The sequence below is a fragment of the Triticum dicoccoides genome, chromosome 7A (assembly GCF_002162155.2).
Source record: "Triticum dicoccoides isolate Atlit2015 ecotype Zavitan chromosome 7A, WEW_v2.0, whole genome shotgun sequence".
Classification (NCBI taxonomy): Eukaryota; Viridiplantae; Streptophyta; class Magnoliopsida; order Poales; family Poaceae; genus Triticum; species Triticum dicoccoides.
This window is the reverse complement of record NC_041392.1, coordinates 439,801,554-439,873,642: the sequence shown is the minus strand read 5'-3', so window position 1 is coordinate 439,873,642 and position 72,089 is coordinate 439,801,554. Positions and strand designations below refer to the sequence as shown.

General features: G+C 44.6%; 1 long non-coding RNA gene across 1 annotated transcript; it reads right to left on the bottom strand.

Annotated features, from left to right (window-relative positions):
- Positions 1 to 34,144: 34,144 nt before the first annotated feature.
- LOC119327953 lies at positions 34,145 to 47,138 on the bottom strand. The gene is made up of 6 exons (XR_005158768.1): positions 46,969 to 47,138; positions 37,057 to 37,112; positions 36,851 to 36,955; positions 35,113 to 35,258; positions 34,870 to 34,995; positions 34,145 to 34,338 (listed from the first exon to the last, which is right to left on the bottom strand). It is a non-coding gene; the product is annotated as an uncharacterized LOC119327953 (long non-coding RNA).
- Positions 47,139 to 72,089: the final 24,951 nt, after the last annotated feature.

The following is a 72,089-nucleotide window of genomic DNA, read 5'->3' as shown; positions in this document are numbered from 1 at the left end:
ACACTCACGTCGAAAAAGGAGCGATAGAAAAAGACTTTGCAATGACCAAGAAGAAAACACATTTACTATAAAATAGCTCATATAAATTTAAGAGCCCCCAAGTGACTTGGGTGAAAGAATGATTTCAAGTACCGAAGTACTTATATCATATCTATGTTCAACCGAACTTTAAACGCGTCTTAACCGACCGTCAGCTTCTCCCTCTTCGGTCAAGGACCGAAAAGTGTTATGTACTCCATCCGTCGAGAATATCGACGGTGTTTCCAATAACCAGACAATCAGGCCATAAGGCTGTAACAGACAAAGCGCGCTCAGGGAACTTATGCTATTACTACGAAGAGTAAGAAGCATCTTCGAAGAAAATAGTACCCCCACCGATACCTTTCTTCGGTGCTCATTGTTATTATGAGACTTGTGCAATAGATTTTTTGTACTCATGAGTTCCGTTGTGTGCCGACCATCATTGAATAACTATAAGAGCACTAGCTTTCGGCTTCACCCAGTCTGAGATCCGGCTCGGGTGACCCGATCGTGACAATCGCAGAGGTGCTCCCTTTACTCCCTACCCGAACAATCGGGAACGTAGGGGTAAACACAGGAGCGAGGCAACCGAGCTTGCAAATCGCTTAAGTCAATGTGGTGCATATTGTGGCGTAGTACACGAACAAGGAACGAAGCCGTACAAGTATAATCATATGCAACAGGAAAAGCTTCATAAAGGAAGCCCCCAAGTAAATGGGGTATTTGAATTTATGCGTCACAAACAAAGTTTGGACAAGGAAATTTTTTAGAAGCAACTTTTTTCCAAAAAAGTATAATGCTTGGTCGAACTGAACGCAAGTTAGAAATTAAAGCTTTGAGCATGAAAGCGACTTAGCTGGTTAATGTGTTCGGTATTGATGACGCGGTCCGAGCTTGATGCGGGGCAACGTTCCATCCCTCAAGCCGGTCCCGAGGTGGCGGAGCAGAGAGCTTGACACGCCGAAGTGGTGACATAGCACGGTTAATGCAGACCGGCAGAGTGGCGCCGAAGTCCCCGGATCATTTTCCTGTGCACAAAAATAGTGCAAACCGGAGATAATAGTAATAATGATAATTAAAAAAATGTTGCATAATAAATAATTTATGCAAAGTAAGGAATAGAAGAAATATGGCCTGGCGCCGAAGTCAATGTCGATGCAGGGCATCGGCGTGATGTAGTAGGGGCGTGGCAAAGCCTGAATTCACAGGTCGGTCTGAGCTCCGGATGCGGCGTTCGCCGGACTATGTACGGAAACTGATCGAACCACCACGCGACCGTCGTTAATGCGCTCACCATTTAATAGACCTGTGTACATATCATGGGCAAACCAGAGTAATAATTCCTTGGGAAAAATGAACCCAAACAAGCAAAAAATACTGGGATTAATAGCACCTGGTTTATTTGTTGTAGCAATCCGGAGGAAGGTGATTCCCAAAATTGGGACTCGCTCCGCACACCCATTGCCTGATGGGAGATAAAACGATGGCATGGCAATGCTGGTAAAGGTTGACTCGCCGAGGCAAAGCCCTCGGCCCAGCTAACGTGACGGAGCTGGTCAGCTAGTGACGTCGAAGTGTCCGGAGAAGGTTGATGAAGAGATGACGAAGCCCCCGGTCCAGCCGAGATGTCGAAGCCTCGATGTCAGCCGATGAGTCGAAATAGGTCGGCGTGATGGACACCAGCTTGAAGAAGCAATAGTGCGGCCCTGTCGATGCAGGTCGTGACATGGTCGATGCCGGCTTGATGAAGCGACCGTGCGGCGATGCCGGTATGCCCGCTCCGTGTAATCCGTGGGGCGGCGATGTTGGTGATGATTTATCCTTCGCGATGTCGGGCTCTTGTTCGGCTTGACGAGATGATGATCCGAAGAAGTTGAGCTCGGCTCAACAAAGTGACACTGTGTCTAGCGCAAGTCGGCAGCCGTGGAGTAATATTGCCGGACTGGTTTGACACCAGCATGATGTTGAAGATCATGTTCAAAAGATCTTACAGTTAGTGGGATGTGTTCGGGAACAAAACACAATACCCCATACAAAACTTCCTTTAAAAGGGATGTCCGAAATCCTGTTCATAAAAAAGATGAACTCGGGTCGGATTCGTTTTCGCGCAGAAAACAGATCCGAAAAGCGATGCACTAATCGGAAGGTTCCCGGAGTTTGGACGGTCGGATCGAGCCAAAACTTTGAGAGGTGGTAGATATAGGAATTCCGCAGCCGATCAACGGTTGGATCCTCCAAAGGACGTTCGAGCTAGAAGCTGGACACCACACCCTAAACTCATCCAAATTCCCGTCCAAATTTGACAGGGCTCCGGTATATCGTGGATTGCCAGATATTCCTCCATCGGAACTCGACGAAATTTTCCAGGTTTGTTGTAGACTCAATTCCGCACAATTCTACTAAAGCGATCGTCAAAGCGATACTCGAGGAGCTGGTGGTGGCAGATACGAGTTCGCTGTCCAGAAAAACAGCACGGTCGCTTGAGGGCAATGTTGATGTTGAGCCCCTGAGCTCCATAGATGATTCCTCCGTGATCTTGATAGAGATCGGAGTTGATGTTTGATGAAGGCCCTCGTCCAGACATGGTGATCCGAACACGGGGCACAATTCTTGGTCGAACCAAGGTGACCAGTCGAGCTGGTGACGAAGATGCCGAAGTCGCAGTTGATCTGCAGGCGAGCCATCGATCCTTTTGTCGATCACACAGCGGAACTCTCAATGAAAGCACCAATATCGGTGTCAAAACCGGCGGATCTCGAGTAGGGGGTCCCGAACTGTGCGTCTAGGCCGGATGGTAATAGGAGACAAGGGACACGATGTTTTTTACCCAGGTTCGGGCCCTCTCGATGGAGGTAATACCCTACTCCTGCTTGATTAATATTGATGATATGGGTAGTACAAGAGTAGATCTACCACGAGATCAAGGAGGCTAAACTCTAGAAGCTAGCCTATGGTATGATTGTTGTATATATTGTATGTTGTATATCTATCGACTAGCCTGGCCTCAGTTTATATAATGCACCGGAGGCCTAGGATAACAAGAGTCCTAGCCGAATACGCCGGTGGGGAGAAGTCCTTGTCTTGATCGCCAAGTCTTGTGGAATCTTCCTTGTATGCGGCAGCCGTCCGAACTGGCCCATGAGTATACGGCCACGGGGGTCCTCGGCCCAATCTAATAGATCGGGAGACAACGTGGTGAGTACCCCCTAGTCCAGGACACCGTCAATCATCATCACCGTCATCACGCCGTCGTGCTGACGAAGCTCTCCCTCGACACTCTGCTGGATCGTGAGTTCGTGGTACGTCACCGAGCCGAACGTGTGCAGATCACGGAGGTGTCGTACTTTCGGTACTAGGATCGGTCGATCGTGAAGACGTACGACTACATCAACCGCGTTGTCATAATGCTTCCGCTTACGGTCTACGAGGGTACGTAGACAACACTCTCCCCTCTCGTTGCTATGCATCACCATGAAATTTTTTGAAATTACTGTGTTCCCCATCATCACCATGTGTCCAGATCTGAGATGTCGGGTGTACCAGATGAACGGCTCCGACTTCGACCCCCGAGATGCTACGTGGGTGCCGAGGAACACTCTTGGAGAGTACTCGCTTTTCATTGGGGACAGCTACCCCATTGTGAAGCGGATGCCACCTTCCATGCACGACACCGAAGACCTGTCGTTCATGAAGCATGGTTGTGTCTTTACTGCGCACCGCCGGATGAACGACATGCTGGGACACGCTATCCCTGATTTATGCCGCTTTAGCTTGGATGAGTCTCCATCGTGTGGTACCGGACTAGAAAGCTGCGACAATGATTCCCGTTGCCCACCACTATGGATCGTGCCATCCATGAAGAACACCTGGGACAGGAACCTGGAGGAGGACATGTAGCCCATCTATAACGTGTAAGTGGGGTATGGTAAATTGTGAACGGTAGCGCTATGAATATATGTAGACTAGTCGTGCACAAATTTATCACATGAATTGGAGATGAACTTGTGTGGCATACTGGCATTTGTCCTTTAGAATTTATTACTAGTAAATGTGTTATGTGTACGTGCAACTTGTGTGGTTGTTGCATGGGCTCCAACATGCTCTTTGAGAAAAAAAGGTGGCACGGCTTTGGATATAGGTGACATGACGGCATCATACAGTAGCATTGTTCGCTATAGTTATAGTACTCCTACTAGGACGACAACTCCTATAAAACCTTGCGCTTGGCTCTTTGCCTCATCGGGAGGTTCAACAGTTCGTACTCGTGTGAACCTTGCACTTGGCTCTTCGCCTCTTCGGAAGGTCCAACAATGATGATACTACAGTACAATATGCGTCTGGCAATCTGACAACCATTGAACTGTTGCACGTCCACCGTGAGGGCGAGGGTGAGCGAGAGGGAGAGGGAGAGGGCGCTATATCAAAACCCTCTCCTCGTCCTGCGAGCCACCGAGCGCGTGGGCGAGGGAGAGGCATAGTAAGCAAGCTTCTCCTCGTTCGGCGAGTTGACGGGACACATCAAAGTAGTACCAGTCTAGTCCTTTCCGGTTAATATGGCTTAATTTGAAATGAGAAAAATACACTGGCGGTCAATGTATGTAACAATATGCTCTTTACGGTCACTATATATAGTTTTGCAGTGACTATACGATCACTAGCTCATCGTAGAGCACTGCATTGCACCCTACTGGCCGGCCACATAGTCGACATGGCACTTTGTTGACTGGTTAAATTGTCACCTGGTTTCTGGGTCCCACCTGTTAGTTGGCAGAGCAAAGAAATCAGTTAAACAAAACATTACACAGACGTGACAGGTGTACAACCCTTGCGCGCGAACCACCATGGCTGTGTATGTGAGTGCATGCACGTGTACTCACTCGGTCTTCCAACAAAGAGTGTACATCGTCTCAAAAACAAAGAGTGTACATCTACACTTCCAATGCATTTAGCCTTTAATCTAAAATCGATATTGATTGACTAATGCACCAACTTGAGCTCTAGCTATAGGCTACATGTCTATCCTTAATTACAGCATGCAACAACCTTCATTCAATCTTCTTCTCTCAATGGTCGCATGCACACATAAGTCTTCTACTTTTGGGCGTTAATTATGCCCTAGTCAATGTGTAAATCTCTAAATGTACAGTCTTTCGTGGACGTAGGGAGTAGGTTGAGCACTTGAGCGTGAGGGCGTGTGTTGCATCGTGTGCTGTGTGCCGCATGGGTGCATGAGTGTTTCGTGCGTCCATGCGTACGTGTGAGTGTTGCATGTTGCATGCATGCATGCATGCATGAGGCTTTTACTCCCTCCCATTGACATGTTCATATTTCAAGCTTCCTCTGTTCCCTCCATATGGTGATACTCCCTCTGTTCCCAAATACGGAGTAAAAGCCTCCCTCTGTTCCCAAAGATGGAGTATTTGTCTTTCTAGAGATTTCAACAAGTGACTACGTACGGAGCAAAATGAGTGAATCTACACTCTAAAATATGTCTACATACATCCATATGTTGTATTCCATTTGAATGTCTAAAAAGACAATATTTAGGAACGAAGGGAGTAGCAAATAAACATTAAGTTCTCTTGTTTTTCCCTCCATGGTCATGGTGCACAACCAAAGATGACTTATTCACCTGGATGGAGGGAGTAGATGGTCAATGTTTGACAAAAAATTAATGCATTGGTAAACATAATTTTTTGAGGAAAACGAGTGCATTAATTGAGTGTTTTTGCAAACTACAAAAATTATTCCACCATGCATCATCTACCTTGGTTGATGAGATTCTTGAATTGAGTCCTATAAACCGGAAAGGAGGTAGTACTAGTACTCCTACATTATTGGCATCGGGTGCCTTGGCCAATGTTTCATCGTATTGGTCAGGATGAGGCTACTTCCAATGCATCAGTGCTTACATGGGGTGCTTAAGCACATTAAAAACTTTAGCAACTAAAGCTCCCAATGCATACGTGCTTAACTTGTTGGTGCTAAGCATCCTTTATTTAATGATTTTGTAACTAAAGTTCTTCATGCATTGGTGGGATTCTTCCATTTAAGTCTTTTGTCTAGGTTCTCGCACTTAGTACTGGGGTCACCACACTTATCTCTCTCCTATAAATTACCTTGCCACATCAGACTTTTGCCTACATGGCAGCCTTAGGCTGGTCATAGTGGAGAGTAACTTAGACTAGTAACATGCATATGTTACTAGTCTATGTTACTACCTCTATAGTGCATAGTATCATAGATTAGTATCATAGATGGTCTCATTTATTGCCATGCATGACACATAGTAGCATCACATTTATTATGTTACGGTATCTACCTATGTTATTATAACCATCTCTCTCTTCTTTAATTGCCTTCCACATAAGCATGTTTGCGAGTCCCAAGTGCATGATACTACTTATGTTACCCCCACTATGGCCAGCCTTAGCACATGTACAAGGCAGAGCATTGGGAGGGGCCTGAGCATACAAGCATAGGGATACTGTAGATAGGAAGTCTTCGCGATCCATTATTCCCCATCTCGGTCAGAGAGAACTATTCAACTAGTCTTCACAGTGAAGTGACAATACACGCTGCAACAGATGGGACACTTAACTAATAAGTTGAACCAGTGTGTTGGTGTTACTAAATTAGCCTTACCCAGTACTGCCATCATGTTTGCCAATGGAGCACGCTTCCGCAAATACGACTACGCACCTCTCTCCTCCATTAACTGACATATGGGCCCTCTTGAGGTAGACCCACATGTCATCAGCGTAACTATTTACACTCTAAAGGATGGTATATCCTGGTAGTAGTACTAGTAAAATTGAGATTTAATGCACTTTCTTCCCTGTCTTTCACTCTTCTTCCTCCTCTCTTCCCCATCGTCGGCTGCACACCATTTCCCCCCGCTCACTGCTCGCCCGCCCGTGCCATCTTCATTGGTAGCTCGCGTGCCATATCCCCCCGCTCACTGCTCGGCCACACACACCATCTTCTTCACTCGCCCACCCGAATCCACTTCCCCGCAGGCTCGCAGGCACCAAAAACCATAGTCACTCAGCGCCCTAAAAAAACCTATGGCAGAACCGACTGACACGTAGAGCCGCGATTGGAATTCCCTCCTTGATGTTCTCTTGGAGCAGATCTATAATAGTATGGACCTGCTCAGCACCGTCCGTATGGCCGCATGCTCAGTGTCTTTGTACCGTCTACCCGTCTGCAACCAGCCGACTCTTTTCAAGTCACCCTGCTTGCTGATGCCCGATCCTAGCAGATGGCCCAAACACCGACTTAATGATCCTACGGAGGTTCCCATGGTGCCCCTCGACATGATACCACTACCCGTCCACATGTCCTTCATGCACGGCCACTACTGGGTGGGCATGAAGGCCAACTAGATTGTCCTCATCCACCGATCCAGTAGTCCGTGGCGTCTCGTGGCTATCTACACCCAGCGAGAGATCACCCTTCCATAGTTGGATACTGCCGCCATCGAGCCTCGCGGCCCGCCGGACACTCCTGCCTACTACGCATGAGACGCATCGAGCTTTTGGCTCGACCTCTGTTTGCTGAAGGTTGTAATCTGTGAAGTGCCCACACCATCAGAAGACTACATGGATTACAAGATCATTGCCGTGTTGAACATGGGATTAGTCTATCTGGAATCCGGTCGCCATACATGGTTATGGCTCATCGTCAATCCTCTTCAACCAACATTTCTGTCTGATGCTATAGTGCATGATGGCATTGTTTACACGGTCGACGCACAGATTGGCTGCCTATACTGGTGGAATCTATCGTCGTGTAATTGTTCTATCTCATCTCATCTTTACTTTAAGAATACAACTGCCTGTTCATTGTTAAAAATTTAGAATATATAGGCCTGTTCGGTAATTCTCCCGCTGCGTGAAATCTGAGAATCTGTAGAGCGCCTCCTTCCCCACTCTGTGATTTTAAACTGTGGCTCCTCCAACTCCCGAAGCGGAGTTGTGGAGGAGGAGGGAATTCGAACAGGCCTATAGTATGTCTATAACCACATCATTGCTATATGTTCCTCTCATTTCCTAGATTTTTATGACCACACATGTTATTGTTAGAGTTGATATTAGAGCAATTGGCATCTAATGATTGTTAGAATAGGTATTATGAGTATACCTCATGATTGCTATATGTTACTCTCATTTCCAGGATTTTTATAACAATGCATGTTATTACTTAGAGTTGATATGATAACTGTAGTAAGTGCTATGGTAGAATATGAGTAGGCCTTGTCATATCTGTTTTCGTCTCATTGTTACATGATGTTTGAACCATGATATATTGCTAGAATATGAAATCCATTGGCTTATTTTTTTAACTTGGGGTATGATTATGACCACAGCATTGCAATTCTGTGTCTATGATATGTGTCACTATTATAATAATCTTAATTCCACACATACTCTGAACATGATTGTTTATTTTTGTCCTTTTGGTCTCCAATTTGAATTTTTGCAGCAAACGCAAATGCGCTGGCCTTCATGATTCAGGACCTGGAATCATACCAGCCGATGGGTCGTGGTTTATCGCTCGTTCAGCTGACGGCGGTCATTTGATGCTCATTTGCACGTACCAAATTGACCAAACCACATGTAGTACAATGCCTGGGGCGTTCGTGACATTGATGGCTATGGCTGCTTCGTGTTCGAGAAAGATCCCAGCTCCGTTGGGCCAGGCGTATTCAACTGGAGGCGGGTTTACAGCCTCGGCAACCACTCCATGTTCCTCGGGCTCAATTATTCGATCATCCAACCAATCATCGATCATATCACCGGTGATGATTACCGTGCTATGCAACTTCCATTCGCCAGGGGGAAATGTGTTTGCACATCATACCATGGGTTTCATGAATCACCATATCCAGAGATTCGTCGACACAGCTTGTTGCCAGATAATCTTCAGTGTGTGAAAGGCATCAAGCTTCCATGCGATGGATGGCTTTTGCAAACCCGACATATGGTGATGTGGTGCATGCCAACAGAAAATATGCACAACTTGATTCGTACTGATATCTAGACTGAGCCATGTATCCTGCTGCTGTAGCATGACCTTCTTTTGTTGGATATTATGTATTGTTGTTAGTTTGAAGCACTCCTCTGGTTTGTAGGATATATACCTTTCTGGGATCAAGTGCATCCTAATTCACCTACGTAGGATGTACTGATAATGATGATGGAGATCTGGGTTATTCTGTTTCGCGTAACAGAATATTATTATGTTACCCTACTTGAACTGATGGTTTCACGCGGTTGTACTGATGATTTTTCATCTCGTCGAACTGATCGTGTTTTTGTCAGAAGGAGGCGTGTAATATATATTTGGAAAGCTCTTGGCATCTAGATTACAAATATATAGGAATTTTTTGCAAAATCATCACGGTTTAAGAGCAGTTTTGAAAAACACGTTTTTTTCAAAACCAAAAACGCGAATCGTATTTTGGACTTAATTTTCAAATGGTTTATCGGAATTGAGCAAATAATATGGCATTAGAAAGCTGGTGAAAATCTGTTTCTTCCATATATCTATTGTTTTTTCAAATTCTATACAATTTAAAAGTAATTTGAAAAACCGTGAAATTCTGGGTGAAACGTATTTTCGCGTTTTCTTGCAAATGATTTGTCGGATTGACGCAAATGATAGGGTGTTGGAAAGCTGTGGAAAATGTGCAAGTTTTTTGTATAGGAATGTTTTTCTAATTCCTTACGGTTTAAATTCAAATTCGAATACGGTCAAATTTAATTTCGAATGCGATTTTTTGAAAAAGTTTCTCAAAATGGGGAAAATAATATACTGTTGGAAAGATATCGAAAATGCAAAACGTAGTCATGTTGAACGTTTTCTCAAATTCGTAACCGTTGAAGAGTAATTTGGAATATGATGAGACGGATCCTACTTTTTTCCCATCTGAAAAATAGAGTGCTCGTACTGATGTATGTGTGTGTCCGTACTGATTTATTTTTCATTGAGTAATTTTGAATGGTTATGGAAAAAGAGTACTTGAACTGATGTCCGTATGGGTTTGTACTAAGCGTGTTTTCATAGACTAGACTTTACTCTATTTTTTTACTGAAAATTGTTTCATCATTTATTCGTAAACGATAGTACGAACTAAGATATATGCGAACTTTTACTGAGCATTTGTTTCATCATTTGTTTGCAAATGATAGTATGAATGGAGCTTCGTTCATTTTTTGTACTGAGCATTCTCGTCACAGTGTGAGGATCTACAAATTTATATTGTTTTGTTCTGCTAACTTTTTCAATTTTTTATTGGTAAATCATCTCGGTTCTTCTTTTTTCTAAATTTTTGTCCTCTGAACTTATGACGTCTCGAGTTTGTACTGATATGAATCGCTTTGATGAACATCTACAAATTCTTGTGTATTGAATCACTATATAACTTAGAACCAAATTGTTTTTTAACATATATTTGAACTTTTTCTATATGTACATTGAATTGGGGGAAGAGTAGCAATAGTTATATATACTTTTTGGATAGTGATACATGATCATCTTGGTAAATTGAAGAATGTACTCTCGACGGTAATACATGCCCTCTCGAGTTTGTACTGATGTGAGTCCTTTTGAACTTGCTCTGGGCGGTAATACATGCCCTCTCGAGTTTGTACTGATGTGAATCCTTTCAAACTTGTGTGGATTACATCATTGAACGAGTTCTATTCTTCTCACCATCACCATCGTTTTCTCCATTTCTTTCGGACTTGTGTGTCTTACATCGTTGAACGGGCTATAGGTGGATATGTACTAATGAACCACCGTGATTTATAGCTCTCAGGAAATGGAATAGCCCTTATTTTCTTGTTCAATTATTGTTCTTCAAACAACCAGCACACACAGCCAGGTCTAACCCACGCACCCATGGCCACTATGGCAAATTAAACATGACATAAAAGTGTGTAACAAAATTAGAATTGAACTGAAATAAAATATAGGAACTGAACTGAGTGTATTTTCAGGTTTCTGCTAGCATTTATCAAGAAATTTTATATATGTCTTTTACAGTAAAACGTATACTAATTTTTATGCCAAATAATGATAACCCACAAGTATAGGGGATTGCAACAGCTTTCGAGGGTAGAGTATTCAACCCAAATTTATTGATTCGACACAAGGGGAGCCAAAGAACATTCTCGAGTATTAGCAGCTGAGTTGTCAATTCAACCACACCTGGATACTCAGTATCTTCAGCAAAGTGTTTAGTAGCAAAGTAATATGATAGTGGTGGTAGCGGCAACAAAAGTAAAGACAGCAAAAGTACTGTTTTTGGTATTTTGTAGTGATTGTAATAGTAGCAGCGGGAAAGTAAATAAGCGTAAACCGGTATATGGAAAACTCGTAGGCACCGGATCAGTGATGGATAATTATGCCGGATGCGGTTCATCATGTAACAGTCATAACATAGGGTGACACAGAACTAGCTCCAATTCATCAATGTAATGTAGGCATGTATTCCATATATAGTCATACGTGCTTATGGAAAAGAACTTGCATGACATCTTTTGTCCTACCCTCCCGTGACAGCGGGGTCCTATCAGAAACTAAGGGATATTAAGGCCTCCTTTTAATAGAGAATTGGAACAAAGCATTAGCACATAGTGAATACATGAACTCCTCAAACTATGGTCATCACCGGGAGTGGTCCCAATTATTGTCACTTCGGGGTTGCCGGATCATAACACATAGTAGGTGACTATAGACTTGCAAGATAGGATCAAGAACTCACATATATTCATGGAAACATAATAGGTTCAGATCTGAAATCATGGCACTCGGGCCCTAGTGACAAGCATTAAGCATAGCAAAGTCATAGCAACATCAATCTCAGAACATAATGGATACTAGGGATCAAACCCTAACAAAACTAACTCGATTACATGATAAATCTCATCCAACCCATCACCGTCCAGCAAGCCTATTATGGAATTACTCACGCACGGCGGTGAGCATCATGAAATTGGTGATGGAGGATGGTTGATGATGACGGCGGCGACGAATCCCCCTCTCCGGAGCCCCGAACGGACTCCAAATCAGCCCTCCCGAGAGGTTTTAGGGCTTGGCGGCGGCTCTGTATCGTAAAACGCGATGATTTCTTCTCTCTGATTTTTTTCTCTACGAAAGCAAATATATAGAGTCGGAGTTGGCGTCGGAGGGCATCCAAGGGGCCCACGAGGTAGGGGGGCACGCCCTAGGGGGGCGCCCCCCACCCTCGTGAGAAGGGTGTGGGCCCCCTGGTCTTCATCTTTGGCGAGGATTTTTTTTTATTTTTTTCTAAGATGTTCCATGGAGTTTCAGGTCATTCCGAGAATATTTGTTTTCTGCACATAAAACAACATCATGGCAATTCTGCTGAAAACATCGTCAGTCCGGGTTAGTTCCATTCAAATCATACAAGTTAGAGTCCAAAACAAGGGCAAAAGTGTTTGGAAAAGTAGATACGATGGAGACGTATCAACTCCCCCAAGCTTAAACCCTTGCTTGTCCTCAAGCAATTCAGTTGACAAACTGAAAGAAAGAATGATAAACTTTTACAAACTTTGTTTACTCTTGTTGTTGTAACTATGTCAAGCCAGCATTCAAGTTTTCAGCATAGACCATAACTAACCACATTTGCAATAATTCTCAAGTCTCATAATTACTCATATCAATAGCATAATCAACTAGCAAGCCATAATAATAAATCTCAAAATGACAACACTTTCTCAAAACAATCATAATATGATATAACAAGATGGTATCTCGCTAGCCCTTTCTGAGACCGCAAAACATAAATGCAGAGCACCTTTAAAGATCAAGGACTGACTAGGCATTGTAATTCATGGTAAAAAGAGATCCAATCATAGTCATACCCAATATAAATTAACAGTGATGAATGCAAATGACAGTTGTGCTCTCCAGCTAGTGCTTTTTAATAAGAGGGTCATGAATCAACATAAAAGTAAGTGGATAGGCCCTTCGGAGAGGGAATCAGGGATTTGTAGAGGTGCCAGAGCTCGGTTTTGAAATAGAGATAAATTGTATTTTGAGCGATATACTTTCATTGTCAACGTAACAACTAAGAGATGGCGATATCTTCCATGCTAAACACATTATAGGCGGTTCCCAAACAGAATGGTAAAGTTTATACTCCCCCTCCACCAACAAGCATCAATCCATGGCTTGCTCGAAACAACGAGTGCCTCCAACATACATCAGGTCCCAGGGGGAGTTTTGTTTGCAATTAATTTTGATTTAGTTTGCATAAAGCATGGGACTGGGCATCCCGGTGACCAGCCATTTTCTCGTGAGTGAGGAGCGGAGTCCACTCCTCTTGAGAATAATCCGCCTAACACGGAAGATAAGGACAGCCTTGGTTGATACATGAGCTATTCGAGCATACAAAACAGAATGTTTATTTGAAGGTTTAGAGTTTGGCACATACAAATTTACTTGGAACGGCAGGTAGATACCGCATATAGGAAGGTATGGTGGACTCATCTGGAATAACTTTGGGGTTTAAGGGATTGGATGCACAAGCAATATTCCCGCTTAGTACAAGTGAAGGCTAGCAAAAGACTAGGAAGCGACCAACTAGAGAGCGACAATAGCCATGTACATGCATTAAAATTAATAAACATTGGATGCAAGCATGAGTAGGATATAATCCACCATGAACATAAATACCGTGAAGGCTATGTTGATTTTGTTTCAACTACATGCGTGAACATGTGCCCAGTCAAGTCACTTAAATCATTCAAAGGAGGATACCACCCCATCATACCACATCATAACCATCTCAATAGCTGTAACATCACAAAATTTTATTAAATTCGGATGTTAATAGAATCATTCAATGCATATCATATTTCTTTGCATTTTGGAGTTTTTGAATTATTCAAATAATATTTTTCCACCCGAGAAAAACAAATGAGAGGGGATAAGATGACTCCCTTAAAATATAAAAAGAGTGGGAAATTTTATTTTGAATATTACTTTAAGTTTTGGAGTTGTTCGGTAATTATTTTATTTGCGAAAAGTGCATTAGTAGCATTAGGAAAATTATTTTCAAAATGTTATGTGCTTAAGTTAATGTTCATTAGGCTCTAAATATTGCGTAGTTATTTTAGAAATTATTGTGGTGTTTTTATTAATTCATTTGAATTATTTAGGGCCACTTTAGTGTTCGGTGTATAAAAAAAATGCACGCACGCATTCACCGCAGCCTGGACCGAAACTGGGTTCGGCCCAAGAGCGCCCCAACCGGCCCAGTTAGCCATTTGGCCCAAGGCCAGCGCCCCAGCGCCCGAAACCTCCAGCACCGGACGACCGCTCTGCGCTCGCCCTCGCTCGCTGCCGCCACCGCCACTGATTGGTGGGCCCCGCTCCACCTCATCTCCCCCAACCTTCCGCTTGCCCCGCTCGGATGAGCTCGCCGCCGCGCTCCCACAACCGTCGGGCGAGGCCCTCGCGGATAACGCTTATCCGCGGCACCCGCACGCCCTCCCCTCGCATATAAATGCCTCGGGCTCCCCTCTGTCGACCTCGCCGTCCCGCTTCTTCCCACGCCGCCCCTACCGCCCGCAGTCGCCGCTTGGATCTCGCCGGCCGAACGGACCTCGCCGGAGCATTCCGCTGCCAGTAAACCACCCCGAGCCCTTATTCCTTCGTCAATCTTGCCACCGTGAACTCGCATCTTGTTGACATCTTTTTCTCGCCTAGGTCCCGCCGGAGACGACACCTCGACCATGCCCGACCTCGCCGGAGCCCACGGAGCGCCGCCGCCTTCGCCTCGCCGACCCCGATGCCCCTGAGGAGCCCCGACGCCACCATCCGGACGCCCAAGCCGCGCCGCACCTCCCCGTCTTCTTCCCCGACACCGAGGACCGCCATAGTCGCTGCCCCGCCATCACCCGACGTTGCGCCGCCGTCCTCTGCTCGTCGCCGGCCACCACCACCCGCTGTAAGCCGCCGCCCCACCCTCGCCCGTTAGATCGGACACCAATGGCCTGGATTAGATTAGGTTAGTTGTTTTTTTAGTTGAACCTGTACGCGGTTAACCGCGGTTTTTATTTTAAAAACTACCGGTCGGTTTCCTTTAGACTGTGCGGTTTTATTTAAACCGAGCGTCGATTTTTATTTAGTTAGCCGTCGCCGCTGTTTTTCTTATTTGGCGGTCGTTCGCCGTATAGTCTCCGCAGCGGACGCTGCTCGGCCAGCCAGGAGCCGCCACGTGGCCAGGGACCTGTTGGCAGTAGTTTTCTTCACCATTTAGTCCCTGTAAATAGCAGATTAGTCCATGATCTTAGATTATCCATAACTTTTTAACCGTAGATCCAAACTCGATGAAACCAGCCGCAAATTATTCGTATTGTTTAGATCTGTCTAGTAGCATAGTTATTGTAAACTTTTGTTAGATTCAAATTTGAATTTATTCAGATTCGAATTCAAACTTCCAATAGCCATATCTCCCAAACCGTAGCTCCGATTAAGTTGATTCCTTTTGCATGTTGTCACCGTAGCAAAGCCCTATCACCTGGACCTTTGTCACAATAATTTTCACACACTAGATTCTGCCCTTTAATATTTTTACTAGTATGCACTATACTTCACATCACTCCTTGAACCATAGGACTATGTTGTTTTGCACTTAGAATATTTCTGTAGTACCTTAGTGTGTTGTATGTTCATTTGGTTTTTCTGAGACTTTCTGATATGCATGTTCTTTTGGTCTCTGGATTTTTGCTTATGTTTGTTTATCTTCCTTGCGATAGATTGCCTAGAGTGCGAAGCAAAATATTATCAGTCTTTAGAATTCAACCAGCAGTACCAAGGCAAGTTGCATCTTGATCATGTTTCATTACCTATGTTTTTATTATGCACTTAGTTCTTTGAGGTAGGACTGCATGGTAGGAAACTGGTGCCACTGGCTTTGCTTTTCACCCAGTAGTTTGTTGAGGTAGGTCTGAACCATATAACTTTGTCACCATCGTTTTACTTTATGTTGTTATGCTAAGTAGACGTGGATTGGGGAGTGATCATTGTGAGAGATGAGTGACAATGTAGTAAATAACACCTAAGTTAAATAATGAACTACCTGGGTGGAAACTTGTGGGAATGGTGGCAAAGTACAGTGGGGCACGCATGGGAAATCCATGGTGGTGCACCACTAGTGGACCGTCCGCTCAGGCTCAAAGAGATCAATCGTATTCTCATGTCTAGAAGCTTACGTGTGCAGCCACAAGCCAATATGGGCTCTGGCTTAGTTTAGTAGTTAGTGTAACCCCTTCCGGGATGGGCTAGCAGATGTAGAATGATGTAGGTGTATCGGCCTATCCGTGGGTTAAGGGGGAACATTTTCGAAAGGCTATGTCTCGATCTTCCGATCATGGAGGTGGTCGAGTCTTGTGGGGAAAAGTGCACAACCTCTGCAGAGTTTTCAACCTAATCGATTAGCCGTGTCCCCGGTTACGGACAACTTGAGCATCTAGTAGTGGAAATGTTGGGAGATCTCCTCACCTTTAATTAAGCAGTTGGGTTTTTAATGAAACTTGGGGACGGATGGAGTTGGATTTGCCAACTCATCCTATGCAAATGTGTAGTAGTAGAATAACAATCTTTTCTAATAGGGAAAAACTAGCTTTATGCAAAAAAAACTAAACTTAGAGCTTTCCACCAGCCAAACTGCATGTAAAAGTAGGTTCATTACACTATGATGTGACTTGCCAGTACATTCAATGTACTGAACCATTTGGCTGCAACTTATCACGTTGCAGATATATCCGACGAGGATTAAGGTGCGATAGGTCGATGTTCTACACTCAACCTTGCTCGTGGAGTTGGACTCATTTACTTCTTTGCTTCCGTAGTATTTGCTTATTGGCTTTATGCCCTATTTTGTAATAAATGTATTGCTCCTGGACTATCGATGTAATAAAGAGATGTGTGTTATTTCTGTTATTTCATCGAGTACTGTGTGTGCTAGCAAGTTGATCCAGGGACTAGCATGGTAAGCACAGAGACTTCGACTCTTACCGAGTCGGGTCGCTACAAGATGGTATCAGAGCACACGTTGACTGTAGGATGTGACCCATAGAAATGGAGAAAATCCATAGGATAAAAACTATAGTTTTCATTTTCCATATATATCCTTTGGTCTCGTACCTTCTCTACTTCAATACTAATTTCTTCTCTTTTTCAAAATGTAGATGTCGTCCGCCCTTGTTGAGTTCGAGCAGCCCGATGAGACCATGCCCTTTGGAAGGCAGCTGGTGAAGATCACGAAGCACCTGAAGATTGGGCTTCCCACATTCACTGGAACCTTCACAGCCACCCTGCCCAAGGAGACACGTTGGAGGATCGATGCTCATATCCCCGGACACATCCTCGGAAACCGCACCAAGCCCATTGACTTCCATGTGGATACCACAACATGGGGCTTGGGTAGGGGTATCGCGGCACACATTGCTCTCAGACGCATTCGGGACGTGTATGACGAAGACGTCAAGAGGACCTCCTTCATGATGTACGGACACCGTGACGCAGATGGAGATGTGGTGCGTACCCTGGAGGACGAGACGATAGCATCCCATATCCAGGACATGGAGGAGCACATTCGTATGATGGAGCTGGAGCTGTCCGACAACATGGTCGTCATCAAGAACCTCATGACCCGCAAGTCTGAGCTAGAGGAGGAGCTCCAGGATGCTCGCATCGAGCACGAAGGAGAGCTGGACGCACTGCAGGAGAAGATAGACGACCTGAAGCTTGAGCTCAAGGAGGCCGAGGAGAAGCTGGATGAGGGAGAAAACATCCAGGAGGATCACTCGTATGGTGCCTATGTCAGCCAGGAGAGAGACCAAAATGATGAGCTCGGAGATGACGACACGGAGAGCGATGCAAGGACACCCGATGTCGACATGGTTGACTAGTCCTCATCTGATGAGAGTTAGATTTTATACCACCATGAGAGTTTAGAAATTCGATTTCGTTATCCGATTAGTTTTATTTCATTTGTAAGACCTTGTCAAATCTTGTGACATAGCTTACCTTAGGTTTGATTATTCATGTGAACCTCTTTGTTTGAAATTGAATTGGAGTGATTTGAAGTTCTATTGCTATCATGTGCATATGGGTAGTGTGATTTTACTCGCTGGGCCTTGTTCTATTCTAACTCCCCATCCACTCTGAAACCCGTCAGATGCCTCCAAGACGTGACCCCGGATTCAACTTTCTGCCGGAGCTTACGCAATTGATCCAACAACAGAATGCTCTTATGCAGATGCTCATTCAGAACCAGAACCAGAACCAGAACAACAACAACAACAACCCACCGCCGCCACCCCCGGTTGACAGTCTTACCCGTTTTCTAAGGCTGAGCCCACCCGTGTTCTCCAGCAGCACGGATCCGATCGTCGCAAATGACTGGCTCCGCAAGATAGGAAGGGAGCTGGCCACGGCAGGATGCAATGATGCGGAGAAGGTGAAGTTTGCTGCCCACCAGCTGGATGGACCGACAGCTGCTTGGTGGGAGAACTACACCACCACATACCCCATGGAGAATGTGACTTGGGATCAGTTCCAGCGGGCGTTCCGCACTGCTCATGTTTCAGCTGGAGCCATGAGTCTGAAGAAGAAGGAGTTTCGCAGCTTGCGCCAGGGAGGACGCACGGTATCTCAGTATGTTGATGAGTTTAGTAAGTTGGCCCGTTACGCCCCAGAGGACGTGGCCACCGATGCAGCCAAGAAGGAGAAGTTTCTGGAGGGACTGAACGATGAGTTGGGAGTTCAGTTGACTGTGGCAACATTTTTGGACTATCAGGAGCTGGTTGATAAGGCTATCATTCTTGAAGGCAAGCACCGGCAGATGGAGAATCGTAAGAGGAAGTACGGTCACGGGAAGAATAACTCGGGAGTTCAACAGAAACCCCGCTACAGCCCGTACTCAGGGAGTTCTAGATCAGGCACTAGCAAGTTTGGGGGGAATCACCATAACCATGGGGGCCACATTCATCATGGAGGGAATGGACACAACCACCATGGTCATAAGCAGGGAAATGGTAATGGAGGAAATGGCAATCAGCAGCATTTCAATTCTTCCACACCGATGAAGAAGGACCTGAGTCACATCACCTGCTTCAAGTGCAAGAAGATAGGTCACTACTCCAATGAGTGCCCTGAGGCACAGAATGGAAATGGAAATGGCAATGGGAATTCTGGAGGCAAGAAGCCCAATCCTTTCACTAAGGGACATGTGAATCATGTCAATGTGGAAGAGGTTTATGAGCAGCCTGACGCAGTGATTGGTAAGTTCTTGGTTAATTCATTTCTAGCACTCATTCTTTTTGACACTGGTGCATCGCATTCATTCATATCAAGGGGATTTGTGGATAAACATAAGTTGCCTACCATAGCTCTTAAGGCACCCATTCTAGTGAGTTCCCCAGGAGCCGAGTCTATGGCTAGTCAGGGATGTTTCCAATTGCCTTTGAACATAGGGGGACATGTTTTTCCCATAGATATGATTATACTAGAATCGCAAGGGTTGGATGTAATCCTAGGGATGGATTGGATGTCCAAGTATGAGGGAAACATTGATTGTGCTAGTAGATCGATTTTTCTCACCACCCCGGAGAAGAAGAGGATCAAGTACGTATCCAAGCTTAAGCCTAAGAGGACTCAGGTGAACTCTCTTACGGGAGTTGTCCAGGAAGAAGTACCAGTGGTGAAGGATTATCCCGATGTATTTCCGGATGAGTTACCGGGTATGCCGCCAGATCGGGAGATTGAGTTTTTGATTGAGTTGCTGCCAGGCACAGGGCCTATCTCCAAGAGGCCGTATCGAATGCCTGCTAATGATTTGGAGGAACTCAAGAAACAAATTAAGGAGTTACTAGAGAAAGGGTATATTCGCCCGAGTTCATCACCTTGGGGATCCCCAGTACTTTTAGTGGAGAAGAAGGATGGAACCTTGAGAATGTGTGTGGATTACCACTCTTTGAATGAGGTGACCATCAAGAACAACTATCCCCTACCGATGATCAATGACTTGTTTGACCAGCTAGAAGGAGCTAGTGTTTTCTCCAAGATCGATCTTCGATCGGGTTATCACCAGTTGAAGATTCGTGAGAAGGATATACCCAAGAAAGCTTTTACCACAAGGTATGGGCTTTATGAGTATATAGTCATGTCCTTTGGTTTGACTAATGCCCATGCCTATTTTATGAACATGATGAACAAAGTATTCATGGAGTTCCTGGATAAGTTTGTTGTGGTATTCATTGATGACATATTGGTTTACTCCAAGAATGAGGAGGAACACGCTGAACATCTGCGCTTAGTTTTGGAGAAGCTCAAAGAACATCAACTTTATGCCAAGTTCAGCAAGTGTGAGTTTTGGCTGACGGAAGTCGGATTCCTTGGACATGTAGTGTCAGGTGAAGGGATTGAAGTGGATCCTACCAAGGTAGAGTCAGTCACGGAATGGAATGCACCCACCACAGTTGGCGAGATTCGTAGTTTTCTTGGGCTTGCAGGATATTACCGGAGATTTATTCAAAATTTCTCCAAGATTGCCAGACCCATGACATCATTGTTGAAAAAGGACACCAAGTTCGTTTGGAAGGAAGAGTGTGAAGCCAGCTTTCAAGAGTTGAAGAAGCGTTTGGTTACAGCCCCAGTGTTAGTCCTGCCTGACATACACAAGGACTTTCAGGTGTACTGTGATGCTTCACGTCAGGGACTTGGAGGTGTTCTTATGCAAGAGGGGAAAGTTGTAGCTTATGCTTCATGACAGCTTCGACCTCATGAGTTGAACTATGCCACACATGATTTGGAGTTGGCAGCTGTAGTGCATGCACTCAAGACATGGAGACACTATCTTATTGGGAATCGTTGTGATGTTTACACAGATCACAAGAGTTTGAAGTATATCTTCATGCAGAAAGAGTTGAATCTCAGGCAAAGGAGCTGGTTGGAACTTATAAAGGATTATGACATGAGTCTGCATTATCATCTAGGAAAAGCCAACATTGTGGCAGATGTTTTGAGCCGTAAGAGTTATGTTAATACCCTTACAGCAGGAGGTTTACCTCAGGAGTTATGTGATGAGCTTAGAGACCTTCAGTTGGAAATAGTTCCAAGAGGTTATGTTGCCGCACATGAGGTGCAGTCCACCTTGTTGGTAAGAATCAGAGAAGCCCAGAAGTTGGACCAAGGTATTGCTGAGATCAAAGAAATGATGAGCAAAGGGAAAGCAGAAGGATTCCGTGAGGATGAACATGGAACCATATGGTTTGAGCAACGGATTTGTGTACCCAATGACCCGGAGATCAGGAAGTTGATTCTTCAGGAGGCTCACGACTCACCATATTCAATACACCCAGGCAATACCAAGATGTATTTGGACTTGAAGGAAAGTTTTTGGTGGGCCGTCATGAAGCGAGAAATTGCCGAGTATGTGGCAATATGTGATGTATGTCAGAGAGTAAAGGCAGATCATCAGAAACCAGCAAGATTACTTCAGCCGTTGCCGATACCTGATTGGAAATGGGATAAACTTGGTATGGACTTTATCATGGGGTTACCCAGGACCCGTTCAGGTTATGATTCCATTTGGGTGATAGTGAATCGTTTGACCAAGGTTGCTCACTTCATTCCAGTAAAGACCACCTATACAAGTGCTAGGCTGGCAAAGATATATATGACCAGGATCGTATGTCTGCATGGAGTTCCCAGGAGCATCGTATCAGATAGAGGAACACAGTTTACCTCAAAGTTTTGGAAACAGTTACACGAAACTTTGGGTACCAGGCTAGAGTTCAGTACAGCCTTCCACCCACAGACTGATGGGCAGACAGAGAGAGTCAATCAGATTCTAGAGGACATGTTGAGAGCGTGTGCGCTAGACTATGGGTCTAGTTGGGATGATAACTTACCCTACGCAGAGTTCTCATACAACAACAGCTACCAAGCCAGTTTGCAGATGGCCCCTTTCGAGGCATTGTATGGAAGGAAATGCAGGACACCTTTGATGTGGGATGGAGTTGGAGATCGCAAGTTGTTTGGACCTGACTTGATCAGGGATTCTGAGGAGAAGGTCAAATTGATTTGTGACAGACTTAAGATAGCCCAGTCAAGGCAGAAAAGTTATGCCGATGCTAAACGCAAGGAAGTGATCTTTGAAGTGGGAGATAGAGCATATCTTCCAGTGTCTCCACTTCGAGGTATTAAAAAAATTTGGAGTCAAAGGGAAGTTAGCACCACGATTTGTGGGACCATACAAAGTTTTGGAACGTAGAGGAGAGGTTGCATACCAGTTGGAATTACTAGAGGCTTTGTCGGGAGTTCATGATGTGTTACATGTTTCCCAGCTGAAGAAGTGTCATGCAGAGATGGCGGACATTCCTCTAAGAGATACAGTGCCACTCGAGGCAATTCAGTAGGAGAATGATCTGACTTATGAAGAGAAACCTATTAAGATTCTTGAGACTGCAGAAAGAATCACTCGTACCAAGATCATCAAGTTCTGCAAGGTTCAGTGGAGTCACCACACCGAGGAGGAAGCTACTTGGGAACGAGAGGAAGATCTTAGACAGGACCATCCACACCTTTTTGTTGGCCAACCCAAATCTCGAGGACGAGATTCATCTTAAGGGGGTAGGTTTGTAACATCCCAAAATTTTATTAAATTCGGATGTTAATAGAATCATTCAATGCATATCATATTTCTTTGCATTTTGGAGTTTTTGAATTATTCAAATAATATTTTTCCACCCGTGAAAAACAAATGAGAGGGGATAAGATGACTCCCTCAAAATATAAAAAGAGTGGGAAATTTTATTTTGAATATTACTTTAAGTTTTGGAGTTTTTGGGTAATTATTTTATTTGCAAAAAGTGCATTAGTAGCATTAGGAAAATTATTTTCAAAATGTTCTGTGCTTAAGTTAATGTTCATTAGGCTCTAAATATTACGTAGTTATTTTACAAATTATTGTGGTGTTTTTATTAATTCATTTGAATTATTTAGGGCCACTTTAGTGTTCGGTGTTTAAAAAAAAGCACGCACGCATTCACCGCAGCCTGGACCGAAACTGGGTTCGGCCCAGGAGCGCCCCAACCGGCCCAGTTGGCCATTTAGCGCAAGGCCAGCACCCCAGCGCCCGAAACCTCCCGCACCGGTCGACCGCTCCGCGCCCGCCCTCGCTCGCTACCGCCGCCGCCACTGACTGGTGGGCCCCGCTCCACCTCATCTCCCCCAACCTTCCGCTTGCCCCGCTCGGATGAGCTCGCCGCCGCGCTCCCACAACCGTCGGGCGAGGCCCTCGCGGATAACGCTTATCCGCGGCACCCGCACGCCCTCCCCTCGCCTATAAATGCCCCGGGCTCCCCTCTGTCGATCTCGTCGTCCCGCTTCTTCCCACGCCTCCCCTACCACCCGCAGTCGCCACTTGGATCTCGCCGGCCGAACGGACCTCGCCGGAGCATTCTGCTGCCAGTAAACCACCCCGAGCCCTTGTTCCTTCGTCAATCTTGCCACCGTGAACTCGCGCATCTTGTTGACATCTTTTTCTCGCCTAGGTCCCGCCGAAGACGACGCCCCGATGACGCCCGACCTTGCCGGAGCCCACGGAGCACCGCCGCCTTCGCCTCGCCGACCCCGACGCCCCTGAGGAGCCCCGACGCCACCATCCGGACGCCCAAGCTGCACCGCACCTCCTCGTCTTCTTCCCCGACGCCGAGGACCGCCGTAGCCGCTGCCCCGCCATCACCCGACGTGGCGCCGCCGTCCTCTGCTTGTTGCCGGCCACCACCACCCGCTGTAAGCCGCCGCCCCACCCTCGCCCGTTAGATGGACACCAACGGCCTAGATTAGATTAGGTTAGTTGTTTTTTTAGTTGAACCGGTACGCGGTTAACCGCGGTTTTTATTTTAAAAACTATCGGTCGGTTTCCTTTAGACTGTGCGATTTTATTTAAACCGAGCGTCGGTTTTTATTTAGTTAGCCGCCGCCGCTGTTTTTCTTATTTGGCGGCCGTTCGCCGTATAGTCTCCGCAGCGGACGCTGCTCGGCCAGCCAGGAGCCGCCACGTGGCCAGGGACCTGTTAGCAGTAGTTTTCTTCACCATTTAGTCCCTGTAAGTAGCAGATTAGTCCATGATCTTAGATTAGCCATAACTTTTTAACCGTAGATCCAAACTCGATGAAACCAGCGGCAAATTCTTCGTATTGTTTAGGTATATCCAGTGCCATAGTTTTTGCAAAGTTTTGTTAGATTCAAATTTGAATTTATTCAGATTCGAATTCAAACTTCAAATAGCCATATCTCCCAAACCGTAGCTCCGATTAAGTTGATTCCTTCTGCATGCTGTCACCGTAGCAAAGCCCTATCACCTGGACCTTTGTCACAATAACTTTCACACACTAGATTCTGCCCTTTAATATTTTTACTACTATGCATAGTATGCACTATACTTCACATCACTCCTTGAACCATAGGACTATGTTGTTTTGCACTTAGAATATTTCTGTATTAGCTTAGTGTGTTGTATGTTCATTTGGTTTTTTCGAGACTTTTTGCTATGCATGTTCTTTTGGTCTCTGGATTGTTGCTTATGTTTTTTTATCTTCCTTGCGATAGATTGCCCAGAGTGCGAAGCAGAATATTATCAGTCTTTAGAATTCAACCAGCAGTACCAAGGCAAGTTGCATCTTGATCATGTTTCATTACCTATGTTTTTATTATGCACTTAGTTCTTTGCGGTAGGACTGCATGGTAGGAAACTGGTGCCACATGACTTTGCTTTTCACCCAGTAGCTCGTTGAGGTAGGTCTGAACCATATAACTTTGTCATCGTCGTTTTACTTTATGTTGCTATGCTAAGTAGATGTGGATTGGGGAGTGATCATTGTGAGAGATGAGTGACAATGTAGTAAATAAGACCTAAGTTAAATAATGAACTACCTGGGAGGAAACTTGTGGGAATGGTGGCGAAGTACAATTGGGCACGCATGGGAAATCCATGGTGGTGCACCACTAGTGGACCGTCCGCTCAGGCTCAAAGAGATCAATCGTATTCTCATGTCTAGAAGCTTACGTGTGCAGCCACAAGCCAATATGGGCTCTGGCTTAGTTGAGTAGTTAGTGTGACCCCTTTCGGGATGGGCTAGCAGATGTAGAATGATGTAGGTGTACCGGCCTATCCGTGGGTTAAGGGGGAACATTTTCGAAAGGCTATGTCTCGATCTTCCGATCATGGAGGTGGTCGAGTCTTGTGGGGAAAAGTGCAGAACCTTTGCAGAGTTTTCAACCTAATCGATTAGCCGTGTCCCCGGTAACGGACAACTTGAGCATCTAGTAGTAGAAATGTCGGGAGATCTCCTCACCTTTAATTAAACAGTTGGGTTTTAAATGAAACTTGGGGACGGATGGAGTTGGATTTGCCAACTCATCCTATGCAAATGTGTAGTAGTAGAATAACATTCTTTTCTAATAGGGAAAAAATAGCTTTATGCAAAAAAACTAAACTTAGAGCTTTCCACCAGCCAAACTGCATGTAAAAGTAGGTTCATTACACTATGATGTGACTTGCCAGTACATTCAATGTACTGACCCATTTGGCTGCAACGTATCACGTTGCAGATATATCCAATGAGGATTAAGGTGCGATAGGTCGATGTTCTACACTCAACCTTGCTCGTGGAGTTGGACTCATTTACTTCTTTGCTTCCGCAGTATTTGCTTATTGGCTTTATGCCCTATTTTGTAATAAATGTATTGCTCCTGGACTATCGATGTAATAAAGAGATGTGTGTTATTTCTGTTATTTCATCGAGTACTGTGTGTGCTAGCAAGTCGATCCAGGGACTAGCACGGTAAGCACAGAGACTTCGACTCTTACCGAGTCGGTCGCTACAATAGCATGTTGGCACACAAGGTAAATCATTATAACTCATAGCTAATCAAGCATGACACAAGCAACTATGATCTCTAATTGTCATTGCAAACATGTTTATTCATAATAAGCTGAATCAAGAACGAGGGGCTCGTCATATTTACAAAAACAAAAGAGGTCGAGTTCATACCAGCTTTTCTCATCTCAGTCAGCCCATCATATATCATCATAATTGCCTTTCACTTGCACGACCGAACGGTGTGAATAATAATAAGAGTGTACGTGCATTGGACTAAGCTAGATTCTGCGAGCATTCAATAAACAGGAGAAGACAAAGCAATATGGGCTCTTGGTTAAATCAACAATAATGCATATAAGAGCCACTTCAACAATTTAATTATGGTCTTCTCCTACTGGCCCCCAACAAGCAAAAAGAAGAACGGGAAATATTTTTGGGTTCTCTTTTTAATTATTACTACTACAGCAGAAAAATAAACTACTACTAATTTTTTTTGTTTTTCTTAAGGTTTAACAAACACACAAGAAGAAAGCAGAAAAAAGAAAATAAACTAGCATGGATATTATAGTGAAAAAGTATGAGCACCGACATTTAGCAATGAGTGTGTGTGAACATAAATGTAATGTCGGTGAGAAATACATACTCTCCCAAGCTTAGGCTTTTGGCCTAAGTTGGTCTATGGCCACGGCTGGCCTGGCGGATATCCATAATAATAGTTGTTGGGGTCGTACTGTGATGAGGAAGAATAGTTGGGATCATACTGTGATGAAGAAGAAGACTCTGACTGCCACTAGCTGATAGTCATCTCTGGATCTCAAGAATAAACAGATTGTCGTGGAGGCTCATCTTGTGGTTCCTGTTCCGGGGCTGGTGCAGGATTCTTGTTAGCTTGGACGGCAGCCCACGTAACGAGGTAGGGTCCTACAAAATTAAACAAAGAAGGAGCAGGCAGGATAATAGTCTCAGGATGATGTTTGTTAAAGAACAATTGATATTTAAGCTCTCCTGCCCTATTCTTAACAATAAAATCATGTGCCACCATATTTTTATGATCTAGATAAACACGGGGCAGCACCTTTTCTTCCTTCTCAGCATGCCTAATAGGTATGTTAAAATGTGTAGCTAGGCGTGTAGCATAGATGCCTCCAAAGATGGGGCCTTTGGTACGGTTCATACTTAACCGTCTAGCAATAATACCGCCCATACTAAAAGTGTTATCACTGTATAAACCGTGGTGCGGAATAATTATATCAGGGATACTAAAGTTTCCACAGTTTCCGCATCCAATTAAAAAACGACTAGCAAATAATGCAAGTAATGTAAAACAGGAAAATGTATGCTAGTGATTTGTGCATCGGAAACCTTCCTAGTTTCTCCTACAATGATAGTATCAATAAACCCAGCCACATCATCATGATGTGGTTCTTCTGTCTTGCCCTCAAAAGGGACTAAACAAATCCGACAGAAATCATAAAGTGACATCTCCTTATGCTCATCATATAAATGAAACTCCACCGTAGGTGGTGAGTTCCTAGAATGAAAATGAAAGTTTTGCACAAAAGTATTTATGAGTAAGAGATACTGATCGCATTGGTCGTGGAGGAAAGCGGTGAGGCCTGCATTGTGAGCCAATTCATGAAAATCTTCATATATACCAGCTGCTCTCAAGAAATCTTCAGAAGGCCATTCACACACCCGAATATCCATAGTGCGCGGCAAATTATACTTAAGCTTCAGTGCCTTTTCCTTCGAGCTTTGGCTCGACGAGCCCCTCAAAAATCTCCTCATTATTTTTCTGAAATAATCTGAAATTTTTAGTAACTTCAAACAAAAGTGAACCAACTTTAATAAAACTGATAGCAACTACTGCTACAAGTGCCTAGAGCCTATATCAAGCATTAGAACTACTTAGAACCATATAAATTTGACATGCAAGCTCAAGAACATGGTCACCTATGCAGCACAAATTTGTAAAGAATAAAGCACTAGAACAAAAACTAATTGGACCAATGGAGGAGTCACATACCAAGGAACAATCTCCCCAAGCAGTTTTGCGAGAGGTGCTTTGAGCAAGGAGATCGAAAATCACAGCAAAAGTGGCTGGAACTCGTGCTTGAGTTGGTTTTTCGGGTTTGTGTGAGACAGAGGAAGAAGATGGGTGCTGGGATAAGTGGAGGAGGGCCACCGTGTGCCCACAAGGCAGGGGGGGCGCCCTAGGGGGGCGCCCACCACCCTCGTGGCCAGGTGGCAGCTCCTCCCGTGGTAATTTTTGCACATTAAATCCTCAAATATTCCCAAAAAATCATATTAAATTGGCATGTCATTCTGAGGACTTTTATTTTCGGGACATTTTTATATTGCACGGATAAGTCAGGAAACAGACGGAAAAATACTATTTTTTACTTTGTTTAATATAAATAACAGAAAGTAAAAGTGGGGTACAGAGGGTTGTGCTTCTAGTTTCATCCATCTCATGCTCATCAAAAAGAATCCACTAACAAGGTTGATCAAGTCTTGTTAACAAACTCATTCCGATAATCAACCGGAGAAATTTCGAATAACAGTAAGTTACCTCAACGGGGATATGCACATCCCCAATAATAAGAATATTATATTTATTCTTGACAGTAGGAAGAGGAAATTCAAATCCTCCAAATATAATCGATGGAATTTTTCCAATAGAGTTGATACTATGAACTTGAGGTTGTTTCCTCGGAAAGTGTACCGTATGCTCATTACCATTAACATGAAAAGTGACATTGCCTTTGTTGCAATCAATAACAGCCCCTGCAGTATTAAGAAAAGGTCTTCCAAGAATAATAGACATACTATCATCCTCAGGAATATCAAGTATAACAAAGTCCGTTAAAATAGTAACGTTTGCAACCACAACGGGCACATCCTCACAAATACCGACAGGTATAGCAGTTGATTTATCAGCCATTTGCAAAGATATTTCAGTAGGTGTCAACTTATTCAAGTCAAGTCTACGATATAAAGAGAGAGGCATAACACCAACACTGGCTCCAAGATCACACAAAGCAGTTTTAATATAATTTCTTTTAATGGAGCAAGGTATAGTATGTACTCCGGGCTCTCCAAGTTTCTTTGGTATTCCACCCTTAAAAGTACAATTAGCAAGCATGGTGGAAATTTCAGCTTCCGGTATCTTTCTTTTATTAGTAATGATATCCTTCATATATTTAGCATAAGGATTTGTTTTGAGCACATCGGTTAATCTCATACGCAAAAAGATAGGCCTAATCATTTCAGCAAAGCGCTCAAAATCCTCATCATCCTTTTTCTTGGATGGTTTCGGAGGAAAAGGCATGGGTTTCTAAACCCAAGGTTCCCTTTCTTTACCATGTTTCCTAGAAACAAAGTCTCTTTTATCATAACGTTGATTCTTTGATTGTGGGTTATCAAGATCAACAGCAGGTTCAACTTCTACATCATAGTCATTACTAGGTTGAGCATCATCATGAACATCATCATTAATATTTTCATTAGGTTCATGTTCATTACCAGATTATGTTTCAACATCAGACATAGAAATATCATTTGGATTATCAGGTGGTTCAGCAATAGGTTCACTAGAAGTTTGCACAGTTCTATCATTTTTCTTCTTCTTCTTTTTAGAAGAACTAGGAACATCAATATTATTTCTTTGAGAATCTTGCTCGATTCTCTTAGGGTGGCCTTCAAGATACAAAGGTTCCTGAGTCATTCTACCAGTTCTAGTAGCCACTCTGACAGCATGATCATTTTTCTTACTATTCATTTCATCAAGCACTTCTTTTTGAGCCTTAAGTACTTGTTCTACTTGAGTGGTAACCATAGAAGCATGTTTGCTAACAAGTTTAAGTTCACCTTTAATATTAGCCATATAATCACCCAAGCGTCTAATCATGTAAGCATTTTCTTTTAATTGTCTACCAAAATAAGCATTGAAGTCGTCTTGCTTAAACATAAAGTTATCAAACTCATCCAAGCACTGACTAGCAATTTTAGTAGGAGGGACTTCAGCTTTATCATATCTATAGAGAGAATTTACCTTTACTACCTGTGTCGGAATATCGGGATCAGGAGGTTCTTCAATAAATAAAGAATTAAGATCATATGTTTCTTCAATAGGCGCTAAATTAAGACCGTGTATTTCTTCAATAGGAGGTAAATTCTTAACATCTTCAGCTTTAATACCTTTTTCTTTCATAGATTACTTTGCCTCTTGCATATCTTCGGGACTGAGGAATAGAACACCTCTCTTCTTCGGAGTTGGTTTAGGAATAGACTCAGTAATTGGAGCAGGAGCTAGCTCGGGAGCTGGCTCAGGAGGTGCCCAATTATTTTCATTTGTCAACATATTATTCAATAGAATTTCAGCTTCATCCGGTGTTCTTTCCCTGAAAAGAGAACCAACACAACTATCCAGGTAATCTCTGAAAGCATCGGTTAGTCCATTATAAAAGATATCAAGTATTTCAGGTTTCTTAAGAGGATGATCAGGCAAAGCATTAAGTAACTTGAGAAGCCTCCCCCAAGCTTGTGGGAGACTCTCTTCTTTAATTTGCACGAAGTTGTATATTTCCCTCAAAGCAGCCTGTTTCTTATGAGCAGGGAAATATTTAGCAGAGAAGTAATAAATCATATCCCAGGGACTACACACACAACCAGGATCAAGAGAATTAAACCATATCCTAGCATCACCCTTTAATGAGAACGGAAATATTTTGAGCATATAGAAGTAACGCGATCTCTCATCATTAGTGAACAGGGCAGCTATATCATTTAACTTAGTAAGATGTGCCACAACAGTTTCAGATTCATAGCCATAAAACGGATCAGATTCAACCAAAGTAATTATATCAGGATCAACAGAGAATTCATAATCCTTATTAGGAACACAAATAGGTGAAGTAGCAAAAGCAGGGTCGGGTTTCATTTTATCTCTAAGTGATTCTTTGTTCCATTTAACTAATAACCTCTTAAGCTCATATCTATCTTTGCAAGCTAAAATAGCGGCAGAAGATTCCATATCAAAAAGATAGCCCTCGGGAATAACAGGCATATTTTCATCATCACTATCATCATCGTATTCAGATTCAATAATTTCTTTTTCTCTAGCCCTAGCAATTTGTTCATCAAGAAATTCACCAAGGGGCACGGTAGTATCAGACATAGAAGCAGTTTCATCATAAGTATCATGCATAGCAGAAGTGGCATCATCAATAACATGCGACATATCAGAACGAATAGCAGAAGCAGGTGTAGGTGTCGCTAACTTACTCATAACAGAAGGTGAATCAAGTGCAGAGCTAGATGGCAGTTCCTTACCACCCCTCGTAGTTGAGGGATAGATCTTGGTTTTTGGATCTCTCAAGTTCTTCATAGTGTCCAACAGATATAAATCCCAAGTGACTCAAAGAATAGAGCTATGCTCCCCGGCAACGGCGTCATAAATTAGTCTTGATAACCCACAAGTATGGGGGATCGCAACAGCTTTCGAGGGTAGAGTATTCAACCCAAATTTATTGATTCGACACAAGGGGAGCCAAAGAATATTCTCAAGTATTAGCAGCTGAGTTGTCAATTCAACCACACCTGGAAACTTAGTATCTGCAGCAAAGTGTTTAGTAGCAAAGTAATATGATAGTGGTGGTAGCGGCAACAAAAGTAAAGACAATAAAAGTAATGTTTTTGGTATTTTGTAGTGATTGTAACAGTAGCAGCGGGAAAGTAAATAAGCGTAAACTAGTATATGGAAAACTCGTAGGCACCGGATCAGTGATGGATAATTATGCCGGATGCAGTTCATCATGTAACAGTCATAACATAGGGTGACACAGAACTAGCTTCAATTCACCAATGTAATGTAGGCATGTATTCCATATATAGTCATGCGTGCTTATGGAAAAGAACTTGCATGACATCTTTTGTCCTACCCTCCCGTGGCAGCGGGGTCCTATCGGAAACTAAGGGATATTAAGGCCTCCTTTTAATAGAGAACCGGAACAGAGCATTAGCACATAGTGAATACATGAACTCCTCAAACTATGGTCATCACCGGGAGTGGTCCCGATTATTGTCACTTCGAGGTTGCCGGATCATAACACATAGTAGGTGAGTATAGACTTGCAAGATAGGATCAAGAACTCGCATATATTCATGGAAACATAATATGTTCAGATCTGAAATCATGGCACTCGGGCCCTAGTGACAAGCATTAAGCATATCAAAGTCATAGCAACATCAATCTCAGAACATAATGGATACTAGGGATCAAACCCTAACAAAACTAACTCGATTACATGATAAATCTCATCCAACCCATCACCGTCCAGCAAGCCTACGATGGAATTACTCACGCACGGCGGTGAGCATCATGAAATTGGTGATGGAGGATGGTTGATGATGACGACGGCGACGAATCCCCCTCTCCGGAGCCCCGAACGGACTCCAGATCAGCCCTCCTGAGAGGTTTTAGGGCTTGGCGGCCGCTCCGTATCGTAAAACGTGATGATTTCTTCTCTCTGATTTTTTTCTCTCCGAAAGCAAATATATAGAGTTGGAGTTGGTGTCGGAGGGCAACCAGGGGGCCCACGAGGTAGGGGCACGCCCCCACCCTCGTGAGAAGGGTGTGGGCCCCCTGGTCTTCATCTTTGGCGAGGATTTTTTATTATTTTTTTCTAAGATGTTCTGTGGAGTTTCAGGTCATTCCGAGAATATTTGTTTTCTGCACATAAAACAACATCATGGCAATTGTGCTGAAAACAGCGTCAGTCCGGGTTAGTTCCATTCAAATCATAGATTTTTTTTCAAAACTATAATGTATTTTATAGCAAATTCGGAAACTATAGCAAAGAGTGGAGAAAAATCAAAACTAGCACCCCATCGGCCACGCGTGGGCCGAAAAGGGTGTTTTCGGCATCCCTTTGGCCGAAATGGACTTTTCGGCCTTGCCTTGGCCGAAAAGGTGTGTACCCGGACCAAAAAGACCTTTTTGGACAGGAGTAGGCCGAAAAGTCCTTTTTGGTCAGGGGTAGGCTGGAAAGTCCCTTGGGCCCACCTATTCACGTTAATGGTTGACCGAAGTTGCATGGCTCCACTCTTCGCCTTACGTTAGGCCGAAGCGATTTTTTTTAATTTTGATATATAAATACTGTGCAACCATTGTCCATCTTAGACACTGAAAAAAAATCGCGCAACCCTTTCCCCTCAATATTTCCCCGTCAACTCTTTCCCGCCATCCGTTTTCGGCCAACCCCTTCTCGCCATATGTTCCTGCCACCCGTTTCCCGCCAACCCTTTCCCACCATACCACAGTATACCATTAAATAAATTCTTCATATTTAAAAAAATGGGATAAAAGCGCAAGCGATGGAGTCAAAAACCTGACATCACGCTCGGTATATGTGTTACCAGCCAAATAGGATAGCATCTGGCTAATGTATTTATATAAAAAAATTAAATTTTTTATATACATTTAAAAAAAGGGAAAAGATTTTGAGAAACATGATTTTTTTTAATATGAAGAATTTATTTAATGGTATTCTGTGGTATGGCGGGAAAGGGTTGGCGGGAACATATGACGGGAAGGAGTTGGCGGGAAACGGGTGGCGGGAAAATATTGAGGGAAAAGGGTTGCGCGAAAATATTTTTTTTCAATGTCTAAGATGGGCAATGGTTGCATAGTATTTATATACCAATTTTTTTTAAAAAATCGCTTCGGCCTAACGTAAGCTGAAGAGTGAAGCCATGCTACTTCGGTCAACCATTAACATAAAAAGGTGGGCCCAAAGGACTTTTCGGCCTACTCCTGACCAAAAAGGTCTTTTCGGCCCAAGTACGCACCTTTTCGGCCAAGGCAAGGCCGAAAAGTCCATTTCGGCCAAAGGAGGCCGAAAACACCCTTTTCGGCCACGCGTGGCCGACGGGGTGCTAATTTTGATTTTTCTCTATTCTTTGCTATAGTTTTCGAATTTGCTATAAAATGCGTCATAGATTTGAAAAAAAAATCTAAATCATACAAGTTAAGAGTCCAAAACACGGGCAAAAGTGTTTGAAAAAGTAAATACGACGGAGACGTATCAAATAACTTCAAACAAAACAGAAGCAGAGCTTCATTTACAAGAACATATGGTAGTTTTGATCCATACAAGGTTTTCTCAAATGCTTATTAAGGCACAACACAAACACCTAGTTTACTATAGGAAGAACACGTAAACAGGGGGGAAATTGGACATAGAATCATCAAGTAGGTGAACTGAAAAGCACACAAAACATGTACTGAAAAAACACAACATGATAGCGCTGCATCGTCGAACGGCCTCCTGTGGCAGGGGTGAACGGCTTGCGGAGGCAGAGCTGAACGTCCTGATCGCTGCACAAAGATCAATGCTACTAATTTTGTACTTGAACAGCTTAAACAAAGACAACAATGATCACTTGAACTGATGGGACAATATCATGGGAACTTATATCAATTGATCATTTGAATTAATAGCAATAGAAATTAGAAATGTGTACACGTATATAACTTCGCATTATCAAAATCTAAAGTTAGAAGACAAATACATATGATGAGGTTTCTCGATGGAAAAATATGCATATGATGCGCATGTAGCAGTAGACATCTGGTTTCGGTGTGCATTAAAAAATCTTCACAATAAAACTACACTAAGAAGACAAATTAGGCAGCATTTACTGAATCTGCAATAGCAATTAACAAATGGAACTGCTATAACATATACATTTTGATACTGGTACTAAAGCAACTTAGCAAACTGGAAGCCTAATTTTGGTGCTTACATTGCTAATGGTACAGAAATAAATAAAGAGTATAACAAGGGGACTTGCACATGCTAGGGGAGCATTAATGGAGCAGTGGAGGATCGGCGGCAGGTTTACTTACAAGAAAAGTAAATATACACTCTTTGTGTCTATTCAATTCCTCTTCCTCAAATGGAGCGCCATATTGTTCCCCGATCTTTGGACCTAGCCCACTTGTCTAATGGAAATTGCAGAGAATGGAATCATCCTGCAATAAGAGGTAAACAAGAATCAAGATACTTATGTATGACTGAAGCAAAAAAATAGTTGCTAATGACATAAGAAAAAAGATTAGATGATTGCATCAGTACTAACAGTTACTTACAAGAAACTTGATGTTTCAATAATTGAAAGGTAATACTTCACAAGGAACAAAAAGGGTTTACTCGCATGGTGATTGTCCATGTTCTGATCTTGTATCCATTTTGGATGCTCAGTGGTAATTGAACTTACGGTCTCTCGAGATCTGAACTGATTGTGTTACAAACACACGCACAAAAATCCAACGAAGTTGATATTAGTACATGTTAAAAAGATAATCAAGTTCATGTATATTAATTGTGAGAAGTTCAGAAAGAAACTTCTTAAAAATTTGTACCGAAAAGATGTACATGTTAAAACTTATTAAGATGTATACCAGAGAACCTGCACTGCTAGTTTTGCTGAGAGAGGGCTGAGGGCAGTACATCCCCATGGCAGATAGGTAATTTCAAGTTCTATATGAACCAACACTGCTGGATTTGTCGAGAAAGTACTAAGGGAAACACATCGCCTCCAAAGCTTCTGCGCACAGGACAAAACACGTCGCGTTTGGCCGCTTGGGGTGCGTCCATCGATGCATCACGTACTCAGAAACTTTCTTGTCTGCGGCATCACATAAGAAATCAAGCAGTGCAATGAGGAAACTGCAAGCCCAGCGCAAATATGCAGCAGCTGCAGCAGCATCAGCACAATACGGCCATGCGGAGGGATGGCAAGAGGAACCACCGCAGAGCAGCCAAGAGGTCTGCTGCCCATCGGACGGAGAAGGCGGCAGACCAGACGGTCCATCGGACAGCGGCCGAGGCGCCTCCCCGCTAGATGGAGTGAAACACCAAACACTCACCTCTTATCTCTGAATGATAACCAGAATAGCTAATACTAAACAATTACTGAGAATGACATAGGGACAAGACGTACTGAAGAAGAAAATGAGACTGAAGACTGAGAAACTAATGAAGATCCAAACTAGTATATTTTTATCTTTCATAAGAAGATAGAATTATGAATTGATGAAAATTATATCATAAACTGATACACATAGTATAGATATAATTTTCTCTGGACAAGTAAAAAGAAATCTCCAGCCAACCATTGTATTGTCGAGACTAATTAAGCTCTGTTTTTTTGGCCATCCAGCAACAACATTCTTACACACATGGTGCACACAAACTGTTATTGTGCAACAAGAAACTACAATTAATTAGCCTTCGATGCTCTAGTTCAGCTACACTGCCACAATGCATTGTTTTTTATGTATACCACCATCAACCGTGGCACTGGCACTTAGCATCTAAAAACATTCCATGGAATGTTCAACAAACAACTAGTAAAACTGCGGGTAGAAGCAGGCATGTATGCATCGGCACTGTGGCATGGGCCTATGGATTACCGCTTTCCTAGATTTTCAACGTATGATTTTTCTCTTCATGAACTTACCCATGTTTTCTAAGCAAGATGTGCACTCCCCAAAATAGAGTGTACTTACTAAGAATCAGTAATTGAACTTCAAGCATTTTGTGTGTGTAAAATATACTTTTTTTAACCCAAGTGAACCCTAGTTTGTAGGCGAACCTTTCCATGTAGATGTACAGACTTGAAAAGGCTATGATGACAGAACTGCTGTATAAAGCTCCACAAAGAACAAGAATATTTTTTTGCCAAATGAATCATACAAAATATTAACCAAAAATCATTTGTATACACATTATCCAGATATCTCATAAGCCATTTTGTGTACAACATCATTATCAAGCACAAGTGCTATAGGAAGAAGGTTGAAACACAAAATAAATTGGACTTACCAATGGGAAGTCGGTGAAGCTTCTTGGAGATTCAACCCGAACGCATGCACCAGCGCCCCTCGTTGAAGCTTCTTGGAGATTCAAACATATCGCCCACAAATCCGTCTGGGGTTCATTCACGTAAAATTTAGAAAATCCATTTGGGATTTTAGAAGAAAAAATCTCATGGGAGCAACATAATTTAATGGGCGGAATTGATCTCTCACCGGAGCTCGCATGCATGCACGGCTGGGGTTCCATTTGTCCTTCCTTCCCGCTAATCCTGCATGCAACGCTGACTTAATTCCTTAAGATACCATTTACAATAATTAGCCAGCCAATCAGCAGTCGTGCATTGACCACTCAATTTCTGGAGTTGATTTATTTGATCCCTTATTTCTTGCTTCTCAAGGCTTGTTGATAGGCAACTTGTGAAGGTATATAAATTAGTAGAATTTGGTAAAAATAATAAAGATGGACTATTGGAAAGCAAACCATGTTATGAACCAAAAGTGTGTGCTTTCCCAGCTGGTTGCGCCCTTATATTTGAGTGGGATGGTCCAGCGTTCGAATCCCATACGAGCTCTATTAACTTTTTGCTGATTGTTGCCTTTCACTGAAAAAAGGATGTGTAGCTGGCCAGCTTGGCTAGGGAAGTGCGCCAGCCCAGGCCAGACCGCGCAGGAAGATGCGTAGCTGGCCCAGCTCAGCCCAGGGAAGCGCGCTGGCCCAGGCCAGACCGCGCAGGAAGATGCCCGACAGTTCAGCAAGAGTTGGGCTAGGACTGCGGGTTCTATCTTTTCCTAATAATACCACCTCGTTTATATTGCGATTTTGTCTCTACAAATCGTAAAAGCGTATTATGACATGAGAAAAAAGCGTATTGTGATGGTGAACCCACGGAGTCAATCCGTGCTTTATTATTAAGGAAAGATATCTATATCTATATCTATACTACTACTCCCTCCATCCCAAAATTCTTGTCTTAGATTTGTCTAGATACGGATATATCAGATCTAACCCACTTAATTGTATCTAAGATCCCGTATTACTTTGATGGTCTGCCATTGAAACGAATGGATGAGATTAAATGTTCTGCCAGTCTGCCACCATCGTACGGTCTCCACGCATGCCCACTAATCCGCTCACGACGTCATCCCCCGAACAAACATCATCGTATCAGTTGTAACAAAAAAAATCACGTCTCCAACTCCAACCATAGCGCCAACCTCTCCCCCAGCCGCCACACAACTCCTCCCTATTCCCATCGCCGCCGCCTGCCACTCCTCCTCTCCTCTGCTACCCAAGGCGTGAGGAACCAACCTCCCGAAGCAACCGGAGTGGCAAGCGGTGGAGGAATGGAGAGATGGTGTCGGGGATATACCCCGCGGTGTAAACCGGCCGGAAGTTAACCCGGCCGGACTTGGCGGTTTATCTGAAGACCCCGCTGACACTTGGCGAGTTACTGGCGACCCGCCCTGACCTGGCAGTTTACAAGCAACCCACCTGGTCATGATGACTCACTGGTGATCCGGCATGCGGGACTGATGGATGACAAGGCCCAAGGCCCAGAAGGCCGGTTCACGTTTAACGGTGGGCCGGTTTAAAAGGAAATGCATGAGGAATATTTGTCCTACAAGGAGTTAAGACCTGGACTTGTATCCGGTTTGTATTAGAGATAGACTAGTCCTAATCCTAATAGGACTCCACATGTAAACCGCCCCTTCAACATATATAAGGAGGGGCGGGGCTCCCCAAAAGGGGACAAGATTAACAAGTTCCACAAGTTGGACAAGTTAGGTTTAGACAATAGCTCTCGAGATAGAGCACTCTTGTAACCGTGATCATCATCATTAATATCAATGAAGCAGGATGTAGGCTTTTACCTCCACCATGAGGGGCCGAACCTGGGTAAAACATCGCGTCTCTCGTCCCGTTCAACCCCTCTCAAGCTACCACATAGATGCGTTGGCCTCGCGACTAAGTCCTGACACTAAGGACATCTGCCGTGACAATTCCACGACAGTTGGCGCCCACCGTGGGGCCTGCGCACGGTGGTGTTGAGTTCTTGAAGGGACCTCTCTAGGATTGAGAAGCTCGCAGTTTACGGATGAAGAAGAACTGCAAGGATCAACAATATTAAGCAGAGCTGCGGGCGGGTAAATTTGATGGACAACTACGAATCTGGCAGGGTAAGTTTTCGAGTCCAGAGGAACAGTGGAAATTTAGGGTTACGATGCAACAGATAAACATGATCCAGCGATTCACCGAATCCGAAGACAAATTGATATTTGCTACATCAGCCACCGTGCGGGCAAAAGACAACATCTACTTTATCAAATCGCCGGGGTCCTCGTCAGTTTCCTTGTTAAACAAAGTAACAAGGGATGATGTGGCAATGCTGGAAGAAATTGGAATTGATCACTTGTTTTGATGCACGGAACACAAAGAAGTGTCAGCGGGAGATTTCAGCATGGGAGTGATTAAACAAAGCCGGCCTAAGCAAATTGTCGGCCGGTCTCAGCCAACAAGACAGACACGGCTTCGACCCGGAAAACAGAGATAACCTGGAAACTGATGGGGTCATAGATTGAGACTTATCAGATTGCCAAGCTAGCTCGCCGCCGATGCAGAGACCCGCTGGCTGTGTGTATTGACCCGCCTCGTTGAGCGCGCCTGCCAGCCCCGATGCCCCGTTGCCTCATTGCCAGAACCGCCGCTCGGGCCACCTCGGCCTCAAGCCGCCTGCGCCAAGCCAGTGGCGGGTCGCTCCCAGCCTTGTTCAGGCGCCGTGTGACCCGCCAATTTCATCGCTGCGACAACTGTGGCCTTGACAAGTCGCCTCTGTATCTACACAAGCGGCCACGGCTCAACGATCGAGCCGCTTTTATCAACCCGTCGTGGCCATGGATTGCCGCATCATCGACCTTGCATCACCGGTTCACGCTACTACCGCGGCCTCGCCTCGAGCTCCCGCTGTCTTCGCCTGCCTTCACCGCGGCCGGTTCGATACCCCTGTGCTGCCACGCGCTTCCACAGCCGTGGCCCGCCGTGGCTGGCCCTGAACCGCCCGCGTCTGTTGAGATTCGCCGTCGCCGTGCTTCGCTCCGGTCTTAAACCGCCCGCGTCTGTTGTGAGTCGCCATGGCCGCCCGTCGCCGGGTTGCCAATGCACCGAATCACCGTTGTGTACGCCTCAAATTATCAAATTTCCGAGCTGGTCCGCCCCTCCGCCTTTCTACCCTCATCGGTGAGCTGTTGCCGTGATCACCTCTGCCGCAAACCGTCCTCCATCCAAGTTGCTGCAGCGCGGCCTCGCCGCACTTCTCCTGCAAGTCTCCGACGCCCGCTGTTTGCTTCTGCTTTGAACCGCCGTGGGCGGTCGCGGGTTCCTCGACTCGCCTGCTACTTGCAAGTCACCGGCCGCCTCTGCCTCCAAAGCCAGGCCTTATTCTGAGCCGTCGCGAGTCTGATGTGAGCTGCCGCGGTCTCGAGAGAGTGGCTAAATTGCTATTGAATCTACTGGAGATTATTCACGAACACTGAATACGGATCATCCGTCGTGTGGACAAATCAGGTGATATCCATTTAAGGCCTATTTTATTAGCACATATTATTTTTGTCAAGAAACAATTACTTTGGCATGTGATATTTTTTGACGCAGGACAATTGTTCATTACAAATGAGACGTTATATTACGGGCACGGAGCACGCACTAGCAATGCTATGCACCCGCGTTTCGTCCGTGTCAACCACCCGGTGAATGAACGTGCGCAAGTTGCTGTCCCGGTGGTCCGGTTTACATCAGCTTGTCGGGACCGCGCCCGCGGTTAACTTGCCCGTCCGTGACGGTTTACGACATTGGTGCTGATTTTCTCCGTCTGCACCGGTTTACAATGCCGCGGCCGACTCATCTGTCTGTGCCGCCTCTGATGCTGCGGACGTATTTTCCGTCCGTCTCTCATGGCCTGGTCTACATCAACACGCCAGGCCGCACATGTTTGCCTGAGTTGTTTATTGAGTATGAGCAAGTCACAGCTTGGGTAGCCCGGTTTTCTTCCAACAAATTGGAGGCAAATTATCATTCAGCCACCGTCTGCACTGGATGGATCAATGGACATGCGCACAAATCACTGCCACTATAGTTTGGTTAACTTCGAACAAGTCAGTTGGAAGGAACCATTGGCCGAGTTGCTGACATGGCTCGTATGGGATCATTTATAACCCGCCGCAGTCACCTCAACTTTCTGTGGATTCACATCGTGCTATCAACGCCAATGATATACAAGTTATGCCGGTTTATATCACGGTCAAATATGGAGAATCTCAAGCCAACTCCTCGAGTCACCTTGAGACTTGGGGGCTACAATGATATGACTTAGCAAACGTTGCCGGTTTTCAGTGAAGTCAAGAACCCCAATACGTTGGAGGGAAAGATAACCTGGTCCCAGATTCACATCGTGCTGTCAGAAGATTTCCGGATTAGAAAGTATATGACAGTTGCAAAATTCCGGCTCAATGAAGAAGTTTCGGGTCATCAGAAAAGGATTCCGGTTTACAATCCGGTACAAGGGAAATTTGTTCTCCGACAAAGCTCTGAAGCTCTCAAATCCGGTTTAAGAATTTCCGGTTCAAAAAGGAATTAACTTCTCGCAAGTTCGAGTTTAAAGGCCGTCAGAAAATTTCCGGCTAAAAATGAAGATTCCGGTTTAAAATCCGGTTCAAGGGAAAGATGTCTCCCACAAAGCTTTGAAGCTCTCAATATCCGGTTCAAGATCCCGGTTCAAGAAGAATTTATCTCTTGCAAAAAGTTAAAAATTGCCAAAGAGGACCTGCTGCCATGATGCGCGGTTTAAACATGGGTATCCCGCCTTACTGGCCTGACATATTATTGATCACATGGGGGCTTCTGCTTCATAAAGCGGGGTCTCGGTTCTTTTACATCATGTGTGGTTACACGGAGTTGTTCTAAAGCGGCCTCCGGTTTACCCCTTGAGTTAGCTTTTCAAAAGAATCATGTTACATCACTTGGGGGCTTGGTCGTGTCCGAACAAATGCAATACGTCTTGATAGGCGAGAGCCACCAGATCACTTGGGGACTTGGTCACGTCTGAACCAGTCATGCCTCTTGATCGGCCTAAGGCCACAGAATCACTTGGGGGCTTGGTCGAACCCGAACCATTGCCATGCCACTTGATCGGCATAAATGCCACGGTTTCATTTGGGGACCTGGCTGACTTGAACCATAGTTACACCTATCGGGAGCTTGGTCGTGTCCGACCATGGTAACACCATCTGATCAGCTCAAATAAGCCTCTTTTTTGCAAATGGTTTTATCATTGCCTTTGCTTCAATATTTTCCTTGATAACTGTTTCTTTTATTTTTGTTGCGTTTTTAAACCGACAAAGTTTTAAACCGGCCCAAACTGTCAATTACAAATTGACGGAACACGGTCAAATCTTAATCTGGAGACTATCTGCCCGGTTTGATTTTCTGTTACCATCCTATTATGGAGTAAACCGGTGTTTATCACAGCTCGGCACGGTTTTATCATAAACCGGCACAATATGGAAGGAGTTATCAGTACTCAAGATTGGGGTTATCACCTTTACTACAAAAAGTTGATAAAACCAACAATGTGATTCAATGTCACAGGTATGATATATTTCATATTTGATTATTCTTAAATGCAGCCTTGGTTATAAACCCGGGTTCTATGTTGGGCGTTATGACCCGTCCGGCGGTAAACCGCCAGGATACTTTACACTTGTTGTATGCAGAAACAGGTTGAATAAAGCATAATTACAAATCACCGGTGTTTATTGAACCGGCCTGGCTTTGGACTATAAGTTGCCAGTATATATTTGGATTGCGCCATTGGAATTATGGCCTATAAATCATTGGGTATATTATTCAAATAGCCAACATGGCTGGATTTTTATTATGGTTATCAATAACTAGTATTATGAGTAAGGTTTTCAAAGTCGCTTTAGCGTAATGGCTATCATATTATCAATAGATATGATTTATTCTACAATGGAAGGAATAGTCCTGAGTCGCTGCAGGCTTACAACCCGGCACTTGGGGGCTACGTTATTCAAATCGAGATTACATGCAAGTCTCATGTCGCTGCAAGCATGCACCATGAAACTTGGGAGCTACCAATTGCTCCTGTCAACAATTCAAGGTACACACGTTTTCATCTATTATTGAAGGATCCATTGCTCAGTTGGTAAAGCACAAAGCTCTCAACCTTGTGAATATGGGTTCAAGCCCCATGATGGGAGTTACATAATATAATGTTATTCCCAATGAAGTATATATAAAGTCCCAGCTCAATATTATCTTACTGAGCCGGCCCTTGGAGGCTACACGTTGCTGTTAAAGTCTACATGATCATATTTTCAAAGTCCCTGCTCATTATTTACATAATGACCCGGCCCTTGGGGGCTACACTGGTTGAAGTTTTTTATGAGCATCAGGAAATTACAAGTCCCAGGTTGCTGCAAGCATGACAACCCGGCACTTGGGGGCTACATATATGGAGTATTCAGTTTATATGATTGAGATGAACTAATCGGATTTCTTCAAGGTTGAAACACTTATTGGAGCAAGTCTTAAGTTATCACTATGTTCTCCTCTTAATACTCGGGGGCTACAGGTATTATGCATATAAAGGAGGAACATGTTCATTTTATCAGTTTTGAGCAAATCAGGAAGATCAATTACATGACCCGGTGTCGACAACAATTATGACCCGGTGCCATCAATATTTATAAACCGGCCATTTTGGTAATATTAAACTGGCAAGTTTTACATCTTCAAACCGGCTGAATATCAGATAAGTATTTTCAGACCCATATTTCTTAAACCGGTGCTTTGGGAGCTGAGTCAAAGGAGTTATTCTTCACAATATTTCTCGGTGACAAACCAATGTCGGCAAATTGAGTATGAAGTTGGTTTATTGATCTGGATTTCCCAGAAGGAGGAAATAACAAGGACTTAAGGATGATCAGGTACCAGTTTATTAAAATTCTTAACCCGGAGCATAACCTGTCAAATTTGTTCTTGTGTTTATTTTGCAGCATAAGTTTACCATGAATAAATCCAAGCTAAACTTGGGGGCTAATGTCGGGGATATACCCCGCGGTGTAAAGCGGCCAAAAGTTAACCCGGCCGGACTTGGCGGTTTATCTGAAGACCCCGCTGACACTTGGCGAGTTACTGGCGACCCGCCCTGACCTGGCGGTTTACAAGCAACCCACCTGGTCATTATGACTCACTAGTGATCCGGCGTGCGAGACAGACGGATGACAAGGCCCAAGGCCCAGACGGCCGGTTCACGTTTAACGGTGGGCCGGTTTAAGAGGAAAGGCATGAGGAATATTTGTCCTACAAGGAGTTAAGACCTGGACTTGTATCTGGTTTGTATTAGAGATAGACTAGTCCTAATCCTAATAGGACTCCACATGTAAACCGCCCCTTCAACATATATAAGGAGGGGCAGGGCTCCCCAAAAGGGGACAAGATTGACAAGTTCCACAAGTTGGACAAGTTAGGTTTAGACAATAGCTCTCGAGATAGAGCACTCTTGTAACCGTGATCATCATCATCAATATCAATGAAGCAGGATGTAGGCTTTTACCTCCACCGTGAGGGGCCGAACCTGGGTAAAACATCGCGTCTCTCGTCCCGTTCAACCCCTCTCAAGCTACCACATAGATGCGTTGGCCTCGCGACTAAGTCCTGACACTAAGGACATCTGCCGTGACAATTCCACGACAGATGGCGTCTACGGCGGCGGGCGTCCTACATGCGGATCAAGCACGAAGAGGAGCGGCGCGAGGCATCCTGGAAGGAGCCGGATGTTGCCGCGTGCCTCGGCGAGCTCTGCGACCAGATCCTCGCCGCTTGCGCCTCCTTTGCCGCACAACACTCTGGCTGCTCCTCTGTCCACCACGGCGGCAACCTAGGTATGCCTCCACCTGCCCTGCCTACGCGCTTTGCAGGCTTTCAGATAGGGTTTCTGATCATGGCAAACTGAAAGCACCAGCCCAGTAAGAGCTCGACAGCGTGGAGGTCCTCTCCAGTCCAGCCAGCAGTACATGACCAGCCCGAGATCCACAACCGAGCCAAGCACTTCTCCATTCTTTTTCTTCTTCTATTACCTAGCCAAAACAATTTTCTTGAGAACAATCATATCTGGTTAGGATGCACAGATGAACCTAGAACCTACGGCACAAATAATGGAGGAGCGACAACAATAGAGGATGGACCTGTGGTTGCTTTCCAGCTCTTTTCTTCAAAACAATATGAGAAAGAGTGCAAAGGAAATTGGAGCATATATAGGCATAGGGCAACCGAGAATTGCTCAGGAATATCACCATCTTATGCTTATTGCTTTGATGTACAGTGACCTATAAAAGGGTCAAAACAATCAGCAAGATACTTCTCTGGGTGTAGAGCTCATTGACATACACCTAATTTTTTTTACATTATTATTCTCAATAGTATGGTTGAACATTCATTACCTTGTGTTTCATACTTGGTCCTAGCCTCCCAAGCTTAAATCTGAAGTTGTTCTGTATAGGGGAGTGAATTGTATGAGAGTGTGTTTTCAGGCTTAAATCTGAAATTCTTGTTATACTATCTGTGCATGCAGTTCGTATGGTAGAACCAATCGATTTGCAGAATATGGCAATGATCCGGAAGGGTAATTGGTGCGGCCACCGGAAGGCTCGGCAGTGCTGATCGCAGGAGCTACACTACCGGCGGTGCCATCCAAATCCTTGGTGACGCTCAAGGTATATACAATGTACACACGAAGGTGTCCACATGCCATTATCTAATTATTGGATGCATCAGATTAACGTGCTCAATGAATAACATGTGTATACTTGAGACAAATGAATGTATTACTGGTTAGTCAATTTTTTTATTTATCCTTTTTATGTGTCCTCCAGGGTGACCATAGTAGCATCTTGAGCCCAAGTACAGTGCTGCCATCTAACGCTTCCTGCAATTTTTTAGCTCCAGGAATTTAGACTGTCCTGCAAGAAGAATTAGTTGAGAAGGTTGGTCTATGCTACTTCTCTAGGGCTGAGTATATACTCTTTGTTCTTAATTGTAGTGATAGTTACTACTCCCTCCGTTCGGAATTACTTGTCTTGGATATGGATGTATCTTTTAGTTCTAGATACATCCATATCCGAGACAAGTAATTCCGAACGGAGGGAGTATTATTGAATTGCTAAGGTGACAAACTGAAAGTTATTGAATTACTAAGGTGACAAATGAATTGCTAATGTCGAAGAACCCGAGTCATCGGCCCCACAAGTAGAACTAGGTAATACCAATAATGTCAAGATTTACTGTCGTGTTGAATGTTACTTCTGTACCAAATAAGGCCTCTGAAATATGTTGAAGTATCTTCCAGTTTGCACAAGTTAGCCTACATAGGATGCCACTCAAAACTGTATTGAAAAACATGTGTTCTTATGTTTTAGATCATGACGATGCAGTAAATTAAACTTTAATGAATTCAAATGTAGGTTCTGAAGAATGAATTGAGAATCGTGCTACCTTCCGGATCCACACATATTTTGCCTGAACACTTATTCAGATGTTTGTTTCTTCACAATACTTTAGCTCCGTAGATTGCAATGCTTCAGCTATGCTGCAAGCTTGCAATTGTTCAACACGAGAATAAAATGGGCTTAAGCAAATAAAAGGTACGAGGAATGTATGTTCCACCAAATCCAACATTTGCAAGCAACAACAAATAACACAATACTCCAGAGTAAATCATAATGCAGCTGGTGTAGGGGTTATCAACTACTCCAGTGTTGTCATGTTTCTTGCTACTTACTAGGCCTGGGCGTTTTTTCAGTTTCTACTGTTCGGTTATTTTGTATATTCGGTTAGCAAATCTGGAAACCAAAATAAGCTTGCAAATCTACTAACCGAAACTTCGGTTAACCGAAAAATCGGTTCGGTTTACTACCGAAATTTATACACAGAACATAATGTGCAGATTTCAGTTTCAGATTTTGTCACTTTAAACAGGATTTTAGAAAGAAATCAATGGGAACAGAAACAAAAAATAGAAATAAATGCAGCACATCTGGTGGAGCGCTCACCCGTTAAGTTCTGTTGTGGTGGAGTGGTACGCGGCTGGATCTTGGAGAGAAGAAAGAGGAGCGCATATTGCGGTGGCGAGCTAGCGACGACAAGCGCATGTCGCGGCGGCCGGCATGGAAGATGCCAAGGGGGATTTTGGGGAGCCTGGCTCATCTTTTATTTTCAATGCCACTAAATCTGCTACGTAGGGACACAAGAAGGTGAAAGGGGAAAAGGGTAGAAAGGAAGGAGGTGTTGATCGTTCGGTGGAAGACCGTGAGAAAACGATAGGCAAAAAGAGAAGACCTATTTCCGATGCGTGTCCGACGGGTAGTAATCTAGTGTTTTCTTTTGAGAAAAATAGCATGGATAGTCTTGAGCGCTTACTGTATGATGATGTAAATGTCTCAAGCAAGAGAGTTTGTACGGATAGAGTAGAGACGGTAAAAGATGTGAATGATGTTGTTAGCCACATAGCGAAGGAGACGGATGAGAAGAAGAGTACGTGCAGGAGAGAAAGGAATCAGTTGGAGACGATGGTGCATCGGCGGCCTCCGGTGAGCAGGTCCGCCGGGCCAAATGAAAAGCATTGGTTGGAACTGCCGTGGGATGCTATCTACCACGGCAGTTCGAGAGCTCTTGGACCTTCAAGAGCGGGTTCGGGCAGACTTAATTTTTCTTTTAGAATCCCACTTGAATAATGTAAAGCCGGTGAGCTACGTCGGGTCCTTAGTTTTGATTCCATGTTTGTGGTGGAGAGTGATGGTTGGGCCGGGGGCCTTGTCTTGTTTTATCATAAAGTGAATAAAGTTGAGTTGAACTATATCTCGGCTAATTTTATTGATATTTTGTTTATGAATGAGGAAGTCGTACAGTGGCGTTTCAGGGTTTTTATGGTCATCCGAACTGGAGCGATCGCAATTTATCTTGGGAGGATATTCATAATTTGTATCATAAGGGTAATCATCCATGGGTGATTCTAGGAGATTTTAATGAGATCGTTAGATGTCAATCTAATGGCAATCATGCTTCTTCAGTCTCTGATCTTCCTGCTCCAGCCGCCCAAACCAGCGCCGGCGGAACCGCCTGCTCCCGCCTCCCGTGGCTGGCTGTGCTGCCAAGCAGGCTTCATGGCTCCACCATAGTCGCATCTCTGGCCTGGCTATCCCTCTACTCACCCACACCTCCTATTATTTTCTGGCGACGGCAGCCAAACCAGTCAACCCTTGTACTCCCCACCGCGTGGGCAGCCACTGACATGTCTTCCCTAGCTCCGTGTCGTTCCCTTCCTAGGCCTCGCCGTCGTCCACCGCCCTAGTGCTCTCGGCGTGCCGTGCTCAACCTGGTCAACGAACAACATCCATCGAACGTGGACTTTACGTGGAGAGGCTGACAGCTGGGTCCACGGCCGCACACAAGGAAATGCCTCCTTATTATGCGCAAAATAATGATTCCTCCACCTAACATCTGGGACCCACCAGAAAGGCCTCTGTATTTCGTGAAAAAAATGTTCCCCCACTGACAGGTCGGACCCACCAGCTATATCTTCGCACGCAAGGAAGTGCCTCCTTATTACGCACAAAAAATGTATACTTCCCTTGCTAGCTGAGACCCAGCATAGTGGGAGGCTGACATGTGGGCCTACTAAGTTGACGGGGATGGAGAGCTTTGTCAACTTAGTCAATACGAACGATTCTAGCTCCAGTGACTGTACAATGTCCATCCAACGACATTAGTGCTTCTTCAACCTCTGGTCTTCTTGCTCCATCCACCCAAAGCAGCGCCGGTCGTGCCGCCTGCTCCTGCCTCCCGTGGCCGGTTGTGCTGCCGCGGAGGCCTCACCACCCCCTACTACTTCCACCACTGGCCAGGACCTGTGGCGACGGCAGCCTCACACCACAGCCGAACCAGTGAACCCTCATACTCCTCTCCACGTGGGCATCCACTGTCGCGTCTTCCCCGGCTCCGTGTCGTCCCCTTCCTAGGCCTCGCCGTCGTCCACCGCCCTGGTGCTCTCGGCGCGGCGCGGTCAACATGGTCAAGGAACGACTTCCATTGAAAGAGTACTGTACATGGAGAGGCTGAAAGCTGGTCCACGGCCGCAGCAAGGAAGTGCCTCCTTATTACGCGGAAAATAAGGATTCCTCCACCTGACAGCACGGACCCACCGGACAGGCCACGGTATTTCACGTAAAAAAAGTTTCCCCCCTGACTGCTTGGACCCATCAGCTATATCTTCGCACGCAAGGAAGTGCCTGACAGTCGGGACCCACCTGGTCGAAGCATACGTAGCATTGTCATTCTGGTCGCGAACGTGTACGTCCATACTGGTCGATGTAGAGGCATGCACGTGTCATAATAGAGGCGCGCACGTAGCATGTACACTTACGTACAATGGCCAGGGTGCAAGAAAGAAAATACGGCCACGTACGTACATACGGGCGGGGTCTCGAACGCCTACTCGCGCATATGTACGGCCAGGGCTCGTGTACATGGCTGGGTCGGAACGGAGAAGCTGCGCCACCGTCGTGTTCATGGGGAGGCAACAGAATGCGTCGTGCTCATCGGGAGGCAATGGAACGTGTGCTGCTCATCGGGATCCAACCGGCTTCGACGGAATAGCTGATGGAAACAAGGCCTGGCGTACCGCAGAACGGAGGAAATGGCCTTGTGTTCGACCGGCCACGGTCGAAACAGGATCCTGTTCACCGGGAGGGGTCTGGCGTACCGCAAAACGAAGGAAATAGACCTCCTACGGTGGAAACAGGGTCCTGTCAATCGGGAGGGGTGTGGCGTACCGCAAAACGGAGGAAACAGACTTGTGTTGGAGCCCTACAGTCGAAATGGGGGTCCTGTTCATCGGGAGGGGTGTGGCGTACCACAAAACGGGACTCCACGGGATACTGTTCATCTCCACCCTTGACCTCCTCCAACCTCCACGGGCTACTGTTCATCCACCGTCGACCTCCTCTAGCCTCCACCTGCGACTGTTCATCCACAGGCTCCTGTTCATCCAGCCTCCACCGCGCGCTCCTCCACCAGCTACTCTTCAACCAGCCCTCTCCAGGGGGGCCTGTTCAACCACCCCTCCATGGGCTACTGTTCATCCAGCCCTCCACCGGCTACTGTTCAACCAACCCTCCATGGGGTCATGTTCATCCAGCCCTCCACAGGATCCTATTCATCCAGCCCTCCATGGGGTCCCGTTCATCCACCGGCTCAATCGATCGGGGTACTGTTCATCTAGCGGCAACGACCTCTACTACCATGGGGTCCTGTTCATCCAACCCCCCACCGGGAACTGTTCATCCAAAACCCCAACAACGCTCACTATTCATCCAGAGGCAGCATCGATCGGCTTCAGTTAGCAGCAGTAGCGAAGCAATCACTCAACTTCAGTTAACAGCAAGGGATTGATCGATCGCTCGGGTTCAGTAACATGTGGCCTGCGGTGCAATCGATCGGGTTCATTTAGAGCCCGACGCCTCGCTCGGGTTCAGTTAGAGCGCAACGCCTCGCACACACTCGACCCCCGACCACCCACCGTGACCGGGAACTCCCCAATATTTTCCTCACCCTCGCTTCTACCACGGTTTTTTCCATCATGGACGACCTAAAGAATGTCATGTAGCTGCATGTCCGGCCCGCCCAGGATGAAAAGCCCATTTTATGTCATGATTTTTTGTCATAGAAGTAGGACCCCACCACATCTATGATGATACCGGGTTTTATCACAATTATCGTCATAGAAGTGTCATAAGTATGACAGAATTTTTTTTTGTTCGGCCCAAAATGTCACGGATGTGTCTTTTTTTGTAGTGCTGCCCTCCAGTGGGGAGGGATGGATGGGAACCTTGATTCTCTCTATTGAAGGAGGAACAACTGTCGTGGTCGGTTATCGAGGTGGCACTGGATAGACGGGGGCCAAGGTTCTCGGCTGCCCTAGCTTTTCCGCTTCCTTGGTGGAAGGGTCCTTCCCCAACGGGCTTTGAAGGTCGAGGCCTCCACCTCGGCTGTGGAGACACCAGCGCTTTCCCCATGGTAGGCACGGGTAGGGCTTGCTGAGAGGTCGCCTCCCCTAGCCCATCATGCGCAGGAGGGGGAGGGGAGACGCTCCTCCGACGCACTGGGGGAGGGAGCCCGCTCGACGACTCCTTATCGCTGATACGGGAGTGTAGAATGTCGTGAAGGGTAATTAATCGATTAGATCTTTGGGAGAAAGGGACTAGTGCGCATACAATGTGTTTCGAAATAAAACATATAAAATACATACCTCCTCGACGATGGTCTCTCCCTGCATGGCCTGGTAAGGTCATCCTCCAAATCGGAGAGGACAACCTTGGTCATAGCGGGAGCCTTGCGGGGTAGGACGTTGTCGGCCTTCAGATGGCGCCTTCAGTTTCGGGGCGCATCAGCCCCCACGACGTCTTTGGACGCCGCTCTCTTTCTCTTCGGGGAAGAGGTACCTTCCTCCCCTTCTTCTCCTTCTCCCTCTCTTTCCTCCTCGTTGGAAGAAAGAACTGGAATGTCCTCGGACTTAGCGTCCGAGGGGTCTTGGATCCAAATACATCCCCTCTTCCTTCCCGGCTCCTTTGCCTTCTTCGGGGCCTAGGGGGCACCACGACCAAGAGAGCCTGGAGTTCGGGGGTCCTGTTGTCCTCGGGCAGCGATGCTGAGAACTTGATGAGCGCCACCTTGGATGCCCATTTCTAGAGGAAAGGGGGGGAGATTCAGATAGATATAAAATGCAGAATTATTAATAAACATGCGTAACGATTGTTACCTCAAATGGGTCACGTACGATAGTATAGCCCCTGTCTGGCCCTTCCTCGAGGAATTCATTCTGGGACGGCTTGAATAGAGTCGTCCACATGCCATCTATACTGGCACGGAAGAAGTTTAGCACTGTTGGTATGTCTTCGGGATTGTAGAGCCACATGGGGCTGCCCCGAAACTGGAGTGGAAGGATGCGGCAATGCAACATCACATCCACCAGTTTTACTTTCTTTTAAAGGGCCCGGACCCTTTCCTGGAGAGAGATGACTTCATCTGAATTGCCCCACTCCATGCCCCACTTCTGCTAGGACACTAGCTTCCTCGGAGGCGTGCCCGTGAAGACTGGAGCTGCGGCCTGGCCTGTGGCGATGGGCTCTGTGATGTAGACCCACTCATGCTGCCATATCTTCACGGTCTCAATGAAGGTGCCCCCAGCCAGTCCGGCTTTTGGAGCTTGCTGATCATGGCGCCCCCACACTCGGTGAACTCGGTGCTGCTACTCTTCGGCTTGATGCAAAATGTCTTCAGCCACAAGAAGTGTGGTTCGACGCGCATGAATTCCTCACATACAATGATGAAGGTGGTGAGGAGAATAATGGAATTTGGGGCTAGATTGTGGAAATCTAGCCCATAGAAGAAGAGAATCCCCCACACAAAAGGGTGCGGGGGAAACCCTAGACCTTGGATGAGGTGGGGGATGAAGATGATCTGCTCCTCGGGCTTGGGAATAGGGATGCATTGGCCGGGCTCTTGGGGCCTGTAGGCGGCGTCAGCAGGAAGGTATCCCGCTGCTCGGAGCTCGTTGTGTTGGAAAACGTTGCATGGAAAACAAAAAAATCTATGCACACGCAAGATCTATCCATGGAGATGCATAGCAACGAGAGGGGGCGAGTGTGTCTACATACCCTCGTAGAACGTAAGCAGAAGCGTTTAACAATGCGGTTGATGTAATTGAACTTCTTCGCGCTCCAACCGATCAAGTACCGAACGTATCGCACCTCTGCGTTCTGCACACATTCAGCTCGGTGACATCCTCCGCCTTCTTGATCCATCAAGACGGCAAGGTAGTAGATGAGTTTCGACAACACGACAGCGTGGTGATAGTGCTGTTGAAGTGATCTCTACAGGGCTTCGCCTAAGCAGTACGAAAATATGACCGGGGGTGTAAATGGTGGAGGGGGCGCCGCACACAGCTAGGCAATTGTATCTTGTGTGCTAGGTGCCCCCTCCCACATATATATATAGGTGGGAGGGAGGGAGGAGCAGCCAAAGGAGGCACCCAAGTAGGAGGAATCCTACTTGGGGTCCCTCCCAAACTGCGCCCCCTTTCCTTATTTGGAGTGCGGGGAAAGGCATGAGAGGGTGGCGCCCCCCCCCCCCATTTCATTTCTCCCATGAGAGGGAAAGGCAGGAGGGGCTAGACCTCCCCCTTTTCCTTCCCTAGGTCTGGCCAAACAAGGGATGGGGCACACCAGCCCCCTTGCGGGCTGGTCTGTCCCCTCCTTTGGCCCATAAGGCCCATATCTTGACGGGGAGGGTGTCCGGAACCCCTTTCGGTGACTCGATTCCTTCCCAGTACGTCCTGAAACACTTTCGGTGTCCAAATACCATCGCCCTATATATCAATCTTTACCTCTCGACCATTTCGAGACTCCTCGTCATGTCCGTGATCTCATCCGGGACTCCGAACAACATTCGGTCACCAAATCATATAACTCATATAACACTTTATCATCAATGAACGTTAAGCGTGCGGACCCTACGAGTTCGATAACTATGTAGAAATGACCGAGACACCTCTCCAATCAATAACCAATAGCAGAACCTGGATGCCCGTATAGGCTCCTACATATTCTACGAAGATCTTTATCGGTCAAACCGTTATGACAACATATGTAATTCCCTTTGTCCATCGGTATGTTACTTGCCCGAGATTCGATCGCCGATATCTTCATACCTAGTTCAATCTCGTTACAGAAACTCTCTTTACTCGGTCCATAATACATCACCTCGTGACTAACTCCTTAGTCATTTGCTTGCAAGCTTATGATGTGTATTACAGAGAGGGCCCAGAGATACCTCTCCGATACTCGGAGTGACAAATCCTAATCTCGATCTATGCCAACTCAACAAACACCTTCAGAGATACCTGTATATAATCTTTATGATCACCTAGTTACGTTGTGACATTTGATAAAACACAAGGTATTCCTCCAGTATCCGGTAGTTGCATAATCTCATAGTCGAAGGAATATGTATTTGACATGAAGAAAGCAATAGCAATAAACTGAACGTTCAATATGCTAAGCTATCGGATGGGTCTTGTCCATCACATCATTCTCCTGATGATGTGATCCCATTATCAAATGACAACACATGTCCATGGTTAGGAAACCTTAACCATCTTTGATCAATGAGCTAGTCTAGTAGAGGCTCACAAGGGACATAGTATTTGTTTATGTATTCACGCATGTATTTAGGGTTTCGATCAATACAGTTCTAGCATGAATAATAAACCTTTATCATGAATAAGGAAATATAAAAATAACAACTTTATTATTGCCTCTAGGGCATATTTCCTTCATGTTGATGGTGGCATCAGTGACAATGGAGGACACCCACCTCCCCTTATGATCTCCATCATCCATGGGCACGAGACGCGGAAGCTTGGAGATGACTTTAGGCTTGGAAACGGGGCTGGGGTGATACGTCTCCAACATATCTATAATTTTTTATTGTTCCATGCTGTTATATTATCATTATTGGATGTTTTATAATCATTCTATTGCCATTTTATATCATTTTTGGTACTAACCTATTGACATAGTGACAACTGCTAGTTGTTGCTTTTTTTGCATGTTTTTACATCGCGGAAAATCAATACCAAACGGAGTCCAAACACAGTGAAACTTTTTGTGGATATTTTGGACCAGAAGACATCCAGTGGGCCAGAGAAGCGCCTGGGGGTGCTCCGAGGGGAGCACAACCCACCAGGGCGCGCCTGGAGGCCCAGGCGCACCCTGGAGGGTTGTGCCCACCTTGGTAGCCTCCCGCACCGCCCCTTTGCTCTATAAATACCCTAATATTCCAGAAACCCTAGGGGAGTCGACGAAAATCAATTCCAGACGCTGCAAGTTCCAGAACCACCAGATCCAATCTAGACACCATCACGGAGGGGTTCATCATGTCCATTGGTGCTTCTCCGATGATGCGTGAGTAGTTCTTTGTAGACCTATGGGTCCGTAATTAGTAGCTAGATGGCTTTGTCTCTCTGTTTTGATTCTCAATACAATGGTCTCTTGGAGATCCATATGATGTAACTCTTTTTGCGGTGTGTTTGTTGGGATCCGATGAACTTTGAGTTTATGATCAGATCTATCTTTTTATCCATGAAAGTTATTTGAGTCTTCTTTGATCTCTTATATGCATGATTGCTTATAGCCTCGTATTCCTTCTCCGATATTTGAGTTTCCTTTGGCCAACTTGATCTATTTATCTTGCAATGGGAAGAGGTGCTTTGTGATGGGTTCGATCTTATGGTGCTTGATCCCAGTGACAGAAGGGGAACCGACACGTATGTATCATTGCTATTAAGGATAACAAGATGGGGTCTATTTCTACATAAATTGATCTTGTCTACATCATGTCATCGTTCTTATTGCATTACCCCGTTTCTCCATGAACTTAATACACACTAGATGCATGCCGAAAAGCGGTCAATGTGTGGAGTAATAGTAGTATATGCAGGCAGGAGTCGGTCTACTAATCTTGGACGTGATGCCTATATAATGATCATTGCCTGGATATCGTCATGATTATTTGAAGTTTTATCAATTGCCCAACAGTAATTCATTACCCACCATTTGCTATTTTTCTAGAGAGAAGCCACTAGTGAAACCTACGGCCCCTGGGTCTCTTCTTTATTATATTTGCCTTTGCGATATACTTTTATTTGCTTTTATTTTCAGATCTATTAAACCAAAAATACAAAAATACCTTGCTGCACTTTATTTTATTTAGCGTTTGATCTATCATTCTATTACAAATTTCACATTTTCGTTTGCCAATTTCTGGCGCCGTTGCCCGAAAGGGATTGACAACCCCTTTAACACTTCGGGTTGCGAGTATTTGTTATCTGTGTGCAGGTGCTATTTACGTAGTGTTGCTTGGTTCTCCTACTGGTTCGATAACATTCGTCTCATCACTGAGGGAAATACCTACCATTGTTGTGCTGCATCATCCCTTCCTCTTTGGGGAAATACTGACGTAGTTCTAGCAGACATCAGAAGGAATTTCTGGCGCTGTTGCCGGGGAAACATAATCAACATCTACTAGGTTCCTAATCAGAAATCTCATCTCCTTGCAATTTACATTATTTGCCATTTTCCTCTTGTTTTCCTCTCCCCCACTTCACAAAAATTTGCCATTTTATTCGCCTTCTTTTTGTGAGATCTACCCTTTGTTTGCAATCATGAGTGACTTTGGTATCGCAAAAACAGATGATGGCCTAACTCCTAAAATTGGATGATTTGGCAATCTAGATGCTAAAACTTTTGTTTTGGGGAAAGGGAATGTTATAGGAAAAGAACATATCCAAGAATTTTTCAATTGCGTTGGAAATTTAAGTATTGATGATGTTCCTATACTTAAGAGGACTAAATCTTATGCGAAGCTATTTCAGCACTAGTTCTGAAACTTGAAACTAAATTTATCCACACTCATCCTACCTTGCAAAGATTGTTTTTTGAACTACTCGTTATAAAGAATCCCAAGGCTAAAAAGTTGGCCACACTTGTTCTTATGAATGGATTTGACTACATAATACCCGAAGCTAATCTTTGATTTATATGGTATGAATCGTGAAAAAGCGATGATAGATGAAATTTTATAATAGTGATTATGCGTGAAGACATGTGCTTGGGGATAATCAAATTTTTGATGACAATCTTAAAAAGGAAGTCCCTATTCTAGACATAATCCAATAAGTTTTTAATAATGTTAATCAACATTATTCTTGGATTGTTGCCGGAAATCAAAGAGGTTGTGATGATAAGAACCTTGATAGTGCTAAGGTCTCCATGGATAATACATTTTATGTTGTTTTTACAAAACCTCATGATTAAAATACCTCTAAGGAAATTAAGGAGAAAGATGACAATACTTAGATCCTTGCCTTATGCCTAGCTAGGGGCATGAAACAATAGCGCTGGTTGGAAGGCAACCAATGAATAAAATTTATTTTTGCCTTTTGCTTTCTGTTATTGAGTGTTTTCATAATTATGCTACTGTTATGATTGTGTTTTTGTTTTAGTTAGTGTTTGTGCAAAGTAAAGCCTTTAGGATCATGTTGGGTGATAGTTGATTTGATCTTGCTGAAAAACAGAAACTTTTGTGCTCATGAAAATAATTATCATTTTTAACAGGAGCTTGATTAAATACCAATTATTTTTACAGAAGATTAATATACAAATTACTCATGTTGTCCTAATTTTGAGAATTTTTCGAGTTACACAAGCATTTGAAATATCCAGATTACTACAGACTATTCTGTTTTTGATAGATTCTGTTTTCTTTGCGTTGTGTGCTTGTTTTGATGATTCTATGGTTTTCTTTGAAGAGTTTTTTCCCATAGAGAAGTTGGAATAAAGTAGATATAATGCAAGAATAGAATATGAATAGGTTTGCAACAATAATTATAGTAGTGATTTGTTTTCTTATACTAACGGATCTCACGAAGGTTTTGTTGAGTTTTGTGTGATTGAAGTTTTCAAGTTTTGGGTGATGTTTCGATGGATGTAGGAATAAGGAGTAAGAAGATCCTAAGCTTGGGGATGCCCATTGAATCCCAAGCTATTATCCAAAGAGAAGCAAGCAACTAAGCTTGGGGATGCTCGAGTGGCATCCCCTCTTACTTCTAATGACCATCGGTATTTTACTCAGAACTATATTTTTATTCGTCACATACTATGAGTTTTGCTTGGAGCGTCTTGTATGATATGAGTCTTTGCTTGTTTTGCTTTTTATTTTAAGTCTTGAATGCTTGATGGACACACCCATTTGAGAGAGCCAAAATTATGCCATGACTTGTTAGAATTGTTCTCTATGCTTCATTTAAATCTTTATGAGCTATCGAATTGCTCTAGTGCATCACTTATATCTTTTTAGCACGGTGTGCTTTGTTATTTTTGAAGAAATACTCTGTTGCTTCACTTAGATTTATTTGAGAGTTAGTAAATTTTTAAGAAATTCTATCTTGCTTCACTTAGATTAATTTGAGAGAAAGAAATATTATGCTCATGATCGTCGCTTATATTTGTTTGAGCTTACCAAAAGCAACACATGAAAATTAGTTCCAAAGTGATAGATATCCAAGTAGTATATAATAAAAACTTTCATGAATATCATTGGTCAAAATAAACTTGATTCCTTGTAATAGTTTTGAGATATGTTGATGTGATATGCGAGTCATGTTGATGAGTAATTATGCTTTAGTAAGAATATTGGTGTTAAGGTTTGTGATTCCCTATGTAAGCATGAAAGTCAATAGTTATGCAATGCAATTACACCCTACTTGTGGTGCATTATTCAGTGTTAATTATGCTTAATGCTCACTTATCAGATTTTTTGTTTCTTGGTTGGTCGCTTCTCAAACTTTTGCTAGCCTTCATTTTTCAATAAGTATGATCACTACTTGTGCATCCAAAATCCTTTAAACTAGTTTTGCCACATGAGTCCACCATACCTACCTATATGTGGCATTCTTTTGCCGTTCTAACACTACTGCAGGTTGCTGCTAACGCGACACTATGATCAGAGGACCCTTCGACGAAACTGTGTGCGATGCAATAATCGCAAACAGTGGTGTAAAATAACCGTCAAAAAAGGTGCAAAACGTTTGTGATGACGGATGCATCAAACACGGTTCAAATTTTAGTTGCGTGTGCGATGCAGGGCATACAGTTCAGTTCAATTAACTGTTTGTGATGTGGCAGAACAAAAGAAACAAGCAGCCAGATGAAGGCGTGTGCGATATACAGCTTATAATTCACTCGGATGAACTGTTTGTGATTAGGCAACACAACAGAAATGGTCAGCCATATCAAGGTGTGTGCGATATACGACATATGGTTCACTCGGATGAACTATTTTCGATTAGGCAACACAACAGAAACGGTTCAACTAGATCAAGGTGTGTGCAATGGAGGGCATACAGTTCATTCCGATAAATTGTTTCTGTTGAGCCAAGAAAATAGAAACGTTTCATATAAACAAGATGTGTGTAATACACGACAAATATCCAATTACATAGGTGGCTAATACACACATGACATTTCCACATACTAAAGTAAACTATTACATGCATAATTAACTAGGATAATCGATCATCTGATTATCATCTACTTCTTGTGCTAGCTCGATGTTCCTTCTATGCTAAGTTTCCATTAATTGATGGCATTTTATGAACACGCCACCGTTTCCCGCCATTTCCTCACCGGCTTCCCGCCACCCAGCAATATTGCGCATAAACCTAAGCCGCGTGCAATGCACAGAGGCAACAAGCGCAGCCTGTAGCACATCCACCTTTTCCAAGCATGCCAACCCACCAAAGTGCCGCCTCTGCCATCAACCTCGTCGACGATGAAAACGAGCAGGCGCTACGGCCCGTCGAGGCCGAGGTGCTCCCCGGCAACGCGATGGACGACGTCGTGATGCGCGTCATCGCCAAGGTTGAGCAGACCCTTGGCGCATGGCGCTTCAGCGTCGCGGGTCAAGATAGGCATGTCAGTGCCGACAGGTTGCAGCTCGCCGCACAACATGATCGATGGCGCGCCGCAGAGCAAGCTAGGCGCGTCCGCGCCGATAGGCTGCGGCTCGCCGCACGGCGAGACCGTTGGAGCGCTGCAGAGCGAGAGCCGTGGCGTGCCGCACAACAAGAGCAGATCCATCGGCGCTTGCCTGCTGTCGACAGGGCGTCACAGCTGGGTACACGTCCCGTCAGTACCCCCATTCCTCGCCAGGAGTGGGCAGAGGCCCTCTGCGCTGTACGTGCACTAGAGGTCGGCTGCGCCGTAGTTACACTGGACGCCCGCCACGCCATTCCCATGGGTCGCGCCGTTCGCCTTGTCCGTGGCCCGCTCGATGCCAATGCGCTGGTCGGTAGGCTCGACCTCCTCCTTGGCTCAGGTGTCCACTTGGGCGCAGTAGAGGAACATGGTCTCGCATCCTCGAGCTGGTGATCTCCGATGAAATAGCCAACTTGGAGCTCGAGATCGCACTCCAGATGTACGGTGAGCGTGTCGACCGCTTGGACAAACGCCTGCATGAGTTCAGGCAGAGCCAAGAGCTACCATAAGCAAGGGCTGCTAGTTATGGTCTCATGGACACGTTTTATTTTGTTGAGTCGTTTCGACGTGGATAGCTATGTATTATTGCTCTGTTTCAATGTGTGTACTTTGTTTTCCGTTTTTATATGTTCTGTTTCAGTGTGTGTATATACGCTTTCCATTCTGTATATGTGTATGATAACAACTAGATTCAAATTAGTATACAAACATAGATAGAAAATGGAATTCATAATATATATATATATATATATATTAATTGTTCATTAGTTCTCATAGAATATATATATATAATATCATCACATATACGTGATGATACTTAACTACTAGGTACAATGCATAAAATTGAAAATGAACAATACTAAAACTAATAATCCATCCTGGGACCAGTATTCCGGCAGCCCCTCGCCAGCAGCTCCCTGGTGCACGACGTCTTCCTAGTATGGAGGCAGTACTCTGCCTCCTCCGCCTCGCAGCACTTGACATACCGATCTGCCTCTTGCTGGCGGACACGCGCGAATGATCTTGCCATTTCGTTGGGCGCCCACCGAAGCTCCTCGTCGGTGGCACGTTGGAGCTTATCAGCCCACCTCCCCGCAGCGATGATGCGCCCAACGCCTATGACCTTCCTGGCAAAGTATCCGTCTTTGTACACCTCCTCCACACGACGACGCACCCGCCCCCAAAGCTTCGCCGCCTCCTTTTCCCAAGCGGCATCACGGGCTTCACAGGCCGCCTGGTACCTGACTTCCTCCTCCGCCATCTCCTTCTTGAACGCCACTTGCTTGGCTTTCTCAGCCGACGATAGCAACTTCCATAGACAAAGATTGTACTGGCCCCAAATCCAATCCAAAGTTGGGGGGTCCGGCGCAACCTCGTCCGGCGGCGCATAGGGGTCTTCGTCACTGCTATTCGAGTGAGCGTCCTCAGGGGGCAGCGACTCCTCATCGGCGCGTGCTACCTCTTGAGCTTGCATTGGGTTTCCCTTGAAGAGGAAAGGGTGATGCAGCACAGTAGCATAAGTATTTCCCTCAGTTTTTGAGAACCAAGGTATCAATCCAATAGGAGACTACACACAAGTCCCTCGTACCTACACAAACAAACAAGAACCTCGCAACCAACGCGATAAAAGGGGTTGTCAATCCCTTCACGGCCACTTATACAAGTGAGATCTGATAAAAATAATAAGATAAATATTTTTGGTATTTTTGTTGTATAGATTGGAAAATAAAGATTGCAAAAATAAAAATAGCAAGTTGATAGGAAAATAATATGATGGAATATAGATCCGGGGGCCATAGGTTTCACTAGTGGCTTCTCTCAAGATAGCAAATTCTACAGTGGGTGAACAAATTACTATCGAGCAATTGATAGAAAAGCGCATAGTTATGAGAATATCTAGGCATGATCATGTATATAGGCATCATGTCCGCGACAAGTAGACCGAAACGATTCTGCATCTACTACTATTACACCACACATCGCCGCTATCCAGCATGCATCTAGAGTATTAAGTTCATAAGAACAGAGTAACACATTAGGCAAAATGACATGATGTAGAGGGATAAAATCATGCATAAAAGATTTCATAGAAGAATCAAATATTGTTCATAGATAATCTTGATCATAAACCCACAATTCATCGGATCGACAAACACACCGCAAAAAGAATTACATCAAATAGATCTCCAAGAGAATCGAGGAGAACTTTGTATTGAGATCCAAAGAGAGAGAAGAAGCCATCTAGCTAGTAACTGTGGACCCGAAGGTCTTTGGTAAACTACTCACACATCATCGAAGAGGCTATGGTGTTGATGTAGAAGGCCTCCGTGATCGGTTCCCCCTCCTACAGAGCTCCAGAAAAGGCCCCAAGATGGGATCTCATGGGTAAAGAAGGTTGCGGTGGTGGAAATAGGGTTTCGTGGTGCTCCTGGATGTTTTCGGGGTATATGGGTATATATAGGAGGAAGAAGTACGTCGGTAGAGCTGCGAGGGGACCGCGAGGGTGGGTGCGCGCCTACCACCCCTGGGCGCACCCTTCTGCCTCGTGGCCTCCTTGCTTCTTTCTTGATGTCCACTCCAAGTCTCCTGGATCACGTTTGTTCCAAAAATAACTCTCCCGAAGGTTTCATTCCGTTTGGATTCCGTTTGATAGTCCTTTTTCTGTGAAACACTGAAATAGGAAAAAAACAACAATTTGCACTGGGCCTTTGGTTAATAGGTTAGTCCCAAAAATAATATAAAAAGGTATATTAAAGCCCATTAAACATCCAAAATCGATAATATAATAGCATGGAACAATCAAAAATTATAGATACGTTGGAGACGTATCAGCGTGTGGGCAGACCGGCGGTGCCATGGCAGAGATTTGAGAGAGAGAGAGGGCGAGTGAGGGGAGGATGTAGATGAGAATGCAGGCGGGACGACGTGATCAAGGTAGTATTTATTGGCGGCCGGAATCTAGATCAATGGGAACAGTACACACGCCAGTCGCCGGAATTTACAAGTACTGTCGTTTGAATTACACACGATTCCCGCAGCAAAATCTATGTGTGAACATAATAGCTGACGGTTTCCAATACAGAACCCTGTCTAATTAATGATCCCCGCCACTCACCTACCAAACCTCGAGCTACAAGATAGAGTGCCAATTGTGTGGGGGCCGGTTGTCTTGCTAGATCTTTACATTTTCTTTTTTGAACACCAGATATTTACATCATCTGATGATTTTTAACTCGCACACAAATACACAAAAATATGATTTTTCAAACCATTATGGTTACCCATTGCATGTAGATGTAGTTCAAATTTGAATTACGGTCATTAAATGGCTAGAAAATCACTTAAATGTCTTTAAAAGGTCAAATGACCCCTGAATTTTTCCAAATTTTCACATGACAGTTGTACTAGTGCACGTTAAATGTAGAAATTTTTTTGAAGGCCATAAGAGGAAGTTATCTCCCATTTGTCATCAAGCATGCATTGTTCCCTCTCGGAACCACGAACCTTCTAGTGTGTTGCTCCGGTTTGTGAGGGGGGTGTATCCAAACTTTCGTCAAACAGGCCAATTTTTTACCACATCATCTTGGTGGCATGACATTACATCAAGCAAGGTTTTATGTTTTTCTGATCATTTTTTAATTTTTGGATTTAAAATGCCATGGCACTTCATCCATGTGCCCATGCCATGAGACCAATATGTTTGAAAATTCCTTCTAATTTACTGCACATGGAATTAACTCGCACACAAGTACACAAATATGTTTTTTCAAACCGTTATGGTTAGCCATTGCATGTAGATGTAGTTCAAATTTGAATTACGGTCATTAAATGGCTAGAAAATCACTTAAATGTATTTAAAAGGTCAAATGACCCCTGAAATTTTCCAAATTTTCATATGACAGTTGTATTAGTGCATGCTAAACATAGAAAAAAATTAAAGGTCGTAAGAGGAAGCTATCTCCCGTTCATCATCAAACATGCATTGTTCCCTCTCGAAACCACGAACCTTCTAGTGAGTTGCCCCGGTTTGTAAGGGGGTGGGTCCAAACTTTTGTCAAACAGGCCAATTTTTTTTACCACATCATCTTGGTGGCAAGACATTACATCAAGCAAGGTTTCATGTTTTTCTTGTCATTTTTTTAATTTTTTGGAATTAAAATGCCATGGCACTCCGTGCATACATATGCATGTGTCCATGTTGTGAGACCAATATGTTTGAAAATTCCTTCTAATTTACTGCACATGGAATTAACTCGCACACAAGTACACAAATATGATTTTTCAAACCGTTATGGTTAGCTGTTCATGTAGATGTAGTTCAAATTTGAATTACGGTCATTAAATGGCTAGAAAATCACTTAAATGTCTTTAAAAGGTTAAATGACCCCTGAAATTTTCCAAATTTTCACATGACAGTTGTATTAGTGCATGTTAAACATAGAAAAAAAATTGAAGGTCGTAAGAGGAAGCTATCTCCTATTCGTCATCAAACATGCATTGTTCCCTCTCGGAACCACGAGCCTTCTAATGAGTTGCTCCGGTTTGTGAGGGGGTGTGTCCAAACTTTCGTTAAACAGTCCAATTTTTTTACCACATCATCTTTGTGGCATGACATTACATCAAGCAAGGTTTCATGTTTTTCTGATCATTTTTTATTTTTTTGGAATTAAAATGCCATGGCACTCTATGCATACATATGCATGTGTCCATGTCATGAAACCAATATGTTTGAAAATTCCTTCTAATTTACTGCACATGGATTTAATTCGCACACAAGTACACAAATATGATTTTTCAAACCGTTATGGTTAGCCGTTGCATGTAGATGTAGTTCAAATTTTAATTACGGTCATTAAATGGCTAGAAAATCACTTAAATGTCTTTAAAAGGTCAAATGACCCCTGGAATTTTCCAAATTTTCACATTACAGTTGTAGTAGTGCACGTTAAATGTAGAAAAAAAATTAAAGGCCGTAAGAGGAAGCTATCCCCCGTTCGTCATCAAACATGCATTGTTCCCTCTCGGAACCATGAGCCTTCTACTGAGTTGCTTCGGTTTGTGAGGGGGTGTGTCCAAACTTTCGTCAAATAGGCCATTTTTTTTACCATATCATCTTGGTGGCGTGACATTACATCAAGCAAGGTTTCATGTTTTTCTGATCATTTTTTAATTTTTTGGAATTAAAATGCCATGGGACTCCATGCATACATATGCATGTGTCCATGTCGTGAGACCAATATGTTTGAAAATTCCTTCTAATTTACTGCACACGGAATTAACTCGCACACAAGTACACAAATATGATTTTTCAAACCATTATGGTTAGGCGTTGCATGTAGATGTAGTTCAAATTTGAATGACAGTCATTAAATGGCTAGAAAATCACTTAAATGTCTTTAAAAGGTCAAATGACCCGTGAAATTTTCCAAATATTCACATGACAATTGTATTAGTACACGTCACACGTGGGAAAATTTGAAGGCTGTAAGAGGAAGCTATCTCCCTTTCTTCATCAAACATGCATTGTTCCCTCTCGGAACCACGAGCCTTCTAGTGAGTTGCTCCGGTTTGTGAGGGGTGTGTGTCCAAACTTTCGTCACACATGCCAATTTTTTTACCACATCATCTTGGTGGCATGACATTACATCAACCAAGGTTTCATGTGTTTCTGATATTTTTGTAATTTTTTGGAATTTAACTGCCATGGCACTCCATGCTTAATTGTGTCATAGCCGTTAGACCAATATGTTTGAAAATTCCTTCCAATTTACTGCACATGGAATTAAATCGCACATAAGTACACAAAATATGACTTTTCAAACCGTTATGGTTAGCTATTGCATGTACATGTAGTTCAAATTTCATGTACGGTCATTAAATGGCTAGAAAATCACTTAAATGTCTTAAAAGGTCAAATGACCCCTGAAATTTTCCAAATTTTGACATGACAGTTGTATTAGTACTACAAATTTTCTCGTACATTTAGAACACCATACGTTGCCACTTTACTCCAAATTCATCTTTCACAGCTAATAAAAATATCCATAACATCACACACAATTGTTTTCTAGGAACCGCTTGTGATGAAAATATCTGGGTCTATTTGAGTCTTCCTCCTTAAGCTTCGCCGGCTCGCCTACTCCAGTGTCGGCAACCCCCAAATCCACGAATCCTGATCCCCATTCCCGCACCCCCTTCTTGCAAAGATGACACCATGGAAACGCTTTGTGAAGGTCCGTATGATGGCCGCGTCCCCCCCCCCTGAGCGCCGCTGCTTGCGTCGAGAGCGCGACCGCCTACGCTGAGAGTGCCACCGCATCCGCATTGAGCACGACCGCTTCCGCTGAGAGGGCGTCTACAACAGCCGACAGGGGAGCTGCAACAGCTGAGACGGCTGCAGCTACTGCTACGACGGTGGCTGCAAACGCTGAGAGCGCTCAAGCTGTCGTCCGTGCCACCGATGTCGCCATGGCCCGGGTGGAGGTCATCCACGCCAAGATCGAGGATGCACACGCCAAGATATTCCAGGCCACCTCGGACTCCAGCATGCAACCCATGTCCGAAAAGGCGGCGGTGGCCATGGAGCACCTACTTCCTTATGAGGTCGCCGAGCGGGAACTGGAGATGCAGGAGGCGGCAGAGATAGAGGAGCACTGGGAGGAGGAGTTGTGCGTGGCCGTGGTCGAGGTAGAGAAGAGTCTATCCGTCGAGGAATCGGCAGTGGAGTACCAATGTGAGCTCTGGCGCATCCACTACTATGAGTACTACAACCTTGAGGGTGGCACCGAGGACGAGGATGAGGACACGGTCGACTTCAGGAGGGGGGACGCGGAGTCCACCAACGGCGGCATGTCACCAGGACAAGTCATCGACGTCTCATCTCACATCGGTGATGCATAGGCCGGCACGGCGGCGGATTTGTTAAAATTATGCGTACTTAGGCTTTGTTTTTAATGCTGCTCTTTTGTTAGAGCAATGTTTAGGTCAACTGGCTCTGTTTAATTACTAAAATTGCTTGATTTAGTAAGTGTGGTATGTCTGCTGTATGCTCTTTTGTGTGGCCAAATTAGCAAGCAATGTTAAATTATGCAATGACGTACCCAGGGAAATTTCCACCAAAATTTGAATTATCAAACTCATCCCATGTGCGTAAAGCGAAAGAATCATTTGGGATGGACACAATCGTTCAAAGTGAATGGTCCGGCGGAACCGCACACAAAGTTTCCCTCCACATTTCAAAAAATTTGGCCTATCGCCAAAATATCTACCCCTCCCCTCCCCCCTTCCCCGCCCCCTTTTCTCCCCGACCACAAGTCACATTTTCCCTGTTTCCTCCTTCCTTCCTTCCTAAGCTATAGCCACTTCCTCGCTCTCGTCGTCTCGCATCCTACCGCCGGGGTCGCCATGGTCTTCTTCAAATACCTCTCCAGCGGTTCCTCCTCCGACGACGACTCCTTCACCACCCGGTTATGCCTCTCTTCTCTCTCTCGGGCTATGACTTGGAATGAAGGATTTTTACCTGGCAGTCGATTTGAGCCACTTCTTCCTCTAGTAGCTCCCTAGGACCATCAATGGCAACGAATGGAGCGGGGTGGCTGAAGACCTATCTGCTCATTGTCACCATCAATCTCCATGTGTGAAACTAGTTGCGTTTGAATCTGTGGACAGTGGGAGGAGGTTTCTAGCATGTGCAGAGAATGTTAGACCCTCTTTTGTTGTTACAAATCATTTGTTAGATGTGATTCAGACACTGCCACGATCCCAACCCATTCATACCATACCTTCAACCAAACACATCCTAAGACAGTGTCACAGTTTGTACCTAGTATCTAAAATCTTGCCATATCAACAGCAGTGCCATTAGAAAATTATTTGGCACCTCTTCAGCAGTTTGTGCAGCCAACTTTGGTCCACACATCCGAGCAGCCAAGTAGTAAAATACTAAATCTTTATGGCACGAAGGAACTAGGCATCGGAGCAACTAGGTGCTCCAGAGTCCGAGTCCCTCAATTTTTTCCGCTGCATCGGCTCGCCAGTGCAGGGCACTGGTGCGAGATGTAGCAACAGTTGTCTTTACACCAGTTTTGGCATACATACTGGATGGCCTTAGTGCTATTAGTTCTATGTTACTAAATTTGTGCATGTACACACCTGTTAGTATCAATTTGATGTCATCCAAACACTGTCGCTATGCTGTTGCAGTTATATTTACCTTCCTCATAAAATGTTCAATTTGTTATTTATTGTACATGAGTAAGAACTTGTAGCGTTGTTGTAGTTAATTATAGCTTCTGATGTTCCAGAATTTGGTTGTTGTCTTAGTAGCAATTAATTCATTTTCACATTGATCTTTTTGAGAATTTATATCATAATTAACATGTTTCTTCAGTTTTTCAAAATAAGCATTGGTGATTTTCTATGTTGCTATAAACCCATTTCCCCTACAATTGTTACTGACCTAGTTTTAAATATTATAGGATGAACGGAAGTGTTCTTACTTGGAGTGGGTTGATCAAGAGTGGCCATAGTCTTTGAAGATGTTCCTAGCGAAGCTCTGGAGCATGTATGAGGAAGAGAACAGAGAAAGTGTTGTCAACGCTGAAGAATATTTGAAGATGCGGGATAAAAAGAGGAAGGTGGAGAATGAGCTTAGATTTTTTTAATCAGACTTTGCTAAGATGGTGTTGGCGAAGGAGGAGGCACTTTCCCAGTTGGCCAGTGCAAAATAGGTTCTTACTGAACTGAAAGCAGAGGTGGATAAGATGAGCCTGGATTATCTCGATTAGGGAAATAAATATATTGTTCTAATATTGTTCTTATGAAGTTGAACTACCTATATCGTACTATGATGTCAAAATATATATATGTGCCTGATATGAAATTGGCAAATAGCTGTTCGATATGAAATGTGAATTTGCGTAATACCGGAATTATTAATTGTAAACTAATAAACCTGCTAAATGTGTGATGGAACTTTGCAAACGGTTCTAGCAGTAAAAGCGCTTGTGATGGATTGCCCAATGCCACACAGTTTTCTTCATCAAATCATGTGTGATGTAGTTGATAAAAGCAAACAGTTAACGAGGGAAGAGCGTGTGTGATAGTTACACCTTTCACACACGAGCCTACACATAAAACTGTGTGGGATGTACATACGAACGGAAACGTTTTCCCTGGATTGACTGTGTGGGATGTACATAAGAACGGAAACATATTCCTTGGATTGACTGTGTGTGATATACATACGAACAAAAACGTTTTCCATGGATTGACTGTGTGGGATGTACATAAGAAAGGAAATGTATTCCTTGGATTGACGTTGTGTGATATACATACGAATGGAAATGTTTTTCTGGGATTCACCGTGTGGGATTTACATACGAACAAAAATGATTGGGTTTCGATTCCTCGCCCGATCACACACGAGCTCATTTTGCCTCAGCCTATGTCCCAGGAGGGCCTATCGCCGACGATTTCTGGGTCATGTGGGAAGGACCCCCTATCACCCTGTAATGCCCTCGATGCGGCTATATCTCCTACGTGTCGAAGCACGACTTAGAGGCATAACCGCATTGAAAGCAATGTCGCAAGTAAGGTAATCTTCACAACAACCCATGTAAATAGATAAAAGGGGCAAATATACATAGTTGGCTTACACTCGCCACGTCACACAAATACATGAATAACATTACAATCATCCAATACACTCATGCTCCATAAATGCAAACAAAGACATGGATGGATATAGCACCACAATGTTAACAAATCATCCTTACTGATCATCCTAAAAAGAGGCACGGATCACTAGGAAACAACATGAACATATGGCATAACGACAAAATCAGGACAAGGACTTAGAGAAATTCTAAGTCCCTGAAATCAGCATTACTGATTACGCTACTTTGCAAGCTTGTGCTAGTCACCACAAATATCTCAAAATACATGGCAAGAACCTCTGCAAAGATGGCATGGCATATAACAAAACTCATGTAGAGCTCAGGAGCATATCATGCACACATTAAACATGGCAAAAAAATGACAAATAGCTATTTGATGAAACAGATCTGCCAAATTCACCACATAGCCCTCTTCCAACAGCATTTCGGGCATCAATATAAGCTCAAATGAAAATGATGCAATGAGATGAAATGATGTACCCGTCGAGACAAACATTTTGATATGCTACACGCACAAATCGGATCTACGATGAGAGAGTTACGACATGATGAAAAAGCCTAAAAAATTAGGGTTACGGGATAAAAGTCAACCGAGGGTTTTTTCTCAGATCCAGATCCAGCGCGCGGATTACGAGGTTCGCCGGAAGTCCTGTTCGCCGAAGACGAAGAACTCACCGGAGAGAAGAGGACGCCTGGGCTCGCCGGAGTTGCCCTTGTTGGAGCACGGGACGGCGGGCGCGGCGTCAGGGAGGCAGGGGCGGCGCGGCCTCTGCCGAAGTCGAGGAGGCACGGCGACGTCGGTCGTCGAGGCGGCGCGGTGACTCGCCGGCATCGAGGCGGAGGAAGGCGGCGCTCGGGCGAATGCGGCGGGGCTGGAGCGGCGTCGGGGGAGAAGAAGGCAGGCGGCGGCAAGGCGGATCTGGGCCGCGGGGGCCTGTTGCGGGCTTCCGCGGGCCGCGGCCGCGGCGGGCGGTGGTGCCACGTGTCGCGCGCTGACTGGCGCGGGCGCGGCGGCGGGATTCACCCGGTGGGATTCGGACAATGTCCGGTGCGGCAGGGCGATTTCTAGGGTTTCGGGGGAAGAAGACCCGTGATTTCGGAAGGGGATCTATAAATAGGGGTAGGAGGAGCTAGGAAGCTCAGAATGAGGTGCAGTTTGCGGCCACGTGATCGTGATCGAACACTCTAGATGATGGAGAGGGTTTTGGTGGGTTTTGGGACAAATTGGAAGGGTGTTGGGCTGCAACACAAACGAGGCCTTCTCGGTCCCTCGGTTAACCGTTGGAGTATCAAACGAAGTCCAAATGGCACGAAACTTGACAGGCGGTCTACCGGTAGTAAACCAAGGCCGCTTGGCAAGTCTCGGTCCAATCTAGAAATGTTTAACCCCCACACACGAAAAGGGGTAGAAAGGACCACCGGAGGAGATAGGAGCGCCGGAATGCAAAACGGACAACGGGGAAAATGCTCGGATGCATGAGACGAACACGTATGCAAATGCAATGCACATGATGACATGATATGAGATGCATGACACAGACAACAACACACGGAGACAAAAACCCGAACCCGAGGAAAATAAAATAACTTAGGCCGAAAACGGCAAGAGTTGGAGTACAGATAAGGTAAATTACATCCGGGGTGTTACAACACTCCACCACTACGAAAGGATCTCGTCCCGAGATCTAGGACTAGAAAAACACCGGGTACTCAGAATGGAGGTGGTCCTCGCGTTCCCAGGTGGCTTCACGGTCGGAATGATGTGACCACTTGACTTTGAGGAATTTGATTGACTTATTGCGAGTCTTGCGCTCAGTTTCTTCAAGAATAGCAACGGGGTGCTCACGATAAGAAAGGTCTTCTTGGAGATCAATGTCTTCGAAGTTGACGGTGCGGTCCTGAGTCTTGAAGCACTTGCGGAGTTGAGAGACATGGAACACGTCGTGCACATTTGCAAAGTTGGAGAGAAGCTCGAGTTGATAGGCGAGATCGCCTCTCTTGCTGACGATCTTGAAAGGACCCACGTATCTAGGGGCAAGCTTCCCTTTGATACCAAAGCGACGAGTACCTTTCATTGGAGAGACGCGGAGGTAAACATGGTCTCCGATCTTGAAAGCCAAATCACGATGCTTACTATCATAGTAGCTCTTCTGGCGCGATTGCGCTGCTTTGAGGTTATCACGAATGACTTTGCACATTTACTCTGCCTCTGTGATCAAGTCATTTCCAAGAAGTTGACGTTCACCGGTCTCTGACCAGTTAAGAGGAGTACGACACTTCCTGCCATAGAGAATTTCAAATGGGGCCTTGCCCGAACTCGCTTGGAAGTTGTTGTTGTAGGAGAACTCGGCATATGGAGGATAATCTTCCCACTTCATACCGAAAGAGATAACGCAAGCCCTGAGCATATCTTCGAGAATCTGATTGACACGCTCGACTTGGCCGCTAGTTTGAGGATGAAAAGTTGTGCTGAAATGGATGTTGGTGCCCATGGCCTTCTGAAAAGAATCCCAAAACTTGGAGGTAAAGATGCTGCCACGGTCTGAATAAATCAACTGTGGAATTCCGTGCAGAGAGACAATCCGAGAGGTATAAAGCTCTGCCAATTGAGCTGCTGCGATAGTCTCTTTGATAGGCAGGAAATGTGCCACTTTAGTGAGTTTGTCGACAACGAATATAGCATCATTGCCACGCTTGGACTTTGGAAATCCCGTCACGAAGTCCATCTCAATGTGGTCAAACTTCCATTCTGGAATGGCAAGAGGTTGGAGGAGACCAGCTGGTCGCTGGTGTTCTGCCTTCACTCTTCTGCAGGCATCACATTCATTCACGAACTGAGCAATC